Here is a 72,089-nt window from a genome sequence, read left to right as displayed (position 1 = left end):
GACTCAAAATAATTTTTATTTAATGACTTCTGATCTCCACTTTTACAGTAGTCAAGACTAGTAGTAAGAATAGCAACAGCTAAAACATTGTTTACAAAATGCTTTACCATTTGTGGTCTTCTTTGGCCCTCAAAACAACTCTGTGAAGTAGGTAGACCCAATAATATTATCATCCCAAAGCAGAGAAGCCTCTGAGATGCAGAGAAATTCAGTGACTTACTTAAAATCATATCAGTGGAAAGTTGTTAAGAGTTAAGGCTCTAGTCCAAGTTATCTGAAGCAAAATCATGAACCCTTTCACACGTTCTGTTGATAATTTTCTTTGCCCATTTCTGAATCTGATTTTGTATCACTGAATTTCAGTATCTAGAACTGTGTATAGTACAGGGTTGAAATATTTCCTCTTTCTTTCAATAATCCTTTTTTTGTCCCTCTGTTTTATTGGATTTGTCTTAGCTACTCTGGTATAATGAGTCAGTATCTTTCTAGAGAATGGTAGACAAACTCTCATTTTTCACTCTATTTTGAGTTATTAGCCTACAAGAGAATTATAATATTTCTGTAAGGGCCTCTGTCTTATTAAAGTTTAGTGACAATTTTCCTATTTGTTCATGCAAGGTTTTTTTCTGTGATATAACCTCACTGGCTTGACATTTCACTAGTTTTTTTTTAAAAAAAGGTCTTATCTGCACACTTGGTATTTTACTATGTATTTACTACCTCAATAATTTGTGACAAATGTTAAGCAAGATAAGTCATGCACTGATTACTGAGAAATAATAGATTCCTCCATTCAGAGCCCAATAATCCTTACCTGTTGTTTTTGCCTCTGATTCGCTCCAATTTCTATACAAAATAGCCCCTTGTCCACATTTAGATAAAGCCTGAAGTCTTCATTAGTATTATGCATAGAGTTCAAAATTATTAAGGCCGCTCTCTGGAAAGGCTCACTGCATTACTCTGTATTCACATTAGCCACCATCAACCACCTGCACAGCCATTCTTTGAACACATACTCACTAAGGGTGTATCCTCTCACGCCCCGTGTACCACTCAGCATCCAAGACCACTTTCAGGCCATTACTCACCTAACCACCTAGTCACTGCTCCTTGGACGCCCATGCAACGTGGCTGTCCAGCCCTCTACGCTTCCTCATGCATGAATCTCAAGTTGCCCTTCCTCATCCTGTGGACAATTTTCTCCTGACTCACAGTCTCCTCTTTGTCTCAAGTGGTACCACCATCTAACCCCCATGAGAGTGTAAAGAGGAATAATGAGGAAGTGCTGGGAAGTGGTGGAGTGAGTGAACTCTTTGTGCTTCCATTCTTAAATCCCTAATACCAACCTAGACCTGAAGTCTAAAGGTACTGGTATCGTGTGATTCATCATTTCATTTATGTAAAGTGAAGTGCTGATTAAATGACCCACAAAGGCAGAGGAGCATACCCGGTAAGACCCTGGGCTTTGCAATCGGTAAGACATGTGTTCACACTCACTTACTACTATGAGACCCTCAACAAGATACATATCCTGTCTAAACTCTACTTTCCTTCCCTACAAAATAGGTAAAATAATAGATTCTACCTCACTTAACACAGGTTCTCACATATGGTGAATGTCAGAAAAGTGAACTCTATTTATTGTTATTTACACATGATTGTTATTATTGACATTTAAAAGTAATTAAGTACTTCTGTATACTCTCAGTTCTATATACCTTCATGAAAACTACTGCTGCTCTCCTAACTGTGGGTATTAACGGTACAGAAAACAAAACTTACATCTTCACTACATGGAAAGAAAGAAGCCTTGTGTAAAATTGCAGTGCAAAGCCATTCAGATTGTGAAGCCTAACTAAATGTCACAGTATTGTGGTGAACAATATTTACTAATCAAAATTACATTGGAAATAGTGAAATGTGTTATTTTAAGTATGGACACTTGTCTGTAAGCAAGTTAGAATCTTCTGACACAATGAATAGGATGGTTTTATTATTATTTCCTAATGCAAGTTTTTACTTAGACTTGAAATGTGGGATTTGGTTTTTCTTTTTAGATATCTTCAAAGATTTGAGAAACTTGAAGTAAAGTATGGCCTAAATTTCAAAATGAAAGCTACTCATTTCTTTCAACACTGAAAGTTATATATTTAAAATATTTTTCCTATTTTTCTCCATTGTCAATTAGCAACAATACAGATGAAAACTTGAAAGAAGCAGTTATCCATCTGCATCCCAAAGAAGGCAGTGGTGTCCATCCTCATACTCTGCAAACAAATCAGGAAAATATCAGGTACCTAATACATAAACTGAATTCAAAACGTTTTCAACAACTCAAATGTTGAAAATGAAAGTAGGATTTGAATATGCTATGGCACTAGTTGGATCACTGATAAAAAAGGAGATGGAATGTACTTCAGGAGCTGGAAACGCCTTTGTGGTTTTTTTCTTGGATTGTTGTTTCCAGTGATTTTGGGGTGATGACTGTCAGTGCTCTGCACAGGCAGTTTCTTTTCAAAGCTTTCCTACATTTTTGTGCATTTATGCTATGAACCTTTGAGAATAGTAAGCTTTTCTTTTTCTTTTGGAACCCAAGCATTTGCTCAAGGTGCATCTCAATCTGTGCACATTGACCGTTGATCGCCTTTTTAAAAACAGGTAGGAATTCCTTAATGAAGTTGTCTCAAATTTCCCTTTTAAAATTGGAATTTTGGCCACAGTATTTCACAGGAGTAAGGTTAATCATTTATGGCAACATATGGTTGACAACGAGTGAGTTAGAGTCTGTAAAAAATTACGACCTGTGCACCCAGACTAGGTGCAGGGGCAGAGAGGGCAATATAGCCATCTCCAGTGTCACAGAACCATGTTAAAAGACATGAGAATATTCAGTGATGCAGGTAACACATGATGTTGGGAAGTCTTGTGAGGTGGAAGGAGAACAATGATGAGGGATCCAGTGGCAGTAATAACTGCGAGTGACAGGTGAGCTGATGAGCCTCATCAGGGGTGTCCATTAGTACAAGAACAGTGTTCCTGGCCTTGAGAAACAGGAGAGGCTTCAGCATGGCCAAGGGAACATTTGGATATCTTGAACTAAACAGTAACTTCTTTCGATCTTACTGCGAGTAGGGGAGGAGGACATGCTATCTGAAGCTGACCCTCCTCCAAACCTCGAGCTCCTGTTTATTTCCTCTAACAAAACCATCAATCAGAAAAGAGACTCAAGGAATCATTTTATGTGTTATGAGGGACCTGTGTGTGTTCCAGAATGAGGCTCTTTTTATTTAGTTGCTCAATTCTTTTTTTTAATTTTTTTTTTATTTTTGGCTGCGTTGGGTCTTTGTGGCTGTGTGCGGGGCTTTCTCTAGTTGCAGCGAGCAGGGGCTACTCTTCGCTGCAGTGCACAGTCTTCTCATTGTGGTGGCTTCTGTTGTTGCAGAGCACAGGTTCTAGGCACATGGGCTCAGTAGTTGTGGCCCGCAGGCTCTAGAGCGCAGGCTCAGTAGTTGTGGCGCACAGGCTTACTTGCTCCACGGCATGTGGGATCTTCCCGGACCAGGGCTCAAACTCGTGTCCCCTGCATTGGCAGGCAGATTCTTAACCACTGCACCACCAGGGAAGCCCACTTGCTCAATTCTGAGAACTCTTCCTTTGACAAAAGAAGCAATGAGGAAAGGTCAAGTTATTGTTAGTCTCATCGATTTATGATGTCGACTGAAAAGAACGCACAACGTGAGAGTTGTGAGTTAAGTTTTATTGGGGGCAAAATGAGGACTAACACCCGGGAGACAGCATTCAGATATCTCTGAGAAATCGCTACGAAGAGCAGGGGGGCAGGTCAGTATATATATGATTTTGGGGGTGGGGGGGTATATGCAGTCAAGCCTACATTTTTGCAGAAGGCTGCTGCTAGTCTTGTGAAGGTTGCTGCTAGTTACAAGGAGCAGACATCACCATGAAAACTTTCAGTACTTACCTAGATAGGAGGAGATGCAAGAATAAAAATAAAATCTCATATAATCTTCTCCTGAAAATATCTAACTATCTGAAGGCCTGTTCTGCCAGTTTTTTCCAAAGCACAGAGTTTCTCATTCCCGATCTCCACCCTGAACTCCTTTCAGGGGATGTTGAAAGTCAGCAGCTGCAGCAGCTCATGATTTAATCCTTGTAGAGGTAGATGGCAAGTGCCAATTGGTAGTTGGCAATGCTATACTTTTTTGTGCCCGACATAGCAGCCACAACAGAGGACAGTAAACACTTCTTTTATTTATTTATTTATTTATTTATTTATTTATTTATTTATTTATTTATTTATTTATTTATGGCTGTGTTGGGTCTTCGTTGCTGCATGTGGGCTTTTCTCTAGTTGTGGTGAGCAGGGGCTACTCTTTGTTGCCATGCACAGGCTTCTCATTGTGGTGGCTTCTCTTGTGGTGGAGCATGAGCTCTAGGTGTGTAGGATCAGTAGTTGTAGTTCATGGGCTCTAGAGCACAGGCGCAGTAGTTGTGACACATGGGCTTAGTTGCTCCATGGCATGTGGGATCTTCCCAGACCAGGGCTCGAACCTGTGTCCCTTGCATTGGCAGGTGGATTTGTAACCACTGTGCCACCGGGGAAGTCCAAGTAAACACTTCTTTTAAAACTTGTAATTTATATGCAATGCTAGCATCATGATTATCAGCATATAAATTCTGGGTAGTTCAGTTGTTGGCCACGCTGTCATCTAAATAAAAATATCTTGTTATTTCAGTGTCCTTCCTTGACAAAGTACTATAAAGCTGGAGAACACCTCCAATTAAAATGTTGATTGGAAAAGAGCCAATTCATTTCAACAGAATAAGATCTGAGACTCATAAAATCTTTGAAGTGACTTCACAGAGATGCAAACATGTGCACTTGAAGATGCTGAACCTCTACCAGTACCTAGTGGAGCACCCTCCTCTTAGCTTGGATTACGGTCACCCCTTCACCCTCTTCTCTTGTGCAGAAAGCACACATTATCTAGTCAGGGGAAAGCTACACTTAGGATTTTATAAATAGTCTAACTATTTAAAGGAAAAAAGTGTTGCCTAGGATTTCTGTTTGTAAGTTGGTCATTTTTTTTTCAAATGTTTATAATAAGAATGGGCTCATTAGGGCAAATTTGGAAAATGCAGGGAGAAGATATGAAGAAAAGTCACATTAATTATACTACCCAGTGGTAACCATTGTTAATATTTTAATTCATGTTCTGCTGATCTTTATATATGTTTCTTTATACACATGTTTTTATTTCTTAAATATTTTCTTTTTTATTGAATAGAATCCACTCATTTTAGACACTTTGGAGAAAAATGTACGGTATATCAGTTTTCACTTTCTCAAAGAAAAATAAATTAATTTCTGTTTATTAAAAAGGCATTGGGGGCTTCTCTGGTGGTGCAGTGGTTGAGAGTCCACCTGCCGATGCAGGGGACACGGGTTCGTGCCCCGGTCCGGGAAGATCCCACATGCTGCGGAGCGGCTGGGCCCGTGAGCCATGGCCGCTGAGCCTGTGCGTCTGGAGCCTGTGCTCCGCAACGGGAGAGGCCACAACAGTGAGAGGCCCACATACCACAAAAAAAAAAAAAAAAAAAAAGAAAAGGCATTGGGAGTTCCCTGGTGGTCCAGCGGTTAAGACTCCATGCTCCCAATGCAGGGGGCCCAGGCTGGATCCCTGGTCAGGGAACTAGATCCCGCATGCCACAACGAAGAGCCTGCATGCCACAACCAAAGATCTCGCACGCCACAATGAAGAGGCAATGAAGATCCTGCGTGCTGCAACTAAAGACCCAGCACAGCCAAATAAATAAATAAATTTTTTTTAAAATGTATTAAATGATTATAGGGGAGATGGGTCAATACTATTCAAGAGAAATAGCTGGAAGAAAAATTAAGCTTTGGATATTTCCTAAGCTCTATTTCAAAAGCGCTTTGACCTGTGTTATTAATTTTAAAATACGAAAATTTAAATAAAAATAATTTCTATCATAAAAATAACTAGCTTACTTTTGTATCAATTCAGAATATACTAAATTAACTAGGAAAGCATGACTTTTAATAATTTATCAAGCTAATAATGTCAGGGAGGAAAAATTTCCCTCTGGAAATTCTTATAGCTGGTCTAAGAATTAAATTGACATTAGACAGATTAACAGGAGAAAATCAAACCAATTTTAATAACATGTTTATGTGAGAAAAACCCAGGAAAACTGAGTAACTCCCCAAATGGTCAGAGCACTCCCCTTAAATACCATTTTCAGCTAAAGACGAAGGAGGTATGTTGAGGGTAGTGGTTTGGGACTTTAAAGGGGAGGAAGGTAATTTACGTGGAGGTGGAAAAACAAATGTTTGAAAAATGCTTGCTGGGCCAGGCAGAGATAATGAGACTCAGAGTAGACTCTGATCTCTAGGCCGTGCCAAGTTCCCCCACACACACACCGCTCCCACCACTTTAGCCCATATTCTTTGCACATATCTCTGGTTATAGTCCTATTCCAGGAACAATCACTTTATCTAAATTTTTTTAAGCAGCTAAGAGGGTGGTAACAAGAAAAAACTTCCTGAGCTTTCTGTTTCTTAAAAATAATCAGCCTAGGGCTTCCCTGGTAGTGCAGTGGTTAAGAATCTGCCTGCCAACGCAGGGGACATGGATTCTAGCCCTGGTCCGGGAAGATCCCACATGCCGTGGAGCAACTAAGCCCATGCACCACAACTACTGAGCCTGTGCTCTAGAGCCTGCGAGCCACAGCTACTGAGCCTGCATGCCACAGCTACTGAAGCCGATGCGCTTAGAGCCCATGCTCCGCAACAAGAGAAGCCACCGCAATGAGAAGCCCGCGCACCGCAACGAAGAGTAGCCCCCACTCGCAGTAACTAGAGAAAGCCCGCACGCAGCACCGAAGATCCAATGCAGCCAAAAATAAATAAATAACTTTACTTAAAAAAAAATAATAATCAGCCTAATAATCCTCATGCCAATGAGACACATTTCCAGGTGGCACATTTTATTCCCCTACAATAAACATGTACTGACACCTTCTAAATAAGTAGCCCTGAAACCTTTAATGCATCCACATCCTTATAGATCAAAACTTTATTTGGTATAATATTATCAGCCACTCTAATGATCTCTAAAAAATATCAAAGCTTTCTGGATATTTAACAATAGATTTGTATAAGACTACTGCTAATTTCTGTGTAATTCTGGGTTTTAAAGTATATTCTTTCACATTTACCTTGATAAATATAAAGAGTGAACTGGACATCAACTTGACTTTCAATTTAAAATCATACAAGATAGAAAAATAAAACAGTATAAGCAAAGAAAAATGAACGAAAAAATTGCAACTTATATCACAGGCAAAGGGTAAATGGCTTGAGACTTAAGAATGCAAAGACAACCGCTGCTCACCTCACAAAATACAGGCAAAGGACATACACCTACGTCAACAAAACAAAAAAGAAAGACAAGTAGCCCCTGAAAATATGAAAAGTTGCTCAATGTTTTGCTTAGCTAAAATTTTAGCAATCTCTATTATTTCTTGGGTTTCTGAGGAAGTAAATTTTAAAGGAGAACTAGAAATCAATTGCTTGGGAATCAACCATTCTTAGAATCAAAATTTCCCATCACAAGAAAAAAATTCTCATTGCTTTTTTTCCCCCCCAGAATCGAGTATGTCAGTGAACAATGTGATTAAAAAATATTTGATGTGTGTGACTTTCTAACTGCAAGAAATCTGTGCGTTTCTCTAAACATCAGTTATTTATGGGAAATATGTGTTTAAATTATGTATATATTAACTATATATATACTATGTAATAATGTATATACTGTCCACTGAAAGAAAAACTCACAAGGTAAAAGTTGTGAGTTAAGTTTTATTCTGTGACCTTTCTGAGGACTACAGCCCAGGAAACAGTCTCTCAGCTCTGAGGAATGGCTTTGAGGAGGTAAGGCAGCAGTCAGGATATACATTAATTTTTTGCTGGAAAATAAAAGCAGACATGTAGTTGAACATCAAAAGATTACTGCTAATCCCAAAGAACAGACATCTCAAGTTAATGATTTTATTGCTTTTCTAAGTATGAAAGATATTTTTCCTTAGATATGCATCTTAACTATCTAGGGGCCTATATATCCAAAGCACAACGTACTTCCTGTTTTTCTCCATCCTGAATTCCCCTCGGGGTGCACTGTCCATGAGCAACTGCAGTAGCTAATGGCTTAATCCTTGCAGAACTGGAATAGCAGGCAACATTTTTTTTCTTCACATGACTAATTATGGGTAAAATACTATACTGCTTAACTTGTATTACTGAGCACTTCTGTTCACTTCTGACCTTATATATTTCATCTGAAAAGCAGGGGCTGGGCCAATTGATCTCCAAAGCTATTCCTAGTACTAACATTCTAGTATTGTTTTGTTTCACTTGCCTTTTTGTACAGTTAAATGTGAGATGTAAGTTAAAGTACATGATGTTTAAATGTAATTTGTCTCAGCATTATAATAAGAAAGGAATAAGAGATTTTATCTTTGCAAATCGACTTGTGGAATATGGTTTGTAATATATTTACTGTGTAAAGATTTCAAAAGCCAAGAGAAAACAAAATGAATATGTGATCCTTATGAGAAATGCCCTCCTTTCTGTACATGACTGGGTTCAGAATCCCTGTGTTGGGTTTGGCACCACAGTAATGCTCTTGAGGTAACAGCCAAGTAAGAAGGTCAATTTGCTGGCAGGTGCCTACCAGGTGAGAGTAGAGGTGGCAGAGCTCCCAGGACCAGCCTCAAAAAGGTGGCTTAACTATCCTCTGTTTAGCCATTCTCTTTCAGGTTTTCACAAACACCTAACCTGTAAAGCACCGTGACAGGTGAAAGCCTCTTCTGAGAGCATTCACAGGCCCCTTCATGCTGCTACCCTCACCTCTGAAAAGCAAAATGTAAATATACCAATTTAGGAGGCAAAGGATCATCTAACGTTGTTTTATTTAATGAAGTTCCCCTAGGTTTAATGACATCCACAGACACTTCCCTCCGCCTTACCGCCATTCCTAAAGCTTACAGGAGAGCTACTACATAGCTCAAAATCTGGTCTACAAACAATCATATTTTCCATTCTCTCCTCATTTTATCGCTGGCAGCTTGACAAAATCTTTAGGGGGAGTTGGAGGAACCACTAGTGTTTAAGCCCCTACTTCACTCAAAGCCTCGACTCTTGAATTCTGTTCCTCTCAGCACCTTAGGAAGTTCACAGTCCATACTCTCCCTTTGAACTCAGTCACTAAAATGATCTCAAGACTAAGGGTTAGACAGTAGATCCACTTCATAGGTCAGCTTGCCATGCCTGATTTAGGAAAGTTTTCTCTGCAGACAGTTGTAGACAAATCCTTTCAGAGACAAATCCTGCTTTGTTCCTAGTGGCTAAAATTACTAAAATCAAAATCTCTCAGGACCTTCCCAGCATTTGGTAAATGCACACTGGGGGAGGATTGGCAGAAACATGTTAAATGCACTTGACAGCAACGCCCATTTATTTCATTCAGTATTTAATGCGTATTTATTATGCACCTAGTGTAGGTCTAGAACTGTCTCAGCACTGGAGATATAGCAAGAAAACTATCCCTGCCTCGTGGAACTTGTCCAGAAAAATAGAGAACAAGACTTAGAACCTTTCAAATGGAGCCTCAGTTGGGTCAAATCAAAATAAGTTAAAGAAATCTATGTGAATCTCTTCAATTGTATTTGGGATGATTTGATGAGCCCCAGGTACAGAAATTTCACTGAAACAAAGTCCCAGTAAAACCTCAATCCTTGAATCTAATCTAGCAAAAACTAGCCTACTTCTTTCCCTACCTTTTAAATTTTCTCATGAGAATAAAACAAAACAAAACGAAAAAAACCTTACTTTCAAGCCCAAAAATAAACGGGAAAGTTTTTTTTTCAGCTTATTGACATACAATATTATGTACAAATAGTTGCAGAAGAAATAATTTCTGTTTTCATAAGTTAATGCCAACAGTTAGCCACAGAATATTTCTGTTATATCACTCCTTCATAACTGAAAGTATTAACAGAAATGATAATTCCCCCTCATTGCATTTCCTTTCACTGTCCCCTTAATTATAAAATTATGGATTTTATAACCCCCAATACTAAGGTGTATATTTTATATATCACATCCACATTTGGTGTTTATATGCTCTGCCAAGAATTCAAAAAATTGTATTGGTCTGGGAGGAAGAGGAAATTCCATGGTTTGTTCATCCCAGAATAGCTTTAGTACGTCTCACATATAAAATTGTTTAAAAATATATAAAGTTTTGTTGGAGGCAGCCTAAATGTCCATTGACAGAGGAACGGATAAAGAAGATGTGGTACAATGGAATATTACTCAGCCATAAAAAAGAATGAAATGATGCCGTTTGCAGCAACATGGATGAACCTAGAGATTGTCATACTGAGTGAAGTAAGTCAGAGAAAGACAAATATCATATGATATTGCTTATATCTGGAATCTAAAAAATGATACAAATGAACTTATTTACAAAACAGAAGTAGAGTCACAGATGTAAAAAACAAACATGGTTACGGGGGAGAAGGGTGAAAGGGATAAGTTGACAGGTTGGGATTGACATATACATACTACTATATATAAGATAGTTAACTAATAAGGACCTACTGTATAGCACAGGGAACTCTAACCAATACTCTGTAATGACCTATATGGGAAAAGAATCTAAAAAAGAGTGGATATATGTATATGTATAACTGATTCACTTTGCTGTACAGCAGAAACTAACAGTCCAATAGTCCAATAAAAATTTTTAAAAATTAAAATATATATATATATAAAGTTTTGTAATTCCAGATGATGCATTTGATGTTTATACGGAGAATTTCCATTTCCTCACCATCCTCTCATACCTTAACTCTGTGTGATAACAGGTTCTATCCCCACCATTCTATGAATGAAATAGCAATTGAAATATAGGTTGGATGTAAATAATTATTTTTCTTTACCTGATTCCAAAGGTAACATAGTGTCAGTATAGAAAGCTGAAAAGCACAAAGAAAATTAAATATCCATAATCCTATCAACTATTGGTTAATTTTGGTATATTTCCAACTAATCTCTTTCTGTATCAATATACTACTTTTGTTTTAATAAAAGGAATGAAAAAAGGTACACACTGATTTGGAGTCTGCTTTTTCCACTCAGGAATTTATCATAGTTTCTCACATTGATTTTTTTTTTAAACAATAAACTACCTACTATAAAATCCTTAATATTTTTGCTAGACACATGGATTTAAATTTTTTTTTTTGAAAACTATACAGCTTTGCTCACAGCTCTGATGATTTTTTTGGGATAAACTCTAAATGGAACTGGTGGTTTAAAAGTCATGTCCATTTTAAAACTTTTGACATACAGAAAAGTTACGTTAAATACTAAAATTTGAGGGTACTGGTTCCCCAAATACGTTTACTTACGTTGGTTGACCTTCTTATTCTTTGCCAACTAATAAGAAAATGTCAACTTCTTTTGTTTGCTCTTTAATACCAGTCAGGTTACTTTTATATTTCTTTTACTAGTCATACAGGTTTACTTACAATTCTACAAATAAATCTTGCTCATTGATAATTTTCCAGCATTGTTTGCAAGATCGTTTCAACAGAAAAGTTCTCCCCCTTATCCACTTCAGCTGACCAATTCCTACCCCTCCCAACTCTAATGACATTTACTGCTTCCAAGAAATTTGGCACTTAATGCCCCCCACCCCGTCCTTGCCTTTTTCATGCATGTATATTTCATCTTCAATAAAACATTTAGTGGCTCAAGGACAAAAGCCCGGTAGCGTTGGAACCCATTATGCTAATGGCCCGGTGTTAACAATTTACCTTCCCAGGGGTCCTTTCCTGGGAACACAGGGAAGGCTAATTGACTTTAGCAGTTGGGAGAGCAATGACCAAACCTTTCGTGATTTTGAAATCAGGCCATGAGAGGCTTCAGAAGCAGAGGCTCAACCACGGAAACCTCAACTATTGTCCCGAATTATGCCTGACTAATGCTAAAGATTGAGCAAGGGTACAGGTGTCCGGACAGCTTGGAGTGCCCCAGGTCCAAACTGGAGTCCTGAGGGGTGTCTGACCCACAGTGACCCACTGGCTGGGCTCTAGGTTTCTATTTTCGGGTCGATGCGCTTGATTCTTTAGTCCAGCTTTCCGGAAAAGGGACAGTGATGACCGCACCGGCCCTTGATTCCTTTCCACCGTTCTTGAGTAGGTTGGTAACAGTCTGTTTACGTAGAGGCGGTGAGATAGCCATTTCCCGCAAGCCGCCGCGGCTCTCCTTCAGGTCTGCAGACAGAGGACTCAGAGACAGTCCGAGTCCAAGAAGGAGGCGCAAAGCTCCCAGCCCACCGGGAGGGTTAGCCCCGCGCAAGGGCCTCACCCCGCCTCTCCAGGCTTAAGGGCCGCCCCGGGCGCCGAGGCCCAGCCTTGCAGCCCGCCCATTGGCCTCGCAAGGCCCTCTCCTTCGCTCCTGCAGCGTTCTAGGCCACGCCCACCTGCGTGACCGCACAGGACACTGTGAATCCGGGGATTATTGCGTCTGGTAACTGAACTCTATCTAAAAGGTTTCTCCTGGCTTGGTCTCGGGTTTCCCGCTGATTTTCCCAAAAATGACGGCGTCTTGCGCGCCTCGCCGCGCGCCTTGCCAGGCACCTCCCGGCCGCCCAGAGAGTCCCCCTTTTCCTTGGTGCTGCGGCGGGATTCTTTTGCTGTCTTTAGTGCTCCCGTTGCCCATATTCTCCGGTAGGAGCCTGGAGAGAGTGTGCGCCCTGGCGGCGAACTGGAGTGGGTCGGGGAGCAGGCAGGTCAGAACCGAGGGCCGGGTGAGCTTTGCTTGTTGGCTCCGGGCGGAGGCGCGAAGCTGGATCCACCCGCGGTCGTGCGGAGTTAGGGTTGAAGGCGTGGCCGGAATGTCCTGGGTCTTGCTGTGCGGGGACCCACCGGGGTGGAGACCACGTAGTGGCCGAGGAGAAGGCTTGCTTGGTGGTGGGCACTGAGCGGTGAGGGGTGGTGGGCTCGGCTGGGGTTTACCCCGGACCAGGCTGGGTCCCTAGCAAAAGTCTGTAGGGTGTTTCCAGGACTGAGCCAAGTCGGAACAGGAGCAGGGACCCGTGCTGGTGGGGACGGCTTGCTCTTGAGTGCCCCTGTGTCTGGGGATGCTGCTAGGCTGGTGCTGTGCCCTGGGGGAGGGGTTGCCTTATGTTCTCTAGGCCGGTGATGCCTTGTGTGGGGGGTGTTTGTGCCCCGCTGGGGAGCCTGGGGGAATGTACCCTGGTGTATGCTTTGTGGAAGTCGCCAGCCCAGTGGTGCGCAGTGTGGGACAAGGAAGCTGCTTTGTATGGGGCTTACCGAAGCAACCTAAAAAACATTGGTAGCCAAACCTAGTGAAAAATGAGTATCCTGAAAATGAACTATAAATGACGTTCATCTGGTTTTCCCATACAGCTTCATAAACTAGAGCTGAGGCCCATTCACTTTTTTTTTTCTTTTCCGTGTTTCACTGAATCGAATAAATACTTTAAATATATGCCCAAAAAAAGACATGCTTAATTGTATAAAAGCAATCAAAGGACAACCATTTTTAACAATCAAAGGACAACCAAAAAACAATCAAAGGACAACCATTTTTAATACTTTGGTATATTTCCTTCTGCCTTTATATACACGTGTGTTTCCATGTCCAAGTTATTTTTAGGATCTATTACATATACAGTTTGTATGCTGCATTTTTTCTTAGCAGCCTTCATTCAATAAATACTTGCCTTCTATATGCCAGGTCCTATGCTGGTCTTGGGTCCCCAGTGCCAGGCCCATGTTAGGAAATAAAATACTTGCTACAATTTATTGCAAGTGGTAGACAGTAGCCAAAACATAATGTTAATGAATATGTTATAACCCAAAAGAAGTACCCAGGAGGAAAGGAGCATGATTCTCTGACAGCATTTAACAAATGACTGGTGGAAGGGAAGATATTTCTGCTCATCAAACAGGCCAAACTCTGCCCTTTGCCTTCTGTACATGCTGTTCCCTTGGTGTTGGAACATTCTCCTTCTGCCTCTTGCGTAATTGGCTCCTTCTTATTCTTCAAAGTCAGTTGTGATGTTATCCCCTCAGAGGGACCTTCTCTGATGCACTGTTTCCGGTGGACACACACACTTCAGCTCAATTCCCCCCAACTGGTAGTCACCCTCCCAAACTATGTTTTCTGTTCTCTCCTCACTAGAATGCAGAGATCTTGGCTGTCTTGTCGCACTTGTGGTTTCAAATGCCCATATTTTTTTGCCTCAGTGTCAACATTATTGTGTAACTCTCAAGTACCAGAAAATTAAAGGTAACATTCAGCTGAGGCTTAGAGCCCAGGAACAACTTCTCTTGCTTCCAGGAGGAAGGTTCTCTAAAGAACCATGCTTAGGATGGACTTTCTGTGGTGCCTAAAAAGCTAAGGCAGGGACAGCTGGGGGTCAGAAAGGATCTATCTTCTCCTGACTGTAGACTCCTCAGCGTTCTCAATACTCCAGTCTTGCTTGTTACGGATCACTTTGGAAGTTTATTTCTCTGCAAGAGAGTTGTGGGTGATGGAACAGCAGTGCTAACAAAAAATTAAAAGGAATTTTTTAAAGAATAATAATGTTTAGAATAGGCTTAAAGCTAGAAGTTGAAGGAGATGATGAAAACTATTCAAAATAGAGGAAAATAGATAAGTAAAATGAATAGGATGTATCAGGGAAGATAACAGCTAGAAATGAAGAGGAGGAAAAACAAGGTTAGGTTTAAGGTTGAAAGGTAAAATCAGGATAGGTAAGAAACTTAGGTAAGGTACAAATGAGAACTCACTATGTTGGTCAGGGAAAGTATGTGGATATAATAAACATGCGCTGAAGCGGCTCACGAGGAGAAGGTTTTGTAGTCGAACAGTGTTGTGCCTTGGGAGTCTTGCCATCTCAGAGGTAGTTGCCAAATGGTAGATCACAGAGGGGACCAGTCTCATTCCTCCAGAATGAGTCTGCTTTGTTGGACAAAACCTACAATTTCCTTTTATGGGTGGTCTCTTCTGCCTATTTTAGGTCTTTTCTTTTGAAAGAAGCCACGGTCAATAAGTGCTTACACAGTAGTTTCTTAGTTTCTTACTCTGCATATTACAGTGCAAGAAGAATAGTCCTTATTGGTCAATTGCTAGGTTACAATAATACTGGGAGATAGAGAACAAAAGAAATTAGGTGGTCAAATCTTTCTCCAGTGCATAACGTTTTAAGATGATTATTTTCAATATTAAATTCATTATACTGTATTCTTTACCATTGGTTTCTGTTTGACAGCAGTGTAACTTTGAGAACCAAAGCGTTTTGAATAGCGACTATGAGGCATGTACTGTGTGAGGTTTTGTGGCCACACGGCTGAATGGAGTCCACAGTATCATGTGTTAAACATGAAGACATGTGATGGTGAGCTGAGAGATCCATGCAGAGGAGAGTCCGAGTACTACCGAACTCAGGTCTGGCTGCTCGCTGCTCAGAAAGTCAATACTTGAGAGACAAGTACTGGTAGGAATGGAAAGGTTTAATCAGAAGGCTGGCATCTGGGGAGAAGGCAGACTCCTGTCCCAGAGCTAACTCTGAAGATTCTGCTTGGCCATGAAAGTTTTTTAAGGGAAAAAGGGGAAGTAATCTCAGTTAATCATTGAGATAGGGAGTCATATTTATTGACATCTCCCATTGCCTGCAGACTTGTTGACTCCTTGTGATATTTCTTTAGATGTTATCTGTTTCACACAGTTTGCTCTCGAGGTTACTGAAGGGAAAGCTGGGGGAAAGATCTGATCATCTGTTAATTATTCTTCCTTTCTATTTGATCTAAGAAGAGAACCAACAGGTTAGGCAAAGTATTGTGTAATCAAAAGATGTGAAAGGTGTGCTTGGGCCAGAAGTTAATTAAAGTATAGCTTTGCTAAAGTGACAAGACAAAAGGGACCTCCTGCAAAAAGCTCTTTCCTACAAAAAGCTGCTTACACAAGAGAAGGGGAGTGGTCAGTGCCTCCCCAGGGAAGCAGAGACTACTTCCTAGAGGAGATGTTGAGTGAATTAAGTCAAGGAAGACAAGAGTTGAAGGAGTTCTCCTGAGCAGGAAGAAAGGTGTTCAGAGCAGAGATAACAGTGTGAGCAAAGGCTCAGAGATGTCACATGGCTCGGGGCAGTCATGGACTGCCTAGCTACCCAGTGTGGCAGCAGTAGGGCAAAGGAGGCAAGAGGAAGGCAGCGGTATAGATCACAGAGTGAATTATTATGGAAGAACAGGATAGTTAGGAATGAAAAATTACTATCATAAAAATCAGACTGTGGTGTTATTACCTGTTCTTTTTGGGCACCTTGAGCCCTTTCATTTGCCCTAGCACAATGCAAATCTAAACTAAGCTTGCTTTAATCTCCCCAGGCTCTGTAGAAGACCATTGCTTAAGGACTAAATTGCAGACAAACGTTGTTGTCATAACCATACGAGGGTTCTAGATGACAGACAGTGATGGAAAGCAATGTGGGTAGTGGAACTGGGTTTCCTGGCTTGACCCTGGGTCTGCTATCTACAGGGAATATATTCATGGGCAAATTACTTCACCTTACCATGGTTCAGATTGCTCATCTTAAAGAATGGGAAATAGTACACAACTCATAGGAAGATTGTGGAGGATAAGTTAGTTAAAAAACACTAAAATAATGATTGGCACAGGTTTAATTTGCTATTTCTAAAATGATTACTATCACCACGGTTTTAAGAAACAAGTTCTAGAATTGTTCATTGCTAATCTTTAGGAAAAAAATATAACCCACAGTCTTTGGAGTTCACTTTTAATAATGTGAAAATACTATTTCTAGTCATAGAAGTAATATATAATGGGTTTATAATAAAATATTAAAACAAATATTTTGACATGAAAGAAATTAAAAATTCTCATAAAGTGAAATGTCTGTAAATAAATGAATGAAAGAAATGGAAAATAGGAACAGAAACAGCAGTGAGAAGAGTGATGACTTGAAGCTATCTCTGGAGCAGTTTGGCTGAACAGTAAAGAATTTGAACTTTGACCCAAGGATGTATAAAACTGATAACAGTACTCATTCAGCTTTGGCACTAGGAACTAGAAATGCAGTGATGAATGAGACATGGTCCTCAAGAAGGCTACAGTCTCCTATGGAAATAAGCAATGAATAATTACAGTATGAAAAGTGCTATGAAAGAAGTAAATTGGGGCTCATGAGGACACTTAACTGAAATTTTTGGGTGAGAGATGTTAGGAGCCTCCAGGAAGAAGTGGCATCTAAGATGAAACTGAAGGAGGAGTGGGTGGGAGGAATGGCAGGGTCTCTGGTCAAAGCTGAAGTAATATGATGCATGGAGGTCTAGAGCACTACAGTAAGTTGAGTAATTTAATGGGCACTACTAGTGGAATTGAATATGGCTTAGAAGACTGTGCAAGAGTGAGCAGATATTAAAGCTCTGTTAGCCATGTCAAGGAGCCTTAGACATTATCATGAGGGAAGCAGGGAGCCATTGAAACATATCTGACTTGGAAGGGCCTTGGTCCTAGCATCACATCAGTATTACTCTGGTGGCAGTGTGAAAATGAACTGAATGAAAGGTGACAAGACCAGTAAGGAGACCTATTCAGAAACTCTTGTAGCAATCCAGATAAGAAATGATAGTGGCTTGAATTAGAAGTAAAGGTGGAAACAGAGAGAGGGAACAGGCATTTCAGTTGTGGAAAACATGTATCTTGTTTGCTGGCTTCATTATGTTATTTGAGATAGTGTGACACATTCCAAGTGGAGCTGTGGGGAGGCAGTTGAACACATAGACTTGGTACCCCAGCTAAGATCTACGATGGAGAGAGGGATTTGGGAGGCAGCTCTCATCAGTTGTAATGATGTCATGAGAGTATACATTCTGACCTGGGGGGATTTGCAGAATGAAAATAAGGAGAGCTCGTAGAATAACTCATGAGGAACGTCACATTATGCAATCAGACAGAGAAGGAAGAGCAGCCAGAGGACAGGCTGAAAACCAGGCTGGTTTGCTACCTGGAAACCAAGGAAAAGAGCTTTTCAGGCACAAGAGAGCAAAGAGAGAATGAACAATAGCTCCTGATGTTGATGACAGGGTAATTAAAATTACTGCGGGAGAGAGTGTTAGGGTGAATTTACCAAGAGGGAGGCTACTTAATGACTTGAAAATAATTTCAGTGGCTTATAAATGAGTGGGAACTGAGAAATAAAATTGATAGGTTAGATGTTAGAGCCTGCGTTTTGAAGAAGCAAAGAAAGTTTAAAAATAGGTTGAGTGGACAGTGAGAGAAGGAGGGGGTGGTCAGATTTCAGGAAGTTCCAATTTGGGTCAGAGACCATGATTTTCTGAAGGGAACCACATGGGAAGGGGTGTGGCGTGTGCTTATGTCAGGGAGTTATTTTTAATTTTGCAAGCAGGTAGAGAGTGCTTGCACAATTTTTGCAAGTGTATAGAAAGTGAACAGTTTTCTTGATTCACAGCAGAGCATTATTTCACTTTCCTGACACTCACCTGGAACACTGGGGAGTTTTCTGAATGCAGCCTATCTTATTATGTAATAGCATCCATTGTTAAAGTTTAGCATTACAGCCTAATAATAATGTTGTAAACTATTTAGAAAAAACTAAGTTAAGATGTTATTTTTTTGGAGCTAGGGACATTTACTTTGAAAATCCTCATAGGAAAAAAATTCAATGTTCTGAGCAAAAGAAGAAATTTGATTATAAAAATGTGTGATTATTGGGCTCAATTATTACAGTGTATAAAGCTTGTGATCAACTGGTTGACAAAGCCAACATTCTAAACTGCACATTGTTAAAAGCACTCATTTCATGATGCATATTGGTAGGAAGAAATCCTTCATTAGTTGAATGGATTAAACTGTCCAATTGACATGTCTTTTTCCATTCAGAACACTATATGTGAGAGTTATTTTAGGAATTTTCTCTTCTTTTTTATACTTTCGAGATAGTTACTGAAATTGAGTGCATAAACAAAGAACACTTGTGTAATTTAATTATGGGCATGCTATTAACTTGATTTCTTTCTTGGTGGTTCCAGGAAATTCTAGAATGATGTAATACATTTGCATCTAGTACGAAATTATATAGCATTTCTAGCCTGTGTTTTTTGTTTGTTTGTTTTTTTCCTATGTTAAAATGAGAATGTCTGGCTCAGGGTATTGAGTAAATTTAATATTATTAATAAAATTCAACTCAACTAATTTTCTTTTTAAGCAATGCTTTTAATACTAAAGGGTTTTGTTTTGTTTTGGGGGGTTTTTTGTTTTGTTTTGTTTTCCTTTTTTTTTTTTTTTTTTTTTTTGCTTTTTGCTTTTGTTTTGTTTTGGGCAGTTAATTGAGAAGCATTCATGTAACAAGATCAGCATAGTAGAAATGTTGAAAACATTTGCTAAGTGTTGAAACAGTTTCAGCACATGATGTAAATGAAATGTTGGACGGTGTATCAAGAGAGGAGTTTAGAGTTTAGAATATGATAGGAAAGGAGGGTAATATTTCACCTCTTTAGAGTTCTCTCTTGACCAGTCTCTCAATCTGCAGTAAGACAGAGATCCAGGGGAGTAATAAAAAAAAGGTTCGTCAGGGACCAAAATAGGTCTATTTCTTTCTCCTTAGATCCTTAACCTTATAGGTGTGACCTCTGCATTCCTTTAGCACTTTAGGACTTGATGCGTCTCCATATCATTATTTTACATAATTTTTCTAACAGATTTGTTAGGTTGTTGAGCCCACAGATAATTAAAAGGAAGAGAAATTGTTGAAGTAAGAATTACATTCTCCTAGGGAGGGACTCCCCACGCCAAAAAATAAAAAGAATAAAAACTTATAAAAGTATAGCAAGGAAGTAGCTTTACTGTTGGAGTATATTAGATAAATAGCCCAAACATCTACCTCAGGGAGCTTCTAAGGATGTGCATGCTCTATTGATCAGAGAAGAAAAATTAAATTACATTTAAAGTAATATCAAGAAAACAAAATTTTTTCAATGTAAGTCTATTCAAAATGGCAAATTTTGATATTTAAATGTTATCTATTTACTCATAAAATTATTTAGTTCACAAATATGAAATGAAGTCATACTTTGAAATACTTAGTCCATATGTATTTTGATCTTTGAAACTCACAATGTTTATTTAATAGTCACCTCTTATCATAGCATGTCTTGAGTACCCAGTGTGTACAGAGTGTAGTAGAAAAAGAAGGCATATGATCCCTGCCCTCTAGGACTTTGCCTACTGAGAGGAAACTGAGCCTGAAGTGACAAGTGATCACATGCTTGTGTTTCAAACTATGGAAGAGTAATCTGAGCAGAGTGCTATATACTATGGAAGACTTTTTAGAGGAGAGGTGAACTTTGAAATGAATTTAGAAAAAAGTATGTAAGGATATGTATATATATATATATATATATATATATATATATATATATATATATATATATATATATATATATATATATATATATATATATTTAGTCAATACCAAAAAGATTTTGTCTCCTTTAATTTACTGTTGAATGAAAATTTAACTTATTCCTCAACAAATTAAAAGCTAATAGGATGTTATTTAAAGTAAACAAGACACATCCTCTGCTACTACCATCACTTGGGTAAAAACATGTGACAATCACTTAAAATCTTGCTAAGAACCTTTCCATTTATTCTGTACTGCCTACTTGCTGCTAGGCCACAAGTGGCTGGTGAAAGAGATTAAATCCTTAATTTTCTGTTTTTATTTTTATTCCTAGGTCCCTGTATTGACCCACCAGTAATGGAGAGTATGAAGCTCAAGGGTGTCATTAAACGCCATTATTATTCTGGGGACAGAATAAACTATGAGTGTCGCATAGGATACTTTTATGTGTGGCCTTATCGCCTCTCATCTACTTGTGAGCCTAATGGCTCATGGAGCCCTATTGAAGAAGCATGTTTAAGTAAGGAAACAAAACCATTTTTGTTTGTTGTTTTTTGCTTTCTGTAGAGATTTTTACACATTTTAGGGTCAATTTTCCACTGCAACAATAATGATTTTCTCATGCAAAACTAGGTTTTAGATAGCAATGCATTTTTTCAGGCTTTGAGAAATCTCCAGGGAATCTTTATTGGTGATTGGTTCCTCAGTAAATGTGAATTTTAAGTTTGCCCTTATAATAATTAAATAAAGAAAATAATATTTCATCAATATAAAAGAGCAGTGTAGAATTTTGATCTTGATTTAAATGTTTTGAAATTGGTATGAAAAAACGAATTTGAAAATTTTCTTTTAGGAAAATCATGTCCAAATCCAGAAATAAAGCATGGTGAAGTATATGCCCCAAATAAAACCTTTGAGTTTGAATCAGAAGCTCACATTTCTTGTAATGAGGGGTAAGTAAGTTACTCCTTAGAGGAAATAAGTTAAATGTTATGAATTCCATTTTTCTTTGCTTCTCAGCTTAATCATTCCCTTAAAGTTGATTTCATTTTTCTTTCTAGGTCATAAGTTGCACTTGTAGCCAAATAACTCTTGGGCTTTTTATGGAGAATGAAATGATGTGTAATTAATAGAAAGGAATTTAAATTGAAGAAAAGCAAAATCATATACTTATTATATGTGGTAATAAGCCTATTGGAAACATTGAAAATGTAGTAATCATGGTGAATTTATCCTTAACAACACAGTGCACCCTAGTAAAAATGGCCAGCTCTCAGAGTTGAAGGAGGGCTCACAGAAATGACACCAACAGTGTAAGAGGGCTCCTTTTTCTCCACACCCTCTCCAGCATTTATCATTTGTAGACTTTTTAATGATGGCCATTCTGACTGGTGTGAGGTGATATCTCATTGTAGTTTTGATTTGCATTTCTCTAATAATTAGTTATGTTGAGCATCTTTTCATGTGCCTGTTGGCCATTTGTATGTCTTCTTTGAAGAAATGTCTACCTAGGTCTTTTGCCCATTTTTTGATTATGTTGTTGTTGTTGTTGTTGATATTAAGCTGGATGAGCTGTATGTATTGGAAATTAATCCCTTCTTGGTAGCATCATTTACAAATATTTTCTCCCAGTCTGTAGGTTTTCTTTTCATTTTGTTTATGGTTTCCTTTGCTGTGCAAAAGCTTTTAAGTTTAATTAGGTCCCAGTTTTTATTTTTGTTTTTATCTCCATCACTCTAGGAGACGTATCCAAAAAAAATATTGCTGCAATTTATGTCAAAGAGTGTTCTGCCTATGTTTTCTTCTGTATTATAATATACTGTCTTATATTTAGGTCTTTAATCCATTTTGAGTTTATTTTTGTATACGTTTCTATATGGTATTAAAGAATGTTCTAATTTCATTCTTTTTACATATAGCTGTCCAGTTTTCTCAGCACCACTTGTTGACTGTCTTTTCTCCATTGTCTATTCTTGCCTCCTTTGTCATAGATTAATTGACCATCAGTGTATGGGTTTATTTATGGGCTTTCTATCATGCTCCATTGATTTATATGTCTGGCTTTTCTGCCAGTACCATACTGTTTTGATGACTGTTGCTTTATTGTATAGTCTGAAGTCAGGGAGCATGATTCCTCCTGCTCCGTTCTTCTTTCTCAAGAGTGTTTTGGCTAATAGGAGTCTTTTGTGTTTCCATACAGATTTAAAAATATTTTGTTCTAGTTCTGTGAAAAATGCCATTGTATTGAATCTGTAGATTGCCTTGGGTAGTATAGTCATTTTGACAATGCTGATTCTCCCAATCCAAGAACATGGGATATCTCTCCATCTGTTTGTGTCATCTTCAGTTTCTTTCATCAGTGTCTTATAGTTTTCAGAGTACAGGTCTTTTGCCTCCTTAGGTAAGTTTATTTCTAGATATTTTATTCTTTTTGATACAGTGGTAAGTGGGATTGTTTCCTTAATTTCTGTTTCTCATCTTTCGTTGTTAGTGTATAGAAGTGAAACAGATTTCTGTATATTAATTTTGTATTCAGCAACTTTACCAGATTCATTTATGAGCTCTAGTAGTTTTCTGGTAGTGTCTTTAGGATTTTCTATGTATAACATCATGTCATCTGCAAACAGTGACAGTTTTACTTCTTTTCCAATTTGGATTCCTTTATTTCTTTTTCTTTTCTGCTTCCTGTGGCTAGGACTTCCAAAACTATGCTGAATAAAAGTGGTGAGAGTGGGCCTCCTTGTACTGTTCCAGATCTTAGAGGAAATGCTTTCAGCTTTTCACCATTGAGTATGATGTGGGTTTGTCATATATGGCCTTTATTATGTTGAGCTATGTTTCCTCTATGCCTACTTTCTGAAGAGTTTTTATCGTAAATGGATGTTGAATTTTATAAAAAGTTTGTCTGCATCTGTTGAGAGGATCACATGGTTTTTATCCTTCAATTTGTTAATATGCTGTATCACATTGATCAATCACATTGATTGATTTGTGAATATTGAAAATCCTTGCCTCCCTGTGATAAATCCCACTAGATCATGATGTATGATCCTTTTAACGTATTTTTGGAATTGGTTTGCTGGTATTTTGCTGAGGATTTTTGCATCTATTTTCATCAGTGATATTGACCTATAAATTTCTTTTTTGTGTGATATCTTTGTCTGGTTTTGGTATCAGGGTGATGGTGGCCTCAGAGAACAAGTTTGGAAGAGTTCTTTCCTCTGCAGTTTTTTGGAATAGTTTCAGAAGGATGGGTGTTACCTGTGTTTCCTTATTGATTTTCTGTCTGGATGATCTGTCCATTGATGTAAGTGGAGTGTTAAGGTCCCCTACTATCATTGTGTTACTGTCAATTTTTGCTTTATGGCTGTTAGCCCTTGCCTTATATATTGAGGTGCTCCTATGTTGAGTGCATATATATTTACAATTGTTATAATCTTCTTCTTCTACTGATCCTTTGCTCATTATGTAGTGTCTTTGTCTCTTGTAACCGTCTTTATTAAAGTCCATTTTTGTCTGACATAAGTATTGCAACTCTGACTTTCTTTTGATTTCCATTTGCATGGAATACTTTTTCCATTTCCTCACTATCAGTCTGTATGTGTCTCCAGATCTGAAGTGAGTCTCTTGTAGGCAGTGTATATATTAGTCTTGTTTTTGTAACCATTCAGCCAGTCTGTCTTTTGCTTGGAGCATTTAGTCTATTTACATTTAAGGTAATTATAGATAAGTATGTTCCTATTGCCATTTTGTTAATTGTTTTTTGTTTTTGTAGGTCTTTTTCTTTCCCCTTCTTTCATTCTCTACTCTTGTGATGACTATCTTTAATGTTATGTTTGGATTCCTTTTTCTTTTTGTATGTATATCTATTATAGATTTTTGACAATTACTGTTTTTGATTTTATATTTTACATCTAATTGTTTTGTGTAGCCCTTAACTGCTTATTGTGGATACAAATGATTTTTACTATTTGCATCTTTTAACCTCCCTACTAGCTTTGTGTGTGGATGATTTCCTACCTTTCTTGTAAGTTTGCCTTTACCAGTGAGCTTTTCCATTTTATAATTTTCTTGTTTCTATTTGTGGCCTTTGCTTTTCCACCTAGAGAAGTTCTTTATCATTTGTTGTAAAGTTGGTTTGGTAATACTGAATTATTTTAGCTTTTGCTTGTCTGTAAAGCTGTTGATTTCTCCATGAAGTCTGAATGGGAGCGTTGCTGGGTAGAGGATTCTTAGTTGTAGGTTTTTGTCTTTCATCACTTTAAGTATATCATTGCCACTCCTTTCTGACCTGCAGAGTTTCTGCTGAAAAATCAGTTGATAGCCTTATGGGAGTTCTCTTGTATGTTACTTGTTGCTTTTCCCTTGTTGCTTTTAATATTCTCTCTTTATCTTTAATTTTCATCATTTTGATTACACTGTGTCATGGTGTATTCCTCTGTGGGTTAATCCTGTATGGGACTCTCTGCACTTCTGGACTTGGGTGACTGTTTCCTTCCCCAGGTTAGAGAAGTTTTCAGCAATTATCTTTTCAAATATTTTCTCAGGTCCTTTCTCTCTCTCTCTTCTCCTTCTGGGACCCTGATAATGCAAATATTAGCATGCTTGATGTTGTCCCAGAAGTCTCTTGAACTGTCCTCATTCCTTTTCATTTTTTTTTTCTCTTCAGTGGCAGTGATTTCCACTACTCTGTCTTCCACCTCACTAATCAGTTCTTCCATCTCATTTACTCTACTATTGATACCTTCTAGTGTATTTTTCATTTCAGTTATTGTATTCTTTAATTCTGTTTGGTTGTTCTTTATATTTTCTAATTCTTTGTTAAAAACTTCTAATTTTTCATTCCGTGCATCCATTCTCTGCCCGAGTTCTTTGATCATCTTTACTATCATTACTCTGAACTCTTTCTTGGGTAGATTGCCTACCTCCATGTCACTTAGTTCTTCTGGGGTTTTATCTTGTTCCTTCATCTGAAACATATTCCTCTGTTGCTTCATTTTCTCTAAATTGCTATTTGTATTTTTATGTATGTGGTAGGTTGGTTACTTTTTTTTGGCCTTAGAGAAGTGACCCTCTGTAGGAGACATCCTATGCATCCCAGCAGTGCACTCCCCTCTCATCACCCAAGGGCCAGGGGCCAGCTGGTCCCAGGGTAGTATCTGGCCTGCATTTGCAGACTTGGCTTGCAGGTTGCAGGACTGTATTTTCTTGCTTCTGGTGTCTGCCCCCTAACTGTTGGAGCTGGGTTTTGGTCCTCTGGTGGGCAGGGCCATGTCTAGGGGTGTGTTTAGAGGTGGCTGTGGACTCAGGAAGTCTTTAAGCAGCCTGTCTGCTCATGGGTAGGGGTGTATCTCCTCCCAGTTTGTTGTTTGGCCTGAGATGTCCCAGCACTGGAGCCTACAGGCTATTGGGTGGGGCCAGGTCTTGGTGCCAAAGTATCAGCCTCTGGGAGAACTCACACAAATGAATCCCCTGATATATCTGCCGCAATGTCTATATCCCCAGAGTGAGCCACAGCTGCCTCCACTTCCCTAGGAGACCCTCCAAGATGAGTAGGTAGCTCCGGCCCAGGCTCCTATGAAGTTACTGCTTTTACCTTTGGTCCTTTGGTGTGTTTGAGACTTTTTTGTGCACCCTTTAAGAGTGAAATCTCTATTTTCCCCAATCCTGTGGAGCTCCTGCAATCAAGCCCCACTGGCCTTCAAAGCCAAATGCTCTGGGAGTTCCTCTTCCCAGTGCTGGACCCCTGGGCTGTGGGGCCTCACGTGGGGCTCAGAATTCACTCCTGTGGGAGAATCTCTGTAATATAATTATTCTCCAGTTTGTGGGGTGCCCACTGTGGGGTATGGGATTTAATTATATTGCAAGGCTGCCCCTTCTACCAGTCTCCTTGTGGTTCCATCTTTATGTCTTTAGCTGTAGGGGATCTTTTCTAGTAGGTTTCAGTCTTTTTCAATGATGATTGCTCTATAGATTGTTGTGATTTTGGTGTTCTTGTGAGAGGAGGTGAGCTTAGGGTCCTTCTACTCTGCCATCTTAGCCACTCTGTCTTTGTCTTTTGAAAGTTTGGTTATTATGTGACTTAGTGTTGATGTCTTTAAGTTCATTTTACCTGGGGGTTGTTGAGCTTCTTGGATGTTTATATTTGTGTCTTTCATCAAATTGGCAAAGTTGCTCACCATTATTTTTTTTAAATATTCTCTCTGCCCCTTTCTATCTCTCTTCTCCCTCTGAGACTCCCACGCTGTGTAGGTTGATCCACTTGATGATATCACACAGGTCCTTTAGGCTCTGCTCACTTTTCTTCACTCTTTTTCCTTTCTGTTCCTCAGACTCAGTAACTTCCACCATTCTATATTCATGTTCACTGATCCTTCTGCAGCTCAAATTTGCCTTTAATCCCTCTATTGAATTTTTAATACCAGGTATTGTACTTTTAAGCTCCACAATTTCTTTTTGGTTCCTTTTTAGGTTTTCTAACTCCTTATGATACTTCCATTTTGTTCACACATCATTTTCTTGACTTTCTCCAAGTCTTTCTTTAGTTCTTTGAGCATCTTTAAGATATTTTGATGTCTTTATCTAATATATCTATCATCAGATATTTTTCAGGAACAGTTTCTGTTCATTTGTTTTTTTATTCTGAATGGACCACACTTTCCTGTTTCTTTGTATGTCTGGTGAATTTTTGTGGAATATTGGACATTGGAATCTAATAATGTGGTCACCCTGGAAATCAGATTCTCCCCTTTCCCTAGACATTGCAGTTTTTGTTATTGTTTTTGTTTATTGATTTTTGTATCATGTTTCTGTGGCAGGGATCACCTGAGATGTAAACTGAAGGCCTTCTCAGGCTGTTTCTGTGTTTTTTCCCTGAACATGCACACTCACTTTCTAAATTTCCCCACATATGCAGTTGTTTTTGAATGTCCTAGTCTTTAGTGCCTGGCTTCTGAGAGTGGAAACATGAAAAATGAAGGTGGAAGCAAATGTTGTTGGATCTTTAAATCCCATGTAAGTCACTTCAACCAACAAGGAAAGGGCTTGCAAGAGTCGGCGAGGTGTGACAACAATGGCTGCCACCACTTTCTGTGATCAGAAATAGCAGTCAGCAATCAGAGTACAGATCCTTGGTACTTGGAAGACAGTCTTTTTGGCTATTGTACCTCCTGTAACCTGTGTGTAAGCTGCTTCAGGAGCACACGCACAGTTGCCTGCCACACTGCTGAGGGTAGGGATAAGTTGCTGCTGTTTTCCTAAGAGCTGAAACGGGCTGAAATTAATGCAATTTACCTGTCTGAGTTTTCCTCTAGAACTTGCAAGCCTTCAACAGACTCCAGAGTTCCAAAACAGTGACATCAGACAGATTCTGCCATTGCAGTTTTTGTCTAGTTATGGTGACAGATTCCTAGAGCTTCCAACTCTACTACCTTCCCAAAATCCTCTCCTAAAACACTAATATACAGAAAATGAGTACAGCTTAATGGAAAAGTCAACTTGAACCTTGTACAAGCAGTTTCACTGATTATTTTTAAACTGATCAAGTAAAAATATTAGAACATCCTGTCATAGATATAGAGAGCCTATTAGGTACTTTGAGAGGTACCAAAAACTTAAAGCATAGACTCTTCTCAAAAAAAGTTGTAGCCTGGTTAGAAACACAATATATACTAACATAATATATTAAATCAAAATAGTAAATAAGAAGTGCCAAATACATGCCATTATTTATGATCATTACAATGAGAATCCAGAAGAAGAGAGTACTGTGAATTTAAATCATCAGAGAAGATTTCATTAAGTAATATTCCCAAGCTATTCCTGGAAAGATATTCTGATCTAAAGAATATTAAAAAGAACTAAAACTTACCTAGTACTCACTATGTGTCAGATGCTAACTTATTCTCAAAACAACCCCATGATGTATGTACTATTATCTCTTTTACATAGATGAGGAAATTGAGCAAGAGGAACAGTAAGAGACTTTCCAAAGCTTAAATAACAAGTCATTCATGGAGCTGGGTCTCGAATCCAGGCAGGCAAGCTCTAGGGCCTGATCTCTCTGCTCAGTCCTTGCTGAGCAGAATGGTGTGAGCAAAAGCATAGAAGTGAATGCGTGGTGCATTTGCCAGAGATGGTGAAGAGGCCACACTGACAGGCGTGATAGTAATTTCGACATTTTGCTGTTGGACAGTGTGTGTCCACATGCAGAAGCTCTATTTGATTAAAATTGCAGATTTGGTTAGCACTTTCATTATATCATGTCATTTAAGAAACTTCTCCCTCAAACTACTGTAGTACAGAAAAACAACCATATAAAAATTTTCAGTATTATGTGCTGTTAAAGAAACAGTAACCTTTTCTTTTTTCATTTAGTTATTACTTAAGAGGAAAAAGCATTCTAACTTGTAACCGTATTGGAGGGAATGTGCATTGGAGTGATAAGATACCACATTGTGAAAGTAAGTAAATTCTCACTTTAGAATTTAGATTAGGAATTTTCAAACTTTTTGGCTTCAGGACCTGTTTATGCTGTTAAATCAACAACGATTCCAAAGAGCTTTTCTTTATGTGGGTTATGTCTATTGGTATTCATTATATTGGAATTAAAACAAAAGTTTTTAAAATAGTTAATTATTAAATCATTTTTAGGAACAGTAAAGTCAATACATGTTAATATATACAACATATTTTTATGAAAAAATTAAAAATTTCCAAAACCAACAGTGGGAATAGTGGCATTGTTTTACATTTTTGAAAATCTCTTCAATATCTGGCTTAAAGGAAGCCGTCTGGATTCAGTCTGTGGCAAAATCACCCAATTTGTAGATTCTGGAAAATTTCACCATAAACTTACAAGGATGACAGTGAAATAAGACCATATCTTGGTATTAGTGTGACCCATGGATGGAGTGAATGGATATGTTTTAAAATTACAAATATGCATTTCTTAGCTAGCAGTGAATTTTATTTTTAATCACAAGCATATTTTCTCATTAAATTTCCATCTCTTATGATGATTAGAACAAAACTTAGCATATCCTTATAGATAAATATAGGTATTTCATATAGGTACTTTATATAGGTATTTAAGAAAATGAGTTTGGTTCTTAAAAGTTTATTTCTACATGATTTGAATTTGGGATAACACATTTTCTCGTGGAAACTCTCCTCTAAATGGATAAAGGATTCACAACTAACTTCTAGAAATCATATGTTAAAGAACTTACTGAAGGTAGTTCATAGGACTTTTCTGATGCTGTCTTACTCCTTCACCTTCCCTTTACCTTTATTTTCTCTTTTTACCCCTTTTTAAGAGATTTTTTGTGGACGACCTCCAGAAATAAAACATGGAAAACACACCAATAGCTACAGGAATATATTTGAATATAATGAATTAGTAACTTATAGTTGTAATCCTTCAAATGGATCAGATGAATATTCGCTTGTTGGAGAGAGACAGCTTATTTGTTCTGGACCTGGCAAATGGAGTAGTGCTGCTCCTCTGTGTAAAGGTAATAATGTTTCCATTTGTTTCCTTCATCATTTGTAAATACTGTGGAACACTTCGTAAATAGTTTTACCTATAAGTGAAACAGTCATATATGTTTCTTTCTCCGGTTAAATTGACTTCTAATCTAATTTAGGCCAAATCGAACAGAAAATATTTCTAGTTGTGAGGTTTCCCACCCCTCACACCAGATGTTCTTGACATTACAATTTACACAGTGTGAACTAATTGTGTGTGTGTGTGTGTGTGTGTGTGTGTGTGTATTAGGATATTTTTGCTTGAAAGAACTGAAAAACTCAACACATCCTGCCTCAAAAATAAAGTTTTTTCTTATATTGCAAGATGTCTGAGAGTTCTGGCTACAGATAATGGTAGAGAAATTTTTAAAAGCTAAGCTTCTCATTGATAAGAATGATAAACTCTGAACAAAATATATCTTTAAAACAATATTTAAGGCACTAAAGAGTGACATAAAGCAAGGAGATGCTAGAGGGGATTTGATTCTTGGAAGAAAACCACTGAATAACAGGATAATATTTACTCTTTTCAAGTTCACATGGGACATTCTCTAGGGTAGCTCATATTCTAGGCAATAAGATTATTTTTAGCACATTCCAAAGAATTGAAATCATTAAGTGCATTATCTGTTCACAATGGAATAAACATAGACATTAAAACAGGGCTAATCTAGAAAATTCACAAATACTTGAAAATTATGAAAGGCACTCCTTACTAACCCATGAGTCAAAGATGAAGTAACAAGGGAAGTTAGACAGTGTTTTGAATTGAGTAAAAATGAAAAACACAATACATCAAAATATCAAAATTTGTGTGATAACAACAAAAGCATTGCTTAAAGGGAAATTTATAGCATGAAATACTTGTGTTAGAAAAAACTAAAAGTCTCAAATCAACAATCTAAGCTTCCACCTTAAAAAACTAAAAAAAGAAGAGCAAACTCAAAATAAGGAGACATAAGATGATCATAAAGTTAGAGAGAAATCAATGAAATTGTGAAGAGAAAATAATAGAGAAAACCAATGAAACAAACCCCTGGTTCTTGGGGAAGATCAATAAAATAGATAAAGCTATAACTAGGCTGACAAGAAAGAAAAAGATATTTAATAAGTCAGACAGAGAAAGACAAATACTGTATGATATCATTTATATGTGGAATCTAAAAAATACAACAAAGTAGTAAATATAACAAAAAAGAAGCAGACTCACAGATATAGAGAGCAAACTAGTGGTCACCAGTGAGGAGGGGCAATATGGGAGTGTGGGCGTGGAAGGTACAAACTATTGGGTATAAGATAGGCTACAAGGATGTATTGCACAACACGAGGAATATAGCCAATATTTTGTAATAACTGTAAATAGAATGTAACCTTTAAAAGTTGTATCAGGGGCTTCTCTGGTGGCGCAGTGGTTGAGAATCTTCCTGCTAATGCAGGGGACACGGGTTCGAGCCCTGGTCTGGGAGGATCCCACATGCCGCGGAGCAAGTAGGCCTGTGAGCCACAACTACTGAGCCTGTGCATCTGGAGGCTGTGCTCCGCAACAAGAGAGGCCGTGATAGTGAGAGGCCTCCGCACACCGCGATGAAGAGTGGCCCCCGCTTGCCACAACTAGAGAAAGTCCTTGCACAGAAACGAAGACCCAACACAGCAAAAATAAATTAATTAATTAATAAACTCCTACCCCCACCATCTCCTTTAAAAAAAAAAAGTTGTATTAAAAAAATAAATTTTTCGGGGCTTCCCTGGTGGCACAGTGGTTGAGAGTCCGCCTGCCGATGCAGGGGACACAGGTTCGTGCCCCGGTCCGGGAGGATCCCACATGCAGCGGAGTGGCTGGGACCGTGAGTCATGGCCGCTGGGCCTGCGCATCCGGAGCCTGTGCTCCACAACAGCGAGACGCCCGCGTACTGCAAAATAAATAAATTAAATTAAATAATTTTTTTAAAAGAATGAAAAAGAGGACAACACTATTCTTCAGACATTTAAATGGATATTAAAAAATATTACAATGATGATAGTTGTAATATTACATCTTTATGCCTATAAATTTGACAACTGAAATAAAATTGACAAATTCCTTGAAAGACAAAAAATACCGAAATATCTTCACATGAATATATAGGTAACCTAAATAGTCTTATACCTATTAAGGAGATATAATTTGTAGTTAAAAACCTTCCCACAGTGAGAACTGAGGCCCAGATGGCCTCCTTGGGGAATTAATTCTACCACACATTGCAGATATAAATAATAGCACCTCTACACAAACCGTTCAAGAAATATAAGAGGAGGAAATGCTTCTCAACTCACTTCATGGGGACATTACTTGTTACTAAAACCAGACAAAAACATTGAAAGAAAATTGTAAACAATATCCTTATTGAATATAGAACTTTTCAACAAAATATCAACAAATCAAATCCTGCTATACGTCTACGTCTCTATTCCTGCCCTACAAATAGGTTCATCTGTACCATTTTTTCTAGATTCCACATATTCCAAAAACAAATATACGATATTTGTTTTTCTCTTTCTGGCTCACTTCACTCTGTATAACAGACTCTAGGTCCATCCACATCTCTACAAATGACCCAATTTCGTCACTTTTCATTGTACTGCAGAAACTAACACAACATTGTAAAGCAGTTTTACTCCAATTAAAAAAAAAAAAAGAAAAAAAATCCTGCTATATATAAAAATAAGAATACATTATAGCCAAGTAAGATTTATTCCATAAATGCAAGATTGGTTCAGATTTTAAAATTAATCAGTGTTATTTACCATGTCAAAAGACTATAATGAAAAAATATATGATCATCTTAATAGATGCAAAAAAAAGCAATTGACAGAATTCATCATCTTTTTATGGTAAAACTTAGCAAACTAGGAACAGAATGGAACTAACTATATCAACCTGATAAAAGGTACATACGAAAATCGCACAACTAACATTATGCTTAATAGTAAAAACCTATTTTCTTTCCCCCCAAGGTAGGAAGAAAGGAAGTATGTCTACATTCATTACTCTATTCAGCATTGCACTGGAGGTCTCACTCACTGCAATAAGGCAAGAGAAAGAAATAAGCATACATACATTGGAATGAAAGAAATAAAATAGTTTGTATTCATTTATAACATGATTGTCTATGTAGAAAATTCCAAAGACTGATGTTTTAGCAAGGTTGCAAAATATAAGATCAACATACAGAAATCAATCGTATGTCTACATACTAGCAATAAATCATTACTGAAAGTTTTATTTACAACAACTATTTGCAAATCCAAAACACAAAATGCTTGCATATAAATCTAACTAACATATATGAAAGATTTAGATGGTATAAACCACTAAACACTAATAAAGGAAATTAAAGACCTTAATAAATAAAGGGATATACATTGGCCATGAAATGGAAGACTCAAAATAACAAAGGTGTAAATTCATTATAATTGATCTATAAATTCAACATAATCCCAATAGAAAACCCAGTAAACCTTTTTGTATAAATTGACAAACTGATTCTGAAATTTATATGGAAAGACAAAAGAGCTAGAATAGTTAAACAGTTTTTGAAAATGAACTGGAGGATGTACTCTACCTGCTGTCAAGACTTAGTATAAAGCATACTATAAGGCATATAAGTAAGACAGTTGGTATTGGTGAAAGGATAGATATATAGAGCAATAAACAAAATAGTGAGTCCAGGATCAGACCCTTGTAAATATGTCCAGTTGATTTTCACAGGTATACAGACAATTCAGTGGGGAACAATTTTTTCAACAAATGGTACCAGCACAATTGAACACCCATATGCTATAAAAAAAAAAAAGAACCTCAGCCCATGTTAGCACCATATGGAAACATTTATTCAAAATGAAGCATAGACATACATATGAAACCTACAACTACAACACTTTTACAAGAAAACACAGAAAATATTTGTGACCTAGCCAAAGATTTCTCTAATACAACCCATAAAGCATGATGCTTTAAAGAAAAAAATAATAAATTGGATACTCCAAACTCAAAATTTCTGGACTGCAGAAGATATTATTAAGAGAACAACAACAAAAAGCAATAGATGGGGAGAAAATATTTTCAAAGTACGTATCTAATAATTTGCTTGTATCTATTATATAGGAAGAACCCTCAAAACACAATAATAAGAAAACAGTTTTTTTAAATGAGCAAAAATTAGTAATAGACATATTTCACCAAATGTGATATGTAGATGGCAAAAAGTACATGAAAAGTTGCTCAATATCATTAGTAATTACAGGAATGTAATTTAAAATCACAATGAGATACCACTAACCAACTATTAGAATGGCTGAAATTAAAATAAAAAATGTGGCAATGCAAGCAGTCAAATATACATGTAATTGAAGTTTCAGAGAGGAGGGAGAGGAATACAGAAAATTATTTGAATAAACACGGGCCAAAATATTTCAAATTTGATCCAAAACAATAACCCTACAGGTACAAGAAATTCAGTGACCCTAGCAGGATAAGTAAAAACTTTAATTTTACCAAGAAACCTCCACCAAACTAAATACATCATGTTAAAACTACTGAAAACAAAAAATAAAAGAAAAGGGAGCCAGGGAAAAAAGGTATTATATTGAGGACACACCCACCCACCCCCATCTCCCCGTTACCCACGTTAAGAATGACAGCTGATGTCTCTTAAGGAACTGTGGAGATGGGAAGACAATAATCTCTGATAATGTGCTGAAAGAAAAATAAAACACTTAACCTAGAATTCACTGTCAAGGAGAAATCTTCCAAAACTGAAGGTGAAATAAATAAAAAACAGTTTCAGATAAACAAAAGTTTGGGGAATTTGTCATCAGCCAACCTGAACACAAGAATTGATAAAGAAGTTCTCCTGGCTGAACAGAAATGATGTGATATTTGATGGAAATTCAGATCCACAGGAAAGGAGGAAGAACACTATTCTGGTTTAAAAGTCTGTATATTATCTGGCCCTTATCTATTGCTCAGATTTAATCTCATAAGATATCCTCTTGAACTCTCTGCTCAGCCCAGTGTTTTTCAGTGTTTTTTTTTTTTCCGAATTCTGCAAAACACATTCACAGATATTGAAGTCAATCTAGAGGGTCACGACCTGTATTTTACTTTGGAGAAGTAGAGTAGAATGGGAAACACCAGAGTACACTGGTGTGAGGGCTGAGCATTTTGCCTGGCTAGCTTCTTTTCAACTTTTAAAATCGAACTCAAATATTACCTTCTCAAAAAAGTCTTTGCTACCTTTCTAAAAGAGCAGGGTACTGTAATTAGTGTCAGCATGACCTTAGAAAAAATCCTAGAGCTAAAGAGTATCAAAAGTATCAAAAGTTTTGAACTTGCCCTGAATTTGTACCTGGTAGTCACACTTTCTCAAGACTTGTCATTAATGGAAAAAAATGTAGGAAAGCCAATAAAGTATAATGACAGTCTGTTCTAGGTGAAAAAACGTTATTAAGTTTCTCTAAATCCATTTGCCTGAAATTCAGATGCACAAATAAAGTCTTTTTTTGTTTTCAATTAACATCTTGCCTTTCATTCCTTGGCTTTTTCTTCCCACTGGAAATTACTACTTTGCACTAGTTTTTCTGGTCCTGTGTGAAAGCAGCTTTTTATTAATTCTGGAATTTCTCCAATTTTCAGTGGTCAAATGTGACCGTCCAGTACTCAAACATGGAATAATCGTATCAGGAAGTAGAAAAAAATTTTCCTACCAAGCAGTGGTGATATTTGAATGCCTCCAGGGTTTTTACCTTAATGGCAGCAACCTAGTGTTCTGTGGTGGTAATAATACTTGGGAGCCTGAGATGCCAAAGTGTATTAAAGGTACAAATGTTGTCTCTTTCCTTTTTTTAAATTTTGTCTTTTAGTTTTTATTTCTTTGACATTGACAAGAATAATTGAAAAAATAAATCTTTGTATTTAACTCTGTCTTGTATCCATTTCCATGAGAGATGTATGACAGAACTTACATAGAATTCTGCTGTTGTGATTTTGTATGTTTTTATAGAGTCTTAGCACATTCTGTTAGCAAAGAACACAGGTATATTAATGTCTCTTGTTTGGTATTTTTATGTATAAAAATAGATGGGAATGATTTTTCAGAGTAAATCAAAGCATGGGAATTTTTACCTATATAAGTCAAGAATGAGAGCCATAATTCATATAAATGATATGAAAGTAGTAATCCCATGTGGTTTGTTCTTCAGTGCTGATTCCTCTCAATACAAAACTCCCAATTTTGAGCCATTCAGATTAAGTAACTTCCTGCTTATATTTTACAAAAAAATCCTTTAAATTCATGTGATTTACACGCATTCATCATTTTTAGTAATGAAAAGAGGAAGAATATATTTACAGCCATTTTAGTTGTTATGCTTAGTGATTCTAAAAGTATTTGCCATAGTCCACAGATATCAACAGATGTGTGAACTTGGACAAGTTACGTAAACTTTAAATATATTTACTTACATGTAAAATGATTTAATGCCTTCCTCACTGGGTGATAACAAAGTCAAAATGGGATCCATTTAAAGCACTTAGCACAGTGCCTGGCATCTAGAAAGCTCTTAGGTAGCTTGTATGACTTACAGCATCACCTTCACAGGGTATCTTCCAGGTCCAGGACTATGTTTCATTTTCCAGACTGCAACCAGTTTTGTTCTTTTTATACTGGGAAATTTCTGTTGTCACCAGAATAAGACCAGTATTTCTACCACTCCCCACCTCATACAAATATCATTTGTATCTTTACTGGGCATTTTTATTTGACAACAGAAAGTAAATTTCATAACAACAGAAAGGCAGGAGAAGTCCTTACTTATTGAAATGAAATGGAGGATTTCTGGCAGGGACTACTAATTAGCTGCTCTGCTTAAGACTTGAGAGACTATTTTGATATGGTAGAAGGAATTATATTCCTGATTTCAGGGCTGCTTTCTCTGGCTTCTTCCTTTTAGTTGCAGCAGAAGCAAGAGACAAGAGGAAGAGAGGGAAGAGCATTAACCTGGGCAGACTGCATTCAGGGTCCTAGTGTGGCTCTGCTCACTCAAGTAACATCATTTCTATGGGTTCTAGTTTCCTGTTGTCTAATGACTCAAACTAATGTCAGTTACTGGCATCTAATTTGTTTCCTATTGCCCTGATATTTTGAAGGATTGAGGGGGATTATTCATGTTAACATGGTAATTAGAACACCTTATATAATTCCTGTAAACCTGGTACCCAGTAACCTCCTTCAGTACCTTGGTGAGTGCTGTGAAGTTTTGTGGGAAAAGAGATGTTTTTTTGGTGGATGATATATAAAGATTGCATACGAAATTTATATTCATTGACCCATCCATGTCCTAGTGGGCCTATACACTGTGGTATACTATATTTGTTGATATGCTCTTTTGAAAGTTGACCATAAACATTTCATAAGGACTTATAAAACACTGATACAGTTTAGTGTTTGAAGAAGATATGAATTGTTTGTGAGAAAAAGCCTATGAAGAGAAGAAGCTACAGTGATCTTTTTTTAAAATCAAAAGTCAACTCTCCTTATGGGATTGTCAATCATTTTTTATCATCAGTTAGAGAAAGACTATACCAAAAGGATCAGTAGCAACATATAATGGTGTTAAGTCAGATCTAAATGTGCTAATATGAAAAAATGTCCAAGAAATCCTTAGTGAAAAAGAAAAAAATTATGGAATATACTACTTGGATCTTTTAAAAGAATACATAAATTTTATGATTTATAATTAGTTAACTACTAGGATTTTCATTATAAAATACAAAGTTGTAGTGAACATTTTATATACACATCCTTATGCACTTGTACAAATATATATTTAGGTTAAACCCAGGAGTAGAATTGCAAAGTTCTGAGTGTATGTGTATTATTTATTTTGAGAAATAATCTTAAAAAAAATTAAAAACCAAAATTAAATTCATAATTTTGTGTTGACAAGGATGGTGAATTGAGTCAAATTTATTTTTCCAGGTTACAAGCCTACTCATCCAACCAAGACTCCACTTGCAAAATATCCAGGTTCAGTAACTCTTTATCCTACTTATAGTTAAGAAATTTATAAAGTGATGGGTGTAAAATCATGTCTTATTTTAATTTGCATTTCTTTAATTATCAGTGAGGCTTAACTTTTTCTGTCTACATTTATTTATTCATGTTCTTTGTTCATTTTTCTATTAGGTTTCTAAAACTTTTTTTTTGTTGATTTGAACTTACTATAAATTAAAGCCCTTTTAATGTGAAGTGAACTTTTTTCCTAGGGTTGTTTTTTTTATTTTATTTTATTTTAGTTTAGTTTAGTTTTTTGCTTTATTTTCACTAGTCAGTTTTCTTTTAGGATTTTATACTGTACTATTAGATATGGGTTGCTTTTTATAACTTTTTGTTACCTGAGTATATTTTTATACATGAATATATTTTGGTAAATTTTCAAACATTACAGAAGTATACAGAGTAAAAGATTAGTTCTCCCTTCCTAGCCTATTACCTTAGTTAATCACTGTTAGGGTGTCTTTGTATCTATTTCTGTACATCAAAATCCTTATATATGTAGCTATACATTTAATTTGGTGTTTATTTTCTTAAACAAAAATGGCAACATACCATTCATATTTTTTTGAAACTAGCATTTTTCCACTTAATGTCTTATATTGGGATTGTATTTTGATTTATTCTCATCCTTTTAAATGATGACTTTAATATATGCCATCATATTTTATTTAACTCTTCTCCTTATGGTGGTCATTTATATGTGCAAAACTTTTACATTAATAGGTAGCTGGATATATCGATCTTTTCCCTAATGGCTGTGAGTGTTGTGTCTTTCTTATAAAAGTTCTAGGACTTCCTCAAGCTGAAATTATATAAACATTTCAACCATGCATCCTAATTGCATTCTTTGGATTTAAATCTTTGGTACATCTGAAATTCATTATGGTATGTGGAATGAGATTGGGTACCTCTTCACTCCACCCACCCCTATCCAATGGCAAAGTAGCACCATTTGTTGAATAACTTGTCTTCTCTCCAAGTGTTTTGAGGTGCCACTTTTTATCATCCATTAAATCCATAGGTGTTTTTGTCTTCTATCTGTTCCCTTGAACTCTGTCCATATCTGTGCCAACACCCAGTTGTTGTTGTTTTTCATTCTAGTACTATAATATGTTTTAATGTCTGGCAGAACGCTTACTGTAATTTTTTCAGATCAACATTTATTTAATTTTTCTTACCATTTCATCCAATTCAATAGCATTATATACATTCACATTGTTGTGCAACCATCACTACTATCTATCTCTAAAACTTTTTCATCATCTCAAACTAAAAACTTTATACCCATTAAGCAGTAATGCTCCTTTCTCCCTCCTCCCACATTCAATAACCTCTTTCTACTTTCTGTCTCTGAATTTAACTTACCTAGATAACTCATTTAAGTGGTACTTTACATGTGTCCCTTTGTGTCTGGATTAGTCCACTTAGCATAATGTCTTCAAAGTTCATCCACCTTGTATCAGAACTTTATTCCTTTTTATGGCTGAAAATATTCCAGTGTTTGTATATACCACATTTTATTTATTCATTCATCTGTTGATAGATACTGGGTTGTTTTCACCTTTTGACATTCTAAACAATGCTTTTCAGAATATTGGCATTCAAGTATCTGTTTGAGTCTCTCTTTTGAAAATTTTTTGGGGGTATATACCTGGGAGTGGAATTGTTGTGTTATATATTAATTCTTGTTTAATTTTTGGAGGAACATCCATAGTGTCTTCCATTTTTAAAAAGTTTTTAAGTGGCTGCACCATTTTCATTCCCACAAGTGATGTACAAAGTTTCTAATTTCTCAAAATCTTTGCCAACACATGTTAATTTCTGTTTTTTATATAATAACCATCATAATCTATGTTAGTTAATAGGTGTGAAGTAGTATCTCATTGTGGCTTTTATTCACCTAACGATTAGTGATATGGTGAGCAGCTTTTCATGTGCTTCTTGACCATTTGCATATCTTCTTTGGAGAAATGTCTATTCAAGTCCCTTGCCCATTTGTAAAATGGCTTTTTGTTGTTGTTATTGAGTTTTAGGAATTCGTAATATATTTCGGATATCAATCCCTTATCAGATGTATGATTTACAGATGTTTCTGCCCATTCTGTGAGTTGATTTTTACTCTGTTGATAGTGTCCTTTGATGCACAAAAGTTTTTAATTTTGATGTAGTCCAAAATATCTATTTTTTCTTTTGTTGCCTATGCTTTTGGTGTCACATCTAAAAAGTCATTGCCAGTTCAACATCATGAAATTTGTCCTCTATGTTTTCTTCTAAGAGTTTTATAGTTTTAAGTCTTTTGTTTTTGATTCATTTTGAATTAATTTTTTTTTTTTTTTTTTGCTGTACGCGGGCCTCTCACTGTTGTGGCCTCTCCCATTGCGGAGCACAGGCTCCGGCCCGTGCAGGCTCAGCGGCCATGGCTCACGGGTCCAGCCTCTCCGCGGCATGTGGGATCCTCCCGGACCGGGGCACGAACCCGTGTCCCCTGCATCGGCAGGCAGACTCTCAACCACTGCGCCACCAGGGAAGCCCCTTGAATTAATTTTTGTATATGATGTAAGATAAGTGTCAAATTTCATTCTTTGCATATGGATATCCAGTTTTCCAAAAATCACTTGTTGAAAAGACTGCCCTTTCCCCATTGAATGCTCTTAGCACCCTTGTGAACAATCATTTGACCATATAAGCAAGGGTTTGTTTCTGGGCCCTATATTCTATACCATTGGTCTGTATGTCTGTCTCTATGCCAGTACGATTCTGTTTTATTATTGTAGCTTTTTAGTAAGTTTTGAAATCAGGAAGTATGAGCCCTTTCAACATTGCTCTTCTTTTTCAAGATTGTCTTGGCTGTTGCTAGTCCCTTGAGATTCCATATAAATTATAGGTTGTATTTTTCTTTTCCTGCAAAATACATTTTCAAGATGGTGATAGAGAGTACATTTAATCTGTAAATTGTTTTGTGTAGTATTAACATCTTAACAATATTAAGTCTTCCTGTCCATGACCACAGGATGTCTTTCTGTTTATTTATGTCTTCTTCACTTTCTTTCAGCAATTTTTATAGTTTTCAATGTACAAGTCTTTCATCTCCTTGGTTAAGTTTATTTGAGTATTTTATTCTTTTTAATGCTATTGTAAATGGAATTGTTTGCTTAATTTCATTTTTGGATTGTTCATTGTTAGTGTATAGAAACACAACTGATTTTTGTGGGTTCATTTTGTATCTTCAACTTTGCTGAATTTATGTATTAGTTCTAACAGTTGTGTATGTGTTTGTGTGTACATGTGTGATCTTTATAGAGCTTTCTATATAAAAAATCATGTCATCTATAAAGAGAGATCATTTTATTTCTTCCTTCCCATCTGGATATTTTTAACTTCTTTTTTACGTAATGGTTCTGACCCAAACTTCCAATGTTACATTGAATTGAAGTGGCAAATGCAGGAATTCTGTGTTGTTCCTGATCTTAAGGGAAAAAAGTTTTAGTATTTCAACATTGAGTATGATGTTAACCATGAGTATTTTATAAATGGCCTGTATAATATTGAAGAGTCTTTCTACTCCAGAGCAACTTCTAAATCATTTTTAAGCCCTCCTCTATCTTTTAAGTAGAATCATATTGAATTCAAGCCTAATTTTTTGGAATACACTAATGATAAGTTTGCTTGCTATACCACAGAATTAGTTGCAAGGAATATCAGTGGACAGGAAGAAGAATGTTGATGGCATTGGATATAAATTTATAATATTTTATGATGCAACTTTTAGGAAACATTAATATAATTTATAAGGAAAATTAAATTATAATTATGAATTATAAAAAGGCACAAGACCAAAACCAATGAATTTATAGATCTTTAAGATTTATTTAGTCTTTCATTTTACCTATTTCCATTTTTTTTCCTAGGATATCCCAATCCCAGCAATGAAATACTATCACTTGATGACTTTGAGGATTTAGGTATTATTTTGTTATTAATAACCCTGTACTATGAGGCCTTAGAGTTCTACATGGAAATATCATGTTCCAATCATTTGTAGGTAGGGAAAAAACAATGTGTCACAAATAATTAGTAATAGTTGACATTTATAGTTATTTTATTAGTGCAGGTACCATAACAAATGTAAGTGGTGATATATATAGACACATGTAGATAATTTTCTCTAATCTAGTAAATTCTAACAGTACTAGTAACCTATACAAAATAACCTGGTGCGGTAGCTAAAGCACAAAACAATGAAAAATGAGGCTCCTGTTAAGAGTTTCACAAGGTGGATCCTGTACCTGGAATCTGTTTAAAAGGGTTCTGTGATCAAAATGACTTGGATGCAGTAGCAGACATGCTAAAACTAGATTGATAAACATTTTTGCTGTAGTTTTTAGATGATCTGATCAAAATTAAAATACAGCTGCTATCTAGGACCCATAGATGCTTAATATCTTCAAAACTGTTTTCATTTTTTCTCAGATACAGGAATCATTGCTCTGATTATTCTTACTGCAAGTAAGTATCTCAAACTTCGATACCACTTAAATGAAAATGTAATATGAAGATGAGATGCACATTATTTTTTCAATGACTTTTCAGTTGCTGTAGTTTTTATAGGTTGAAATTGAGTAGAACAGTCTAAAAAAACCTGACCTTTTCTGTGATATACTACCTTGTGTTGGTGATTGTATATTCTTTTATATTCTACATGTCCACTTAGTAACAAACCCTAAATGATGCACGTTTTTTTCAAAATTATTAGTCATATGAGTCTATTTCCCAAATATACTTTGGGTAATTTTCTAAATTAAGCAAAGACTCTGACTTATTGTGGACTGTTTAAGTGATTCCAGGGGATTGGATTTAGATACTGAAGGGTTGAGATGGAATATAAATGTATATGTATAGAAAATAACATTTTCTAACCGCAGAAATGTAACCAATGTTTATTTCTTCTGCTTGGTTTGGAATCTTGGTGATTAATTTTCAGAGTCACATGTCATTTGTTTCCTGTTTTCTTGTAGTTGTTGCTGTTGTAGTAGTTTGTACCTGCTTATACAGATGTCTTCACAGTGAGAGGAAAGAGGAGAAGGATATGAAAAAGAAGGAGAAGAAAGAGAAGAAGGAAAAGGAGAAAAAGGAAAACAAGAACAAGGAGAAGGAGAAGAGAAGAAGATGAAAGAGTAAATCAAAGCATGTTTCCTCTAACTTATTCTAAACTTTGTACTTCTGATATACTTTTGTGCAGTTTTTTTTTTGTCCTCTATATTGCATGCTGTGTTTTCCTAAAATGTGCCTGCATGAGTGTGCTGTCTGAATTGCATTTCATTACTAAAAATGTTTTTAGCTGCTTTTAATATCACTGCAACCAGAGAAATTTGTGCAGAATTTCATCAGCTATTCTGACTGTAGGAAAAGTTTCTGTGGGATTTGAGGTTTAAGTTCTTCAGCAAATCGTGGACTGTTAGAGGATTTTCCCTACCCTAGGTGTACCCTACTTCCTAGATTGAACTGGTGGCCAAGATGAAATTTTAAATGGTTCACTGGATACTTTGACATTTATATTCACTGCAGTTTTTATGATGAAAATCTCCATTTATCTGTCCAACTTAGGTCACTGTAAGAAGCTATGTAGTTAAAATTTGATTTCATTTAGAGTTGTTATTTATATAACTGGGGAATTAAAAGCAGCATTATTTGATTTCCCATTTATGATCTCTTAATTTACTAAGTGGCAGTAAAACTGATGGGATTAAACTTCAAGTTACTGAAAGGGGTAGGATTTATAAGCCATCTCATTAGTTTTGTCTTTCTCTTTATCTGTAAAAGTGAAAAAATCAGTGGGGTGCTTAGAATAAAAGGAAAGTGTGCAGAGGATATTCAAGATGGCGAAGGATTAAGACATGGAGATCACCTTCCTCCCCACACATACATCAAAAATACATCTACATGTGAAACAACTCCTACAGAACACCTACTGAACGCTGGCAGAAGACCTCAGACTCCGCAAAAGGCAAGAAACTCCCCACATACCTGGGTAGGGCAAAAGAAAAAACAGAGACAAAAGAATAGGGATGGGACCTGTACTTCTGGGAGGGAGCTGTGAAGGAGGAAAAGTTTCCACACAGTAGGAAGGCCCTTCACTGGCAGAGACGGGGGTGGGTGAGGGGGAAGCTTCGGAGCCACGGAGGAGAGTGCAGCAACAGGGTGCAGAGGGCACAGCGGAGAGATTCCCGCACAGAGGATCAGTGCCGACCAGCACTCACCAGCCTGAGAAGCTTGTCTGCTCACCCGCTGGGACTGGTGGGGGCTGGGAGCTGAGGCTCCAGCTTCGGAGGTCAGATTCCAGGGAGAGGACTGGGGTTGGCTGCGTGAACACAGCCTGAAGGAGGCTAGTGCACCACAGCTAAACAGGAGGGAGTCCGGGAAAAAGTCTGGAACTGCCTAAGAGTCAAGAGACCATTGTTTCAGGGTGCACGAGGAGAGGAAGTTCAGAAAACCGCCTAAACAAGCTTCAGAGACAGGTGCGAACCGCGGCTATCACTGCAGACACCAGAGACAGGCATGAAATGCTGTGGGTGCAGCTGCAGCCACCAGGAATCCTGTGTGCAAGAACAGGTCACTATCCACACCTCCCCTTCCAGGAGCCTGTGCAGCCTGCCACTGCCAGTGCCCCGTGATCCAGGGAGAATTTCCTCAGAAGAACACACGGCATGCCTCAGGCTGTTGCAACGTCACACTGGCCTCTGCCGCCACTGGCTTGCCCTGCATTCCGTACCCATCACTCCCCCTGGCCTGAGTGAGCCAGAGCCCCCAATCACCTGCTCCTTTAACCTCCTTCTGTCTGGGCAAAGAACAGATGCCAGAGGGCGACCTACATGCAGAGATGGGGCCAAATCCAAAGGTGAACCCCAGGAGCTGTGTGAACAAAGAAGAGAAAGGGAAATATCTCCGTGCAGCCTCAGGAGCAGCAGATTAAATCTCCACAATCAACTTGATGTACCCTCCATCTGTGGAATACATGAATAGACAACAAATCATCCCAAAATTGAGGCAGTGGATTTTGGGAGCAAGTGTGGACTTGGGGTTTGCTTTATGCAACTGACTACTTTCTGATTTTTATGTTTATCTTAGTATAGTTTTTAGCGCTTGTTATCATTGGTGGATTTGTTTATTGCTTTGGCTGCTCTCTTCTTTTTTCTTTCATTACTTTTTAATTGTTTTACTTTAATAATTTTTTTAATCTTAATAACTTTCTTTTCTTTTCTTTTATTATTGTTTTTTCTTTCATTCTATTTTTTCTCCCTTTTCTTCTGAGCCATGTGGCTGACAGGGTCTGGGTGCTCCGGCTGGGTGTCAGGCCTGAGCTTCTGAGGTGGGAGAGCCAAGTTCAGGACATCAGACCACCAGAGACCTCCCAGCCCCAAGTAATATCAATCGGTGAGAGCTCTCCCTGAGATCTCTGTCTCAAGATGAAGACCCTGCTCCACTCAACGACCAGCAAGCTCCAGTGCTGGACACCCCATGCCAAACAACTAGCAAGACAGGAACACAATCCCACCCATTAGCAGAGAGCCTGCCTAAGATCATAATAAGTTCACAGACACCCCAAACACACCACCGGACACAGTTCTGCCCCCCAGAAAGAAGAGGTCCAGGCTCATCCACCAAAACACAGGCACCTGTCCCCTCCATGAGGAAGCCTATACAACCCACAGAACCAAACTTACCCACTGGGGGCAGACACCAAAAACAATGGGAACTACGAACCTGCAGCCTGAGAAAAGGATACCCCAAACACAGCAACTTAAGCAAAATGAGGAGACAGGGAAATACGCAGCAGGTGAAGGAGCAAAGTAAAAACCCACAGACCATACAAATGAAGAGGAAATAGGCAGTCTACCTGAAAAAGAATCCAGAGTAATGATAGTAAAGATGATCCAAAATCTTGGAAATAAAATGGAGAAAATACAAGAAACATTTAACAAGGACCTAAAAAAACTGAAGAGCAAACAAGCAGTGATGAAAAACACAATAAATGAATTTAAAAATTCTCTAGAAGCAATCAATAGCAGAATAACTGTGGCAGAAGAACAGATAAGTGACTTGGAAGATAAAAGAGTGGAAATGACTACTGCAGAGCAGAAAAAAGAATGAAAAGAATTGAGGACAGTCTCAGAGACCTCTGGGGCCATTAAATGCACTAACATTCAAATTATGTGGGTCCCAGAAGAAGAGAAAAAGAAAGGGACAGAAAATATTTGAAGAGATTATAGTTGAAAATTTCCCTCTTGTGGGTAAGGTAACAGTCAATCAAGCCCAGGAAGCACAGAGAGTCCCATACAGGATACTCAAAGGAAAAACATAACAAGACACATATTAATCAAACTATCAAAAAGTAAATACAAAGAAAAAATATTAAAAGCAGCAAAGGAAAAGCAACAAATAACATACAAGGGAATCCCCATAAGGTTAACAGCTGATCTTTCAGCAGAAACTCTGCAATCCAGAAGGGAGTGGCAGGATATATTTAAAGTGATTAAAGGGAAAAACCTACAACCAAGATTACTCTACCCAGCAAGGATCTCATTCAGATTTGACAGAGAAATTAAACCTTTACAGACAAGCAAAAGCTATGAGAATTCAGCACCACCAAACCAGCTTTACAAGAAATGCTAAAGGAACTTCTCTGGGCAGGAAATACAAGAGAAGGAAAAGACCTACAAAAAGAAGCCCATAGCAATTAAGAAAATGGTAATAGGAACATACATATTGATAATTACCTTAAACGTAAATGGATTAAATGCTCCAAGTAAGGGCTTCCCTGGTGGCACAGTGGTTGAGAGTCTGCCTGCCGATGCAGGGGATACAGGTTCATGCCCCGGTCCAGGAAGATCCCACACACTGCAGAGCAGCTAGGCCCATGAACCATGGCTGCTGAGCCTGCGCGTCCGAAACCTGTGCTCTGCAATGGGAGAGGCCACAACAGTGAGAGGCCCGCATACCACACACACACACACACACACACACACAAAAGCTCCAACTAAAAGACACAGGCTCGCTGAATGGTTACAAAAACAAGACCCATATATATGCTGTCTACAAGAGACCCACTTCAGACCTAGGGACACATACAGACTGAAAGTGAGGGGATGGAAAAAGATTTTCAATGCAAATGGAAATCAAAGAAAGCTGGAGTACAAATTCTCATATCAGACAAAATAGACTAAAATAAAGACTATTACAAGGGGCAAAGAAGGACACTACATAATGATCAAGGGATCAATCCAAGAAGAAGAAATAACAATTGTTATGCAACATAGGAGCACCTCAATACATACGGCAAATGCTAAGAGCCATAAAAGAGAAATCGACACTAACACAATAATAGTAGGAGACTGTAACACCCCACTTTCACCACTGGACAGATCATCCAATATGAAAATAAATAAGGAAACACAAGCTTTAAAGGACACATTAAACAAGAGGCACTTAATTGATAGTTATAGAACATTCATTCCCAAAACAACAGAATACGTTTCTTCTCAAGTGCTCATGGAACATTCTCCAGGATAGATCATATCTTGGGTCACAAATCAAGCCTTGGTAAATATAAAAAAAATGAAATTGTATCAAGTATCTTTGCTGAACACAATGCTATAAGACTAGATATCAATTTCAGGAAAGGGCTTCCCTGGTGGCACAGTGGTTGAGAATCTGCCTGCTACGGCAGGGAACACGGGTTTGAGCCCTGGTCTGGGAAGATCCCAAATGCCACGGAGCAACTAGGCCCTTGAGCCACAACTACTGAGCCTGCACGTCTGGAGCCTGTGCTCCACAACAAGAGAGGCCACGATAGTGAGAGGCCCGTGCACCACGATGAAGAGTGGCCCCCAATTGCCACAACTAGAGAAAGCCCTCGCACAGAAACGAAGACCCAACACAGCAAAAATAGATAAATAAATTAATAAACTCCTACCCCCAACATCTTCTTTAAAAAAAAAAAATTCAGGAAAAAACTGTAAAAGATACAAACAAATGGAGGCTAAACAATGCACTAATAAATAACCAAGAGATAACTGAAGAAATCAAAGAGGAAATCAAAAAATACCTAGAAACAAATGACAGTGAAAACATGACGACCCAAAACCTATAGGACGCAGCAAAAGCAGTTGTAAGAGGGAAACTTATAACAATACAATCCTACCTCAAGAAACAAGAAACATCTCAAATAAACAACCTAACCTTATATCTAAAGCAATTATAGAAAAAGAACAAAAAACCGCAAGTTAGCAGAAGGAAAGAAATCATAAATATCCGATCAGAAATAAATGAAAAAGAAATGAAAGAAACAATAGCAAAGATCAATAAAACTGAAAGCTGGTTCTTTGAGAAGATAAGCAAAATGGATAAACAATTAGCCAGATCCATCAAGAAAAAAAGGGAGAAGACTCAAATCAACAGAATTAGAAATGAAAAAGGAGAAGTACCCACTGACACTGCAGAAATACAAAGGATCATGAGAGATTACTACAAGCAACTATATACCAATAAAATGGACAACCTGGAAGAAATGAAAAAATTGTTAGAAAAGCACAACTTCCGAGATTGAAACAGGAAGAAATAGAAAATATAAACACACCAATCGCAAGTACTGAAATTGAAACTGTGATTAAAAATCTTCCAACAAACAAAGGACCAGGACCAGATGGCTTCACAGGCGAATTCTATCAAACATTTAGAGAAGAGCTAACGCCTATTGTTCTCAAACTCTCCCAAAATATAGCAGAGGGAGGAAAACCCCCAAACTCATTCTATAAGGCCACCATCACCCTGATACCAAACCCAGACAAAGATGTCACAAAAAAATAAAGCTATAGGCCAATATCACTGATGAACATAGATGCAAAAACCCTCAACAAAATACTAGCAAACAGGATACAACAATACATTAAAAGGGTCATACACCATGATCAAGTGGGGGTGTATCCCAGGAATGCAAGGATTCTTCAATATATGCAAATCAATCAATGTGATACATCATATTAACAAATTGAAGGATAAAAACCATGTGATCATCTCAATAGATGCAGAAAAAGCTTTCGACAAAATTCAACACCCATTTATGATAAAATCCCTCCAGAAAGTAGGCATAGAGGGAACTTACCTCAACATAATAAAGGACATATATGACAAAACCACAGCCAACATCATCCTCAATGGTGAAAAACTGAAAGCATTTCCACTAAGATCAGGAACAAGACAAGTTGGCCCACTCTCACCACTCTTATTCAACATAATTTTGGAAGTTTTAGCCACAACAATCAGAGAAGAAAAAGAAATAAAAGAATCCAAATCAGAAAAGAAGAAGTAAAACTGTCACTGTTTGCAGACGAGATGATACTATACATAGAAAATTCTAGATGCCACCAGAAAACTACTAGAGCTAATCAATGAATTTGGTAAAGTAGCAGGATACAAAATTCATGCCCAGAAATCTCTTGCATTCCTATACACTAATGATGAAAAGTCTGAAAGAGAATTTAAGGAAACACTCCCATTTATTTTTGCAACAAAAAGAATAAAATACCTAGGAATAAACCTACCTAAGGAGACAAAAGACCTGTATGCAGAAAATTATAAGGCACTGATGAAAGAAATTAAAGGTGATACAAATAGATGGAGAGATATACCATGTTCTTGGATTGGAAGAATCAACATTGTGAAAGTGACTCTACTACCCAAAGCAATCTACAGATTCAGTGCAATCCCTATCAAACTACCAATGGCATTTTTCACAGAACTAGAACAGAAAATTTCACACTTTGTATGGAAACACAAAAGACCCCAAATAGCCAAAGCAATCTTGAGAATGAAAGACGGAGCTGTAGGAATCAGGCTCCCTGACTTCAGACTATACTACAAAGCTACAGTAATCCAGACAGTATGGTACTGGCACAAAAACAGAAATATAGATCAATGGAACAGGATAGAAAGCCCTGAGATAAACCCATGCACATATGGTCACCTTATCTTTGATAAAGGAGGCAAGAGTATGTGATGGAGAAAAGGCAGCCTCTTCAATAAGGGGTGCTGGGATAATTGGACCCATACATGTAATAGAATACAATTAGAACACTCCCTAACACGACACACAAAAATAAACCCAAAATGGATTAAAGACCTAAATATAAGGCCAGACACTATAAAACTCTTAGAGGAAAACATAGGCAGAACACTCTATGACATAAATCACAGCAAGATCCCTTTTGACCCACCTCCTAGAGAAATGGAAATAAAAACTAAAATAAACAAATGGGACCTAATGAAACTTAAAAGCTTTTTCACAGCAAAGGAAACCATAAGCAAGACAAAAAGACAACCTCAGAATGGGAGAAAATATTTGCAAATGAAGCAACTGACAAAGGATTAATCTCCAGAATATACAAGTAGCTCATGCAGCTCAATATCAAAAAAGCAAGCAACCCAATCCAAAAAGGGGCAGAAAACCCAAATAGACATTTCTCCAAAGAAGATATACAGATTACCTACAAAAACATGATAGGATGCTCAATGTCACTAATCATTAGATAAATGCAAATCAAAACTACAATGAGGTATTTCCTCACAGCCAGAATGGCCATCATCAAAAAATCTGCAAACAGTACATGCTGGAGAGGGTGTGGAGAAAAGGGAACCCTCTTGCACACTTGGTGGGAATGTAAATTGATACAGCCAATTGAGAACAGTGTGGAGGTTCCTTAAAAAACTAAAACTAGGGCTTCCCTGGTGGCGCAGTGGTTGAGAGTCCGCCTGCCGATGCAGGGGACATGGGTTCGTGTCCCGGTCCGGGAGGATCCCACATGCCGTGGAGCGGCTGGGCCCGTGAGCCATGGCCGCTGAGCCTGTGCGTCCAGAGCCAGTGCTCCGCACCGGGAGAGGCCACAACAGTGAGAGGCCCGCGTACAGCAAAAAAACAAACAAACAAAAAAAAACAACAACAAAAAAACTAAAACTAGAATTACCATATGACCTAGCAATCCCACTACTGGCCATATACCCTGAGAAAATCATAACTCAAAAAAGAATCATGTACCACAATGTTCATTGCAACTCTATTTACAATAGCCAGGACATGGAAGCAACCTAAGTGTCCATCAACAGATGAATGGATAAAGAAGATGGGGCACATATATACAATGGAATATTACTCAGCCATAAAAAGTAACAGAATTGAGTTATTTGTAGTGAGGTGGATGGACCTGGAGTCTCTCATACAGAGTGAATTAAGTCAGAAAGAGAAAAGCAAATACCGTATGCTAACACATTTATATGGAATCCAAAAAAAATGGTTCTGAAGAACCTAGGGGCAGGACAGGAATAAAGATGCAGATGTAGATAATGGACTTGAGGACATGGTGAGGGGGAAGGGTAAGCTGCGACTAAGTGAGAGAGTGGCATTGACATATATACACTACCAAATGTAAAATAGATAGCTAGTGGGAAGCAGCTGCATAGCACAGGGAGATCAGCTTGGTGCTTTGTGACCATCTAGAGGGGTGGGATAGGGTGGGTGGGAGGGAGACGCAAGAAGGAGGGGATATATGGATATATGTATACATATAGCTGATTCACTGTTATACAGCAGAAACTAACAATACATTGTAAAGCAATTATACTCCAATAAAGATTTTTTAATTGTATAAATTGACATTGTCTTCAGAAAATAGCGGCTTTAAACATAAAAATTAAAATTTTAAGGGTATAATTTACAATTTTTTTAAAGATTTAGAATAAATCATGGCCAATAAACCTGATTAACATAGACACAAAGAATCCTCAACAAAACACAAACTGCATTCAACAATACATTAAATGGATCATACATCATGATCAAGTGGAATTTATGCAAGGATGGTTCAACATCTGCAAAATAATCAATGTGATATACCACATTAACAAAATGTAGGATAAAAGTTATATGATCATCTCAATAGATGTGGCAAAAGCATTTGACCAAATTCAGCATCCATTTATAATAAAAACTCTGAGTAATGTGGGTATTGAAGGAACATACCTCAATATAATAAAGGCCATATATATATCAGCTGAAAGCTTTTCCTGTAAGATCAGTAACAATACAAGGTGCCCACTCCTGCCACTTTTATTAAACATAGAATTGGAATACCTAACCACAGAAATCAGAGAAGAAAAAGAAATAAAATCAGCCAAATTCAAAAGGAAAAAGTAAAACTGTCACTATTTGCTGGTGACATGATATTATATGTAGGACACCTTAAAGATTTTACCAGAGATCTTATAGAGCTAATAAACAAATTCAGTAATGTTACAGGATACAAAATCAATGTACAAATATCTGTTGCATCTCTTACACTAACAACAAACTATCAGAAAGAGAAATTAAGAAAACAGTCTCATTTACAGTAACATCAAAAAGAAAAGTACCTGTATTTAACCAAGGAGTTGGAAGACCTGTACACTGAAAATTATCTCTAATTAAAGAAATTGAAGAAGACGAATAAATGGAAAGATATTTCATGTTCATGGATTGGAAGAATTAACATTGTTAACATATTCTCAAAGCAATCTACAGATTCAGCGCAATCTCCATCAAAATTCCAATGGCATTTTTCACAGAAGTAGAACAAACAATCCTAAAAAATTCATATGAAGCCACAAAAGCAATCTTAAGAAAGAACAAAGCTGGTGACACCATGCTCCGTGGTTTCAAACTATATTATAATGCTCTAGAAATCTTTTTTGGTTTTTAGCTCATTTTATTCAATTTAATCACCTCTGAATTGTGTAGAAGTTTTTTACATCTTTAGTCACATTTCTAAGAAACAAAGTGATGGAAGAGATGTTTTTAAAGCTACAGGTGCTGGAGGGCAAGGGCTAAGTATAGGCTTGACAAGTAGACAAAGCCTCCCGGGTTTACTCAGAAGTTCAGAGAGGAAAGTGTTCTCTGCACACACCTATGCAGTGTTGGCATAAAAACATAGATCAATGGAACAGAATAGAGAGCCCAGAAATAGACCCACGTTTATAAAGTCAATTAATTTACAACAAAGGAGGCAAGAATATACAATGGGGAAAAGAGTCTCTTCAATAAATTGTGTTGGGAAAACTGAACAGCTACATTCAAAAGAATGAAACTGGATTGCTATCTTACACCATACACAAAAATTAACTCAAAGTAGATTCAAGACTTGAACATAAGACCTGAAATCATAAAACTCCTAGAAGAAAACATAAGCAGAAACTCGTTGATATACATCTTCACAATGATATTTTTTGGATTTCAAACCAAAAGCAAAAGCAACAAAATAAACAAGTGAACTACATCAAACTAAAAATGCTTCTGTACAGCAAAGGAAACCATGAACAAAATGAAAGGGCAAGCTACTGAACTGCAGAAAATAATTGCAAATAATATATTTGATAAATTGTTAATATCCAAAATATGTGAAGAACTGATACAGCTCAGTAGTAAAAAATCAAACAATTTTATTAAAAATGGGCATAGGATCTAGATGGACATTTTCCAAAGCAGGCATATAGATCACCAACAGGTGCATGAAAAGATACTCAACATTACTAATCATCAGGGAAATACAAATCAAAATCCCAATGTTATATCATCTCATACTATTGAGGTTCCTCAAAATATCAAAAATAGAACTACCATACAGTTCAGCAATTCCACTTCTGGGTATTTATCCAAAGGAAATAAAAACACTAACTTGAAAAGATATCTGCCCCCCTATATTCATTGCAACATTATTCATTAGCCTAGATATGGAGACAATCTAAGTGTCCATCGATGGATGAATGTATAAAGAAAATGTGATAGGTAGATAGATAGATAGATAGATAGATAATAGAATTATTCAGCCATAAAAAAGAATGAAATCTTGCCATTTGCAACAACATGGATGGACATGGACCTCGAGGGCATTTTGCTTAGTGAAATAAGTCAGATAGAGAAAGACAAATACCATATGATCTCATTTATATGTGGAATCTTAAAAAACAAAAGACAAGCTCATGCATGCAGAAAGCTGATTGGTGAGGCCAGAGGAAGGGGCTGGGGGGTTGGCATATCATGTGAAAGGAGCAAAACTTATAAACTTCCAGTTATAAAATAAGTCATGGGGATGTAATGTACAGCATGGTGACTATACTTAATATTAATAATACAGTATTGCATATTTGAAAGCTGCTAAGAGAGTATAAAAAGTTCTTATCACAAGAAAAAAATTTGTACATATGTATGGTGCCGGATATTTACAAGACTTATTGTGGTGATCATCTTGCAGTATTTACATATATCAAGTCATTCTGAGTACACCTAAAGCTAAGACAACGCTATATCTCAATTTTAAGAAAAAGCCCATATTTTACAACATAGCATCTAAATTATCTTTGTAAAGAAAACCAAAAATTGCCATATTAAATTTTTTTAATATATTGGAAACATTATATCTTTAACCAATGAAACATAATTAATCCTATATGTGGTAGCATAATTTGAGAAAAAAATTGTTTTCAAAAAATAATGTGGGAGGGGTAATTAATAATTGCCTTTGAGGTAAAATATAAAGTACAGTTGACCCTTCACAACACAGTGATTAGAGGCTCAGTTGAAAATCCACATACAATTTTATAATTTTACATTTGCTCCCCCGCCTCCACTGCCAATCCATGGTTCTGCCTTTGCAGATTCAACCAACCATGGATCCAGCAGTGCTGTAGTACTTATCTATCTACTGAAAAAAGTCCATGTGTAAGTGGACCACACAGTTCAAGCTCATGTTGTGCAAAGATCAACTGTATATGGAAATCTTTTTGGTTATATGTTATCCTTTTCATGACAGGAACATGGGCAGTTAGAAATTCAGTGTTACAGAATGGCTCAGCTTTATGCTCTTTGTGTGGATTGTTTCATTTCCAGACTTTGAAGTCATTTCTTACCCTTTAAGTTCTGTATTATTTTAATAGCTGAAGTTACTCTAATGCATGGGAGGTATGCCTTTCTTTTTCAAAGTTTAGAACAGCGCTTCTCTAATATGTACATTAATCACATGGCATCTTGTTAAAATGCAGATTCTGATTCATTAGGTCTGGTGCAGAGCCCGATATCTTGCATCTCTAATGATCTCCCAAGTAATGATGCTGCTGGGCCTGGACTGTGCAGATTCTGATTCATTAGGTCTGGTGCAGAGCCTGATATCGTGCATCTCTAATGGCCTCCCAAGTAATGATGCTGCTGGGCCTGGACTGTGCTCTACCAAGGAGTAGACTATTACTGATGTGCCCATATTCTTGAAATTTGAAGAAACATCATCAATCTTACTGACAAATTTTTATCCTCTTTAAGATAATTGGATTTTTTAAAGACTCCTCATCAATATGTATGCTTAAAAAAAAGGATGTGGGGTAATACTAAGCTTTAAAAAAAAGTAAAGATTTTTATTATATTCTTTACACTGTTTAATGTTCATAATCTTTCCCCATATCCCAAATCGGCTATTGTTGCCTTAGAAACTCCTTTAAGACTGTAAAATATATGCAGTTACTTCTCTATTTCTAGGAGTAACTGTGGAAGCAGGATACTGAGCAAAGATAATCCCAAATTGCTGTTAAAAGTGGATAGAAAATGGATTTGATGTAATTTTGTATTTAGGATGATTTGGGAACACAGTTGCCCTACTGCAGCCTCCATCCCAAAGTACAGAAGTACTGTAGTAGTCACTTTTTAGGATCACTAAACATCATTTAAAATACTTGATTAAAAATGGCCAACAAGGTTAGTGTAGTCTGCTACAGTTTTCTGTTTCTTAGCTCTCAACTAAGAATAGAATATGATCCCAATTGGTCTGATGGGCTCCATCTACATCTTCCTTTTCCCTTCCAATCTTTTTCTTTCTTTCTTTCTTTCTTTCTTTCCTCCTTCCTTCCTTCCTTCCTTCCTTCCTTCCTTCCTTCCTTTCTATTTCTTTCTTTTTCTGTCTTTCTCCTGCGTTGGGTCTTCATTGCTGTGTGCAGGCTTTCTCTAGTTGTGGCAAGCCAAATCTCCTTTCTTAACGAATTCTTCTACCATACTTTCCAGACTTGGAATCCACAGCCTTCGCCCTCTCCTTTGCTACTGCTCAAACTTGTTTTGCATGTCTGGACTGTGTGGTTTCAAGAAAACAAATGTTTTCACTTATTTGTAGTAATTTTCTTTTCATAAATGCATGATTTTCTTTACTCCAGGTAAATTATTGCAGGATAAGTGAGAGTTTGCTAAGTTTGCTAGAATAATTTCCATAATTTATATACTTATTACCCGTGACAAAATATATTTTTTTATTTTCTTCCAAAAAGGATATTTACTATTTGGTATAACTTAAGCCTATTTTTAATGTTATATTAATAATGAGTGATCCAGAAACTTTGTAATATTTAACCTGTCTGTTTAAATGAATGTTACAGAAGTTTTTTGGACTTGCTGTAGATAGTTGCCAGTTAGGTGCTGAAGAGTGTAATGATGGGGGGAAAAATGAAACATCACATTAATTTGAATTTTTTCTACCTGGCTTTCAAATTCTTGAGCATTCAAAGAATTCTACAAAAACATTTTGCATAGTAACTAATAAATCAGAAAGATTATTTGATTCATTGAGAGAACACATTTATAAAATTTAGATCCATCCCAGAAAAATAGGAGGTCACCTAATAAGTTTTACAGAGATCTTCCCTCAGGTGAAAACAGCTGTGCTACAGAAAGAAACTGTCCTCAATGCAAAAGTTAAGATACATCCAAAAATGTATGACTTGTTATAAAATCAATTTCTGAGACAATATTACATGGAATCAATACATGCTCTGCGTATTACCTCAAATTCTAGGGTGCTAGAGGCCAGGACCACTTTTTCTCATACAATCTCATTCTGTGAAAAAGAGTTTACATTATTCACTTGAGGCTAAGTCCTTTCAGGGTTAAACAGATTGCACACAAATATAGAATCTGCTTATCTGCTGGATGATCTATAAGACCTCAAAGGTAAGGTAGTTTCTTGCACCAAATTCTTGTTTCAAGTTCCTAATGAGAATCAGGAGAGCCATAATTCATGAACCTAATTGTCAGCTTACTTCCCTTCTCCTCTATCATTGATTTTATCCCATTTTTATGCCACTCTTGCTTCCTTTTGGTTTGACGTCACTATTTTATTCAGCCCTTTTCCCTTCCTCTGTTCAGCAAATACCTAACTGGTGAGAGCCACAGACAAGTAAATTTTCTTTCTTTCTTAGAAGAGATGAGAGAAAGGTTTGCTTTTATCATTAAAAGGTATCTTCTTTCTGTTGCGTTTCTTTTCAGAGATGTCCTTTCTTCTGAAAAGTATTCAATGAATATTTAGATATCAATAACCTGAACTAAGATAAGTGGGCAGTAGACATCCAAGAGGACACTAGGATTCTTGCTCTCTGTGTTAGATTATTGAGGTTTTCTCATACCTTCCCTGTTTTAATGTAAAATAATGTGAATTGATAGGCTGTTGCTTTGACATAGGTGCCAACAGTGTAATGTCCCCCTTATCCTTTTATCAGGCTACCTAGCTTCTCTACCTTATAACAGCTCTGAATCCAAAGCTGGGGGAATTTTTTAGCCCAATGGGAAATAATCACAGAATCTGTTCATTTTAAGTGCAGAGAGGAAAATTATTCTTTGACAGAAGAAAAAATACATTTTACTTAATTTTTTAAAGAAATTCAATTTCAACTTGTAAATATTAATTCTGTAAAGGCATTTATCTCTTCCCTTGACCAGGATATTTTTGGCATATGAAAGAGAAACCAACAAAAAATATAATCAGATTTTGAAAAATTATGAAATGTATTGTCTTAAGCCATTTAACCCGCTCAACTTCTGTCTTTGAATGAAATGAATTGGAACTTCCTCTTTTTGACTGAAGTATTCTTTTTTTTCTTGACTCATTTTTTCTTATATAGCAGGTTCTTATTATTTGTCTATTTTATACATATTACTGTACAAAGGTCAATCCCAATCTCCCAATTCATCCCACCAGCACCACCACCCCCCACACTTTCACCCCTTGGTGTCCATACTTTTGTTCTCTACATCTGTGTCTCTATTTCTGTCTTGCAAACTGGTTCATCTGTGCCATTTTTCTAGATTCCACATATATGTGTTAATATACGATATCTGTTTTCCTCCTTCTGACTTACTTCACTCTGTAAGACATTCTGTAGGTCCATCCATGTTTCTACAAATGACCCAATTTCATTCTTTTTATGGCTTAGTAATATTCCATTGTATATATGTGCCACAACTTTGTTATCTATTCATCTGTCAATGGGCATTTAGGTTATTTCCATGACCTGGGTATTGTAAATAGCATTGCAGTGACCATTGGGGTGCGTGTGTCTTTCTGAATTATGGTTTTATCTGGGTATGTGCCCAGTAGTGGGATTGCTGGGTCATATGGTAATTCTATTTTTAGATTTTTTAAGGAACCTCCATACTGTTCTCCAGAGTGGCTGTATCAATTTACATTCTCATCAACTGTGCAAGAGGATTCCCTTTTCTCCACACCCTCTCCAGCAGTTATTGTTTGTGGATTTTCTGAAGTTGTCCATTCTAACTGGTGTGAGGTGATACCTCATTAATAAGTTTTGATTTGCATTTCTCTAATAATTAGTGATGTTGTGCATCTTTTCATGTGCTTCTTGGCCATCTGTGTGTCTTCTTTGGAGAAATGTGTAATTAGGTCTTCTGCCCATTTTTGGATTGAGTTATTTGTTTTTTTTAATATTGAGCTGCATGAGCTGTTTATATATTTTGGAGATTAATCTTTTGTCCGATGATTCGTCTGCAAATATTTTCTCTGATTCTGAGGGTTGTCTTTTCGTCTTGTTTATGGTTTCCTTTGCTGTGCAAAAGGTTTGAAGTTTCATTAGGTTCCATTTGTTTATTTTTGTTTTTATTTCCATTACTCTAGGAAGTGGGTCAAAAAAGATGTAGCTGTGATTTGTCAGAGAGTGTTCTTCCTATCTTTTCGTCTAGACTTTTATAGTGTCTGGTCTTACATTTAGACGTCTAATCCATTTTGGGTTTATTTTTGTATATGGTGTTAGGGAGTGTTCTAATTTCATTCTTTTACATGTAGCTATCCAGTTTTCCCAGCACCACTTATTGAAGAGACTGTCTTTTCTCCATTTTATATCCTTGCCTTCTTTGTCATAGATTAGTTGAATATAGCTGCGTGGGTTTATCTCTGGGCTTTATATCTTGTTCCATTGATCTATATTTCTGTTTTTGTACCAGTACCATATTGTCTTGATTACTGTAGCTTTGTAGTATTGTCCGAAGTCAGGGAGTCTGATTCCTCCAACTCCGCTTTTTTCCCTCAAGATTGCTTTGGCTATTCGGGGTCTTTTGTGTCTCCATACAAATTTTAATATTTTTTGTTCTAGTTCTGTAAAAAATGCTATTGGTAATTAGATAGGGTTTGCATTGAATCTGTGGATTGCTTTGGGTAGTATAGTCATTTTCACAATATTGATTCTTCCAATCCAAGAACATGGTATATCTCTCCATCTGTTGGTATCATCTTTAATTTCTTTCATCAGTGTCTTATAGTTTTCTGCATACAAGTCTTTTTCCTCCCTAGGTAAGTTTATTCCTAGGTATTTTATTCTTTTTGTTGCAATGGTAAATGGGAGTGTTTCCTTAATTTCTTTTTCAGATTTTGCATGATTAGTGTATAGGAATGCAAGAGAGTTCTGTGCATTAATTTTGTATCCTGCAACTTTGCCAAATTCATTGATTAACTCTAGTAGTTTTCTGGTGGCATCTTTAGGATTCTCTATGTATAGTATCATGTCATCTGCAAACGGTGACAGTTTTACTTCTTCTTTTCCAATTTGTATTCATTTTATTTCTTTTTCTTCTCTGATTGCCTTGGTAGGACTTCCAAAACTATGTTGAATAACAGTGCTGAGAGTGGACATCTTTGTCTTGTTCCTAATTTAGAGGAAATACTTTCAGTTTTTTAAAATTGAGAATGATGTTTGTTGTGGGTTTGTTGTATATGGCCTTTATTATATTGAGGTAGGTTCCCTCTATGCCCACTTTCTGGAGATTTTTATCATAAATGGGTGTTGAATTTTGTCAAAAGCTTTTTCTGCATCTATTGAGATGATCATATGTTTTTTATTCTTCAATTTGTTAATATGGTGTATCACATTGACTGATTTGCATATATTGAAGAATCCTTGCATCCCTGGGATAAATCCCACTTAATCATGGTGTATGATCCTTTAATGTGTTGTTGGATTCTGTTTGCTAGCATTTTGTTGAGGATTTTTACATCTATATTCATCAGTGATATTGGTCTGTAATTTTCATTTTTGGAGTATCTTTGTCTGGTTTTGATATCATGTGATGGTGGCCTCATAGAATGAGTTTGGGAGTGTTCCTTCCTCTGCAGTTTTTTGGAAGAGTTTGAGAAGGATGTGTGTTAGCTCTTCTCTAAATGTTTGATAGAATTCCCCTGTGAAGCCATCTGGTCCTGGACTTTTGTTTTTTGGAAGAATTTTAATCACATTTTCAATTTCATTACTTGTGATTGGTCTGTTCATATTTTCTATTTCTTCCTGGTTCAGGCTTGGGAGGTTATTCCTTTCTACGAATTTGTCCATTTCTTCCAGGTTGTCCATTTTATTGGCATAGAGGTGCTTGTAGTAGTCTCTTAGGATGCTTTGTATTTCTTCGATGTCTGTTGTAATTTCTCTTTTTTCATTTCTAATTTTATTGATTTGAGTCCTCTCCCTCTTTTTCTTGATGTGTCTGGTGAATGGTTTATCAATTTTGTTTATCTTCTCAAAGAAGCAGCTTTTAGTTTTATTGATCTTTGCCATTGTTTTCTTTGTTTCTATTTCATTTATTTCTGCTCTGATTTTTATTTCTTTTCTTCTGCTAACTTTAGACTTAACTTCTGCTTCCTGGACTTGGGTGGCTATTTCCTTTCCCATGTTAGGGAAGTTTTCAACTATAATCTCTTCAAATATTTTCTCGGGTCCTTTCTCTCTCTCTTCTCCTCTGGGACCCCTATTATGTGAATGTTGTTACGTTTAATGTTGTCCCAGAGGTCTCTTAGGCTGTCTTCATTTCTTTTCATTCTTTTTTCTTTATTCTGTTCCGCAGCAGTGAATTCCACCATTCTGTCTTCCAGGTCACTTATCCGTTCTTCTGACTCAGTTATTCTGCCATTGATTCCTTCTAGTGTAGTTTTCATTTCAGTTATTGTATTGGTCATCTCTGTTTGTTTGTTCTTTAATTCTTCTGAATTAAATGTCTCTGTTAAACATTTCTTGCATCTTCTCGATTTTTGCCTCCCTTCTTTTTCCGAGGTCCTGGATCATCTTCACTATCATTATTCTGAATTCTTTTTCTGGAAGGTTTCCTATCTTCACTTCATTTAGTTGTTTCTCTGGGATTTTATCTTGTTCCTTCATCTGGTATATAGTCCTCTGCCTTTTCATTTTGTCTATCTTTCTGTGAATGTAGTTTCTGTTCCACAGACTGCAGGATTGTAGTTCTTGCTTCTGCTGTCTGCCCTCTGGTGGATGAGGCTATCTAAGAGGCTTTTGCAGTCTTTCTGATGGGAGGGACTGTTGGTGGGTAGAGCTGGGTATTGCTCTGGTGGGCAGAGCTCAGTAAAACTTTAATCTGCTTTTCTGCTGATGAGTGAGGCTACAGGGTCTTTGGTGGGGCTAATGGTGGACTTCAGGAGGGCTCATGCCAAGAAGAACTTCCCAGAACTTCTGCTGCCAGTGTCCTTGTCCCTGCGGTGATCCACAGCCAGCACCCCTCTGTAGGAGACCCTCCAACACTAGCATATAGGTCTGTTTCAATCTCCTATAGTGTCACTGCTCCTTCCCCCTGGGACCTGATGCACACACTACCTTGTGTGTGCCCTTCTAGTGTGGAGTCTCTGTTTCCCCCAGTCCTGTCAAAGTCCTGCAATCAAATCCCACTAGCCTTCAAAGTTTGATTCTCTGGGAATTCCTCTTCCCATCGCCAGACCTCCAGGTTGGGAAGCCTGACGTGGGGCTCAGAACCTTCCCTCCAGTGGGTGTACATCTGTGGTATAATTGTTCTCCAGTTTGTGAGTTACCCTCCCAGCAGTTATGGGATTTGATTTTATTGTGATTGCGCCCCTCCTACCATCTCATTGTGGGTCTCCTTTTTCTTTGGATGCAGGGTGTCTTTTTTGGTGAGTTCCAGTGTCTTCCTGTCGATGATTGTTCAGCAGTTAGTTGTGATTCTGGTGCTCTCGCAAGAGGGAGTGCTGATTGAAGTATCCTTGATTTACAATGTTGTGTTAATTTCTGCTGTACAGTAAAGTGGTTCAGTTATACAATTGTATATTATTTTTCATAATATGTTATTACAAGATATTGAATATAGTTCCCTGCACCAAAGATTTGGACATTGTTGTTTATCTATTTTATGTATAGTTGTTTGTATGTACTAATCTCAAACTCCTAATTTATCCCTCCCCCCATTTCCTCTTTGGTAACTATAAGTTTGTTTCCTGTCTGTGTGTCTGTTTCTGTACTGTACACAAGTTCTTTTGTACCATATTTTAGATTCCACATTTAAGTGATATCATATGATATTTGTCTTTCTCTGTCTTACTTCACTTAGTATGATAATCTCTAGGTCCATCCATGTTGTGGCAAATGGCATTATTTCGTTCTTTTTTATGGCTGAGTAGTACTTCATTATATATATATATATATATATATATATATATATATATATATATATATATATATACCCCACATCTTCTTTATCCATTCATCTGTTGATGGACATTTAGGTTGCTTCCATGTCTTTGCTATTGTAAATAGTGCCGCTGTGAACATTGGGGTGCATATATCTTTTTGAATTAGAGTTTTTTCTGGTTATATGCCCAGGAGTGGGATTGCTGGGTCATATGGAAACTCTGTTTTTAGGTTTTTAAGGAACCTCCATGCTGTTCTCTGTAGTGGTTGCACCAATTTACATCCCCACCAACAGTGTAGGAGGGTTCCTTTTTCTTCACAACTCTCCAGCATTTATTATGTATAGATTTTTTGATGATGGTCATTCTGACCAGTGTGAGGTGATACCTTATTGGAGTTTGGATTTGCGTTTCTCTGATAATTAGCGATGTTGAGCATCTTTTCATGTGCCTATTGGCCATCTGTATGTCTTCTTTGGGAAATGTCTATTTAGGTCTTCCACCCATTTTTTGATTGCACTCTTTGTCTGTTATTGAGTTGTATGAGATGTTTGTATATATTGGAATTTAATCCCTTGTGAGTCACATCATTTGCAAATATCTTCTCCCATTCCGTAGGTTGTCTTTTCATTTTGTTTATGGTTTCCTTTTCTGTGCAAAAGTTTATAACTTTGATTAGGTCCCATTTGTTTATTTTTGCTTTTATTCATATTGCCTTGGGAGACTGACCTAAGAAAACATTGGCACAATTTATGTCAGAGAACTTTTTGCCTATGTTCTCTGCTAGGAGTTTTATGGTGTAATGTCTTATATTTAAGCCATTTTGAGTTTATTTTTGTGTATGGTGTAAGGGAGTGTTCTAGCTTCATTGATTTACATGTGACTGTCCAGCTTTCCAAACACCCACCACTTGCCAAAGAGATTGTCTTTTCTTCATTTAATATTATTGCCTTCTTTGTCAAAGATTGACCATAGGTGTGTGGTTTATTTCTGGGCTCTCTATTCTGTTCTGTTGATCCATGTATCTGTTTTTGTGCCAATACATGCTGTTTGATTGCTATAGCTTTGTAGTATTGTCTGAATTCTGGGAGGGTTATGCTTCCAGGTTTGTTCTTTTCCCTCAGGATTGCTTTGGAAATTCTGGATCTTTTATGGTTCCATATAAATTTTAGGATTATTTGTTGTAGTTCTGTGAAAAATATCATGGGTAATTTGATAAGTATCACATTAAATCTGTAGGTTGCTTTGGGTAGTATGGTCATTTTAACAATAGTGATTCTTCCATTTCAAGAGCATGGAGTATCTTTTCATTTCTTTAAATCATCATCAATTTCCCTTATCAATGTTTTATAGTTCTCAGCATATAAGTCTTTTACCTACTAGGTCAGGTTTATTTCTAAGTATTTTATTCTTTTTGATGCAATTTTTAAAGGGATTTTTTTTTTTTACTTTCCCTTTCTGATATTGTTAGTGTAAAGAAATGCAACAGATTTTTATATGTTAATCTTGTATCTTGCTACCTTGCTAAATTTGTTTATCAGTTCTAGTAATTTTTGTGTGGACTCTTTAGGGTTTTCTATATATATAATAACCCTGTTATCTACATATAATGACAGTTTTACTTCCCTTCCAATTAGGATACATTTTATTTTCCTGTATGATTGCTGTGGCTAGGACTTCCAGTACTATATTGAATAGAAATGGTGAGAGGGAGCATCCTTGTATTGTTCCAGATTTTAGTGAGAAGGCTTTCAACTTTTCACCACTGAGTATTATGTTGGCTGTAGGTTTGTCATAAATAGCTTTTATTAAGTTGAGATATGTTCCCTCTATACCCACTTTGGTAAGAGTTTTTATCATGAATGGATGTTGAATTTTATCAAATGCTTTTTCTGCATCTATTGAGATGATCACGTGGTTTTTTCCCACTTCTTTTATTGATGTGGTGTGTTGCATTGAATGATTTGTGTATGTTGAACCATCCTTGTGTCCCTGGGGAGAATCCAACTTGGTCGTGGTGTATGATTTTTTATGTGTTGAATTTGGTTGCTGATATTGTGTTAAGAATTTTTGTATCTATATTCAAAAAGATATTGGCCTGTAATGTTCTTTTTTGGTAGTGTCTTTGTCTGGTTTTGGTACCAGGGTGATGGTGGCTTCATAAAATGACTTTGGGAGTGTTCTGGATCTGTATAAGTTCTTTGTATGTTTGGTAGAATTCCCAAGTGAAGCCATACAGTCCTGGACTTTTGTTTGCAGGGAGTTTTTAAATTATCAATTCTATTTTACTTCTAGCTATAGGTCTGTTTAAATTATCTATTTCTTCTTCATTCAGTTTTGGAGGGCTATATGTTTCTAGAAACTTGTTCATTTCTTCTGGGTTGTCCAGTTTGTCACATATAATTATTCTAGTATTCTCTTATGATTTTTTTTTTTTTTGTGGACGTTCCTCTTTTGTGCCAGAATGTGTGTCTGCAAACTTGGGAAGAGGAGATATGTTTCCCACCAATTATAATGTGAGGCACTACCCTAGGTTACAGTCACGAGTTTGGGAACAGATTCTACAAAGGCCAATAAGAAGGGCAGTTTCTTTGTAAAAGCAAAGTGGTGTCTTTGATCACAGGGGCAAAGGGGAAGACAAACATAACAACTAGAATGGCAGTGTGGGCCTACCCAGCCCTACGTATCTGCTTCGTTCTCTAAGGATTCCTTTGAGGATAAAGCCAAGCAGAAAAGCAGTTTTCAGAAGTCCATGAGCTTCAAGTTTTCTGTAAATACTTGAAGTTAACTTAATGAATGCTGAAGGTAATATATAATTAGTAATTCACTTCCACATTTTAATCATCTTCAAAGAGCTTCATTGTTATATCAAATGAATGTTTCTTTAAGTTTATATTAATGCTTATTTATCTTTCTCATATATTGGATTTCAATTTTTAATTCTATTTTTTTAAAAAAAGATTCCATTACTACTAGAAAAAATAAGTATTGCTTCAAAATAGAAAAATATACTGGTCTTAGAAGAGTCAGTGACAGGCCTAAATATTGAATCACTCTCCACAATTTTCTTGAGGAAACTGCTATATAACAAGTATTGTGCTGTGACAGTGCTCATTCATAGTGATGCCTCCCTCACCAAGAGAAATATGAAAGTCTCCAAAATTAACACAGTCAGCTCTTACATGGGGTAGGCACCCTGAAGTGTTAGCTGGGGCAGGCATACTGTAAATAACTGACGGGTCCCCATTTGGTTGTAGTCTGTCTATTGTAGTCAGTTTCCTAAGTAGGAACTGGAACTGCGTTTTCCAGCTCCAGAGTCAGTAGCTCTGAGTGGCTGCCAAGGACGTCAGAAGTGGCTCATCCTTTGTAAGATGAGCACACTACACACCAGATTCAAAGACTTAGTGCACACTACACACCAGATTCAAAGACTTAGTGCAAAGGAATGTACAATCCATGGGTATTGGGTTAAGTAAAAAATTTAAAACTAGTTTTCCTACTTCTTTTCCTTTTTTTAATGTAGCTTCTACAAAATTCAAAATTACCTGTGTGACTCACATTATATTTCTATGGACAATGCTGGACTTGAGTAATAGATTTTAGAAAGCTGTCTGTTGTTACAAAAAATAAGTGTGATGTGAGTTTCAGTTACTTAGGAGACTCTCTAACCAGAACACATGATTTTCTTGACAGTGAGGGGTAAATGAGGCATTACTGAACTTGAACACCACTGGAATTGTTACCTTTTTAAAGGTTTCATCTCAGAGCCAGAATTAAAATTGTATTTAAGGAAAACATGTACTTCTCTCTAGTCTTTCTCACCGGCCCTAAACTAAAATAAGGGAATATTTACTAAGTATATGAGGCTATTCTATTTCTTGTTTTGGAGGGAATCAGAAATATAATACAGGGATAGAAAAAGGGTTCCTGGAGTGAGACTAATTGAACATTTGAAATTACTTTAAAAGAATCATTTATTTCCTAGTTCAGTGACTCTTACTGTTATAAATACTTTTTCATTGTCCATTTTGTAACTGTGCTTCTGGAGTTTAATTTCTGTACTTAATTATGTTCACCTCTGATGCTATCTTCTTGTCTGTCCTTGTAGGAAAAAGGAAGTTGGTGCCGGACCCACCACTCACCAGAAAAAAACAACCAGTCGATCAGTGCAGAAGCACTAATTATTTTCCACAAACCCATGTGTCAGTTTATCTTTTGATTCTATTAATATGTTAAGATCTACAGTAAATTCATACAGCAACTATGGAAAACAGTATACATGTTACTCAAAAAATTAAAAATAGTGCCACCGGGGCTTCCCTGGTGGTGCAGTGGTTGAGAGTCCGCCTGCCGATGCAGGGGACATGGGTTCATGCCCCGGTCCGGGAAGATCCCACATGCCACGGAGCGGCTGGGCCCGTGAGCCATGGCCGCTGAGCCTGCACGTCCGGAGCCTATGCTCCGCAACGGGAGAGGCCACAACAGTGAGAGGCCCGCGTACCGCAAAAAAAAAAAAAAATAATAGTGCCACCATATGATTCAGCAATTCCACAATAGGTATATATCCGAAGGAAACGAAATCACCCTATGAAGAGATAACTGCACCTCCCTGTGTATTGCAGCATTATTTACAACAACCACGACATGGAAGGAACCTAGGTGTTCAGTGATGGATGAATGGATAAAGAAAATGTGAGATATATATAGGTATATATATATATATATATATATATATATATATATATATATATATACACACGCACACACATACACACAAATGTATATACATACACATATACACACATACAGTGGAATACAATTCAGCCATGAAAAAGAAGGAAATCCTGCCATTTGCAACAACGCTTATGGAACTTGAGGGCATTATGCTAAGTGAACAAGCCATACAGAAAGAGACAAATGCTGAATGACCTCACTTATATATGGAATCCAAAAATCCACACTCACAGAAAAAGAAATCAGCTTTTTGGTTGCCAGAGGCAGGGGGTGGGGATGATGGGGGAATTGGGTGAAGGGTGTCAAAAGGTACAAAATTCCAGATATAAGATAAATGAATATAGGGATATAATGTACAGCGTAGTGACAATAATTAGTAATTCTTTATTGTATACAGCTGACACTCTGTATCTGATGGTTCTGCATCAGCATCCCTGGATACAGAGGGCCGCCTGTGCTCTGCCATATAATATAAAGGACTTGAGAATTCAGAGTTTTATTTGCAGGGGAAGGGGGTGGGAATCTGGAACCAATCCTCCTAGGATATCAAAGAAAACTGCATTGGCAAATTGCTAAGAGAGTAGGTCTTCAAATTTCTGATCATGAAGAAGAAGAGGAAAACTTTTGGTAACTATGAGAGGTGATGGATGTTAAGAAATTTATTGTGGTAATCATTTCACAATGTATACATTATCAACTCATGCTGTACACCTTAAACTTATACAGTGTTATACAGGCATACCTCAGTTTTCTTGTTCTTCACTTTGTTGCACTTTGCAGATATTGCATTTTTTACAGATTGAAGATTTGTGGCAACCCTGCATCAGCAAGTTTATTGACACCATTTTTCCAACAGCATTTGTTCATTTCAGGTCTCTGTCACATTTTGGTAATTCTTGGAATAACTCAAACTTTTAAAATTATTATTCTATGAGTACACTACTTCAGCCCTTAGTAAAAAGAAAAACACTGCACATTTGGGATTTGAACAAGTTTGACTTCCTTAACAAGAATATTACCAGAAAATGTTCTTAGAGTAATAGAATGAAATTCTATTTTTAAAAATTATTTGTAACTTCCTGGTGATTTAGAGACACTATAAAGTTTGTCTGGCATTTGTTCTTCACCCCTTTTAATAACAATTAACCAGTCTAAGAAATCAAGAAGAATTCAGCATCAGTTGCAGTTGCATGCTTCTGTACAAAGTTAGAGGACTTCTAACACCCATAGCAGGAATGCCAGCTCAGGACAAAGTGAACACTGTGGCCTTGTAGTTTTCTTAAAAAGAATTCCATTCTTTAAGAGAGTTGGAGTCCACCCTAAATTCTGGCTATAGGTGGTTTTCTTTCCCCACTTGAATAAAGAGATGTCTTACTTTAAACATGTCATCTGATTGTAGGCAGCTTATAGGGAATAAATTCATCAGATAACCTCAAGTTGCATCAGAATCTGAGTCTTTGAGGGCTCCTCCCCTCATCTGTAAAGGACAGAGTAAAAATGAAGCCCCGTATTTCAGAAAAGCAAACTTTGTGGATTTGCTGTAAGTCATGCAAAGGGAAAGAAAGAAGAAAGAGCTCAGTAGCACTTGACGCTCAGGTGGGACAGATCCCAGCCCTCTTCTCTGTCCTCACACCAGACAGGGCCTCCTTCAAATGAGCCAGGGGCCAAAGAGGAGGGACTGCTGCTCTAACTCAAATTTACATTTTTACATGTTTTGCTTCACAATTTTTTAGTTACTTTTTTCAGTTACAGCACAAATTGGGCCAAAGAAACGTTGCCTTGAGAAGGATATGAATGAGGAATCAAGGGTGGACCAGAGTAAATATTCCTTTACTCCCTAAGGACATGTTTGTAAAGCCCTGTAAGTGGTCTTTCTCTTTGTAATCTCGGGCAAGGCACTTTAGGAAGATAATTCTGAACAGAATAAATTCAGGAGTTTTGAAATAAATGTTGAAGTTTTGCTGTACCCACTTTCACACGCTTTTCAAGAATGCAGCACTTGCTTAGAAACAAGGGGTGGCTGTAAGTACTTAATTTTTAGAAACCCTCAAGGAGGTATTTTTCAACCAAAGATTATTATGCTTACCAAAATAAACTGACTTTCATAGTAGTTTCAAATTTAGTTTTTCCAATTTAATGTATTTATATGTGAGATTGAAATATGTGTGGAAATATAAATTATGTTCTCTTTGTCAAATATTAATTTGCCAATTACTTAAATATATGGGGAAACCATTTTTTCTCTAGAAATGTTTGTTTAAATGAGAGAGGGAAAAGTGTATTTGAATTTAAAGCTTTCTTAAAACTTCAAGAATGTATCCCCAGTGAAATGAGAAGTCTCGTGTCTGTATTGTTCATTTTTCGTGAATTGGTCCTTCAAATGTATTAAAAAAAAATAAAATGTCATTATGGAGAAATTTCATTTGTGATAATGCATTTATTTCCAGTGTGTTTTATCTCAAATCGGAGTACGCTTCTAATGGGGCCCACCTTCTGTAAGCCCTCCAACAATCACCACTCCTGCCCCTCCCATCTCAGAGCCTTAACTTAAGCCTGTCCAGGCTTCTCCCCTCCCCAGCGGTCACATACCTCCCCTGCTCAAAGGTGCTCAGTCCTACCGCCATAACCCACAGCATAAAGTCCATTTCATGAAAGATACTTGAAAGCTTTCTACAGTTAATTCCCAACTTTTCTTCCCAAGCCTTCTCTTTCTGCAAGACTTCAGATAACCTGCTGTCAGTCAAGCCAGACCATCCGTCCTGTGCTCTCTGCTGTATTCCTGGTTCACTATTGGCTGAAGCGCCTCTGGTCTTGTCTGATCCTGGGCATCTTCCAGGGCCCAGCTCACAGAGCCCATCCTGTGCAGCACTTCCTGATTTCTGCCCAGCTTTCAGTCTTCGTTATTTCCTGGCCTTGAGTTAACCACGTTCAAGTATCTATACCCGTGTGTGGGAGAAGACATATCTTCCACATCACATTAGTGCATGGGTGTGGCTGAGTAATTAAAAACCCAAATCCCAACCATGAAAGCATAACATGCTTCTGAACCATGGCTGCACACTGGAATCCCCTGGAGACTTTTACTGATGCCTGGGTCCCACGCCCCAGAGATTTGTCATGTCGTTGACCTGGGGAGCGGCCTGGGCATCAGGCTTCTGTCAAGCTTCCTAAGTGATTCTAATATTCAGCTAACCGTGAGAACCTCTGCATTAGTGGTTCTCAAGCCTCAGAGTCCACTTCTACGTGTGAACTTATAAAGACAAAGGTTAAGTGCTTATATTTACAAGAGAAAATTGTGGTTTTGTAATTCAGCCTATTAAAGAAGTCAGAAAATGACTAAGATTTGAATTAAAATCTTGTTGCCTGGCTAAGCAATGGAAGCTATCTGTAGTTTAAAAAAAAAAAAAGAAGCAATCTTTGTAATACCATCACTGAGTGAAAGGGTTGCTTATAAATAAGGAAAACATTTTGTCAAATGTCATTTGCCTATAACTTGAGACTACTGTATTTTTTTAATTGTCATAAAATATACAGGGAGAGCTTTTAAGGTGAAAATAAAAGTCTTCTGCAAGAATGCTAAGGAGGCCTGAGATAGGCAGGAAGTTGAATTTTCATTGCTAAAGTACATTCTAGGGTTTAAGGAAGATAGGCAACTCTGGTGCTGCATTCTAAAAGTCAGTAGTGCCTGACAGCTAGCATTTTAATGAAAAACAAAATTTTACGCATATTTTTAAGACTTGCATATTTGTACTCACGGGCAACATTTAACATAAAGAGTCTACTGACTTCCAGAAATGATACAAAATTGATCTTTACACAAAGATGTGTAAACTGCATTGCTTTCATCATTTCCAGGCTCATCTGGAAAAGGTTACCCCAGAATGAAGTGGTCAGCCTTTTATAATCTTAGCACTGCTGCCCTCCTGTGGACTGTTAGGGCATTTGACAGTCCCTTCCTTAGTTGTTCAAACTTTGTCATTCCTCAGAGGTTTCAGACATTGCTGTGGTATCTAGAAGTCATTTTCAATTATATTTTAATTAACTAGCCCTTTTCTACTTACCTTCTAGGAAATTAACTTTTTAAAAACGGCTAAACTCTGTCCTTTATGGCATACAAATGGGAGAAGCATGATATAGGGGTCTGCAGTCAATAAAGTATTTTCCTTTCCTCTGGCTTACATACAAGCAGAAGGTGACAAAATTGCTTTAAGTATGGATCACATTAAGAAAGCTACCCACCCTGATTCTTCACTTGCTAGCCAGAGAAAATCTGGTAAAACTTAGGGAAGCGGGACCCATGCCTGACAAAGCCTTTTCTGCCTAAGTGGAAAGCATGGTCT

General features: G+C 37.1%; 1 protein-coding gene across 2 annotated transcripts; it reads left to right on the top strand.

The window, feature by feature from the left end:
- The first annotated feature begins 12,628 nt into the window (after positions 1-12,628).
- Positions 12,629-67,436, top strand: LOC132413508 (membrane cofactor protein-like). Of its 2 annotated transcripts, XM_059995517.1 has the most exons (11): positions 12,629-12,840; positions 20,917-21,102; positions 21,436-21,535; positions 28,959-29,044; positions 29,900-30,097; positions 35,785-35,967; positions 38,129-38,176; positions 42,115-42,168; positions 42,677-42,712; positions 43,222-43,380; positions 67,124-67,436. In XM_059995517.1, exons 1-10 carry the CDS (start codon positions 12,708-12,710, stop codon positions 43,374-43,376), a joined length of 1,179 nt encoding a protein of 392 aa, XP_059851500.1. In that variant the 5' UTR covers positions 12,629-12,707; the 3' UTR covers positions 43,377-43,380; positions 67,124-67,436. The 2 variants fall into 2 exon arrangements, with proteins under 2 accessions (XP_059851500.1, XP_059851508.1); XM_059995525.1 differs by lacking the exon at positions 35,785-35,967.
- Positions 67,437-72,089: the final 4,653 nt, after the last annotated feature.

The sequence above is a fragment of the Delphinus delphis genome, chromosome 1, assembly GCF_949987515.2.
Source record: "Delphinus delphis chromosome 1, mDelDel1.2, whole genome shotgun sequence".
In the NCBI taxonomy this organism is placed as follows: domain Eukaryota; kingdom Metazoa; phylum Chordata; class Mammalia; order Artiodactyla; family Delphinidae; genus Delphinus; species Delphinus delphis.
The sequence above is the reverse complement of the archived record's forward strand: the minus strand, read 5'-3'. Positions and strand labels throughout refer to the sequence as shown.

Bases quoted from the DNA above. Each gene is read 5' to 3' on its own strand.
- LOC132413508 (XM_059995517.1), top strand. From the start codon at position 12,708: ATGACGGCGTCTTGCGCGCCTCGCCGCGCGCCTTGCCAGGCACCTCCC. The intron at 21,536-28,958 runs GTAAGTAAGTTA...TTTTTCATTTAG, and splicing joins CACATTTCTTGTAATGAGGG to TTATTACTTAAGAGGAAAAA. The intron at 42,169-42,676 runs GTATTATTTTGT...ATTTTTTCTCAG, and splicing joins TGATGACTTTGAGGATTTAG to ATACAGGAATCATTGCTCTG.